Below are 70,946 nucleotides of genomic sequence, written 5' to 3' on the forward strand. Positions count from 1 at the left end.
TACAGGAATCTTGAAGGTGGTAATTTGATAAAACAGGTCCCCAGTAAAACCATTTGCTAAATTTGGCAGGCAACAGTCTCAAACATTTATGACTAATTTAGAACGATCCCTTTTCAAAGAGACCTGATTATGTCCTGAATATTACTTTAAAAAAAAAGCTCATTTAAGAACTGCTGTTGGTTTCCTCAAATGACAAATGCTGAAACAGAGGGAAAGACCAATTAGGAGTCTGATTAAAGGTTGCTCAAGCCTTTCACTGAGTAGTATGTTTGGATTCAGTCCCCTATTACTTGTTGGAGATCTGCCCATGAATTTACAGTGGCAGCAGTAGCATGCTGCGTGCCACAAACACCTCTCTCTCTTAGATTTAGACAACTGTAAACTTCTCTTCATTTCTCTTATTCCAGTGCCTATGCCATTCCCCTAGAGACAAGATGAGGAGAAGGATGTGGTACGTGATTAATGTAGGACAAAGAATTCAGAAAATTCCTCTTCATTTCTCTTTTTTGTGTTTCCCTCTTCACTGAGAAAGGAGGTGCAGAGGGACGTGGCCAAGAGCAATTCCCCCCCATCAATATACAGTGTCATCATCACACTTCTAGCTGCTGGTGCTGAGTGTGAGGGGTAATTAAATCCCTTCCTGCCCCCCAGCCCTCTGTCTCTTAGCTGATCTTTACAGACAGCAAATGAAATTTAATCTTTCACTTCTATCACTCATTTGATCAATATAAAGGGCCAGCCACAACACAGCTATACTGGTCAGGCCAGCCCTACCTTTGTACTCCCTAAGTATGGGCTCTGTCCAAGCTATAAATCACAGCTACTCTAAATTATAGAGGCTGCCAACATATCAGAGGGCTGGAGTGGGAGCTCCCTGTGATCACAGCAGGGAGGGGAGGATAAGGAAGGCCCTGACCAAGCTGTCTTTTCTGTACTCAGGATCTTTATTCAGACAGGAAGGAAGAGAGAGCTTCTGCAAGTCTCTGTGCTCCTCTTGCAGGCATAAGCCTGCCACACTGGCTCAGCTGTGTTCTAGTTTTCCCTGCTGTCCTCCAGAAAAAATGAAATCCTCTTTCTACAGACCTCAAGGCAGTCACTGAGATTAGCAAGAAACTTCCCTTGGTGGTGTATTACTGCAGACTTTATACTTGCAGATACTCTTTTCCAGCACCCCTGTGGGGAGACAGGATTCATTGATTTGTATTTTCTCCTTATCACCAACCAGCACTGTGAGTGCTCTGTCCTCTGTGAGGAGGAGCAACAGCATCGCCATGCTGCCCCCAACCCTGCCACACAGTAGCAACAGCCATGTGCTATCTCATGGCTCGGTGGTGTGAACACAATGGCACTTCTTTCCTTCCTCTGTAGAAGTTCACCTGTCATTTTCTACCAGTATTCCTCCAAATCTTTAAAGATAAATGAATCTTCACGTTTCCAAATCTTTAGCCTTTCTGCAACAGGCATAAGGTATCTACCAGTCTGCAATGAAAAATCACAGACAATCCATCCTTTCAATCTCTTGCTTTCATCCTAAGCTGATAAAGGAGGTCCCGTGCTTGTCAGCTTTGCATTCTTGGTGTGTGCAGTGTAGCTGAGTATTGCAGATAAAAGGTGAGCAGTTGAACAGGGAAAAAAAGCAAGAGTGAAGCAGCTGTTTAATGAGATAGAGGGGCTTTCCTCTTGAAAACTGCTTACCCATATCTTGCCTCTTAGTAATTGCAGAGTATTTTCTTTATGGACAATGCTAGCACTGTTTTACCAATTTAATATATTTTACGCTTTTTAGGATCATCTTTCACCTTGGTAGCATTAAATCATTCTTTACAAAATTGTAAGTGTCCCACGATGTATTTTTTTCAAACTGCTTAGTTCTGCCTTGTGCATCTTTTATTTTACAGTTGCAACAAAGTTTAAGCATGCTCAGGAGTCACAGCTTAATTAGTCTCAGTCTGTACCTAACTTTGAGCCCTTGCAGTTTCACGTTTGAAAAATTCTTTCCAGCCAAGCCTGTCTCAAGGTGTAACAAAACCTCTAAAGCTGCAAATAGGTATTGTCAAACTGACTTACAGTGGCAGGTTGTGATGTGCTAACAGAACCAAACCTTGGAAGGATTAGCTTCTTGGCAGCTATTTCAGCCTACTCGTATCGCTTGCTGTCTTTCTGCTAGACTTATTTTCACTTTTGCAAACTCCTCTGCCTTGCTCTGTTTTTCAGGTAGATGTTTCACCTTCTGGTACCCCTAAAAGTCTCAGGTGGGACAGCTTCACCACTGGACCTCATGCCTCCATCAGCGGTGTCATTTGCTAGCATTCACCTCCTGAAAGGGACCTAAGAATCCATCATTACAAAATCTGCACAAGCTTATGGGGGCCAGAGTAGCTAAGAAAGATTATTGGAAAATGGCTCATGTATGTATGTCGCCAGCATACATACCACTGTCTTGGCTGGTCTCTGGAGAGGTGCATAGATGTCATTGTTTATATATGTATAAATGATAACAGGGCGCTTCTCAAATGTCAGGATCCTGGGTTGGGATAGGAGGGGTTTTCTGTGAGGTGGGGGCTTCTCAAATGGGAGATGCTTGGGGTCATAGTCTGGAGAAGATAGATGCCCTAGCTTGAAGAGTATTGCCACATCTGGGGCAGGAAATTATACTGGGTTTGAAATGTGGGACAGAAGAGAGAGAATCTGCCTCACAAGTGACTGAAGGAATTTATTCTGGGGACTCGAAAGACTGAAGCAACTCATTTCACATGACTGTCCCTCCCCCATCCCAGGCAGGTGACTGAATGCAACAGTCATTCTGGCTGATGGAAATGTTGTAGCTCTATTTGCTGCCCCACCTTCATCTTTTTACTTGTCCATACAGTATCATATACCCTATGGCATCATGTAATTAAAATAGGTGATTATGCAGATGCAAATGGATCCCGAAGGACACCTAGCACATGGACATAACACCACAGGCAAGTTTTAACTGATGATGCAGCTATAAAGAAGTTTCTTCTTTTTAAAATTAAAAATATTTAAACTTCTTTTTTCCTTCTTTTTTAATTCTAACAGCTTAACATTTTCCTCTCTGGCTAAAATCTGGCATGAAAGAGAGGGAGCTCAGGCTTAACATGGAGTAGCTTAAGGAAGTGCAGGCTGTAGCTTTCTGGGTTTAGAAACCTCTGAAGAGCACAAGATCTTTCCTCCCATTTGCAACACCCCTCCCCCTGCATTCAGAGGGCAAAGCCTGTATTTGTTTGGCTTCTAGATCTGTGACTCCACTCTCCTTTTTATAAACTGTGAATTTTCTCCCTTTCAAAGCACAGATTTTACCCCCTCCCATGCACCCTGGAAAGTTTTCCCCTGCAAATGCCCTGGGTTTTTAAATCATATGGAAACTCCTTGGCTTATTCCATTTCTGTACTGCTACCTCCAGTTCATGGTTTCTGTTTCTGTGTGGCCTCTGCTAATGAGTAGTGTTTGTGGCCTGAATGGCTGATTTTCTCTGCATTTCCAGTGAAAAGTGTTTGTGTATACAGAGACTGTAGCCTTCTTGCTAGCACTGTTTCTTGTTAGGTCATAGAGAAAGAGGTACCATTTTTTTCCTTCTCTCCATCATCAGCCTACTTTAATTATTATTACCAGCAAGTGATGCCAATACTGTTTGTGTTTCCTTGTCCCAAGTCTTGATGGATGCATTCAATGACCACATTAACACCTCTTTATTCTCAGTAGCACCTTTATGATAGTATTGCCTTTCCAAGCTGCATTCTTGCAAACCTTCACTCCAGCTAATCCAACCTACTTTGGCATCTTTCCTAAAGGTCTAGAGTTCTAAGGGGAACACTAAGCAATCAGATTTTCCCTTGATATCCATGGATCCAGAATTTCTTCCTTACTTACCTATAGGGCTGCTCATTCCTCTTCATTGCTATTAGCAATGAGGGTCAAATGCTACTTGAAGAATATAATAATTTTTAAGGGAAATAAGAAAGAAAATAAGGAATCTAAACCACAGCTGTCTGCATTTTCTATCTGAAGGTATAAATCAGGTGGAGCTGCCCTGATACTTGTGCTGCTAGTTAAAGAATAGCATGTAAAGTTAAAGAATAGCTATGTAAAGAGCAATACATAATTTTCTTTATGTGAAAGAGTGACTGTGCAGTGAAGCAGGAGGTACCATGTTTGTGGTGGGATCAAGGATAAGATGGTGCCTGAAGCAGAGACTGTATGGACAGCATCTCCAACAGCATTCCCCAGAGCAGCATCAGAAACTCTGACAGGCCATAGCAGAAGTTTTCCACTTCATTATGTGCTGAAAAGCAACTGGTTTCTACTCATTAGACACTAATCAAGGTCACCCCTTCATTGCTGAATGCACTGCATTTACTATGCTGTTGGCAGGAGGTCTTGCTCTGCTCCTGTGTGTTCAGGGGGAAAAAAAACCACAATGAAATAAAAGGAGAAGAAGTCCTTTGGCCAACCATCTGTTGGAGCACAGGCTGTGGACACCGTGCAGATGCAAATGTTTGGATGCATTTTGCAGGTGTGCCCTGTGACCCATTTTTCCATGGAGGAATTCACTGGGAAAATAGATTGCACTAGACTGTTCCTGCAACTGCAGTTAATCATGCGTTTTCTGTACTACTGCTACAGGATTAACACAAACATTGCTCCTATTTTCAGGCTTATCAAAGGCAGCAGCACATCTCTCTAATCTCCTATTTCCCTACTCTCTTTAAAGTGTCTAAATGAATGGAGCACTGATGAGCAGGGATGTGGTTGCCAGCAGGGATGGTGTCATTTCATGCCTTGCTATTTATGCTATTTAATGCCTGTATGCCTTTATGTGTCCTGGGTGACTTGCTAACCATCTGGCACCCTCCACCCTTTCATAGGACATACGGAGATGTAGACAGCACCTTCATTTGTCTCCAGTCCAGAGAGTGACCAGCAGCAATAAAACATTACAGTTCTGATGTGCCTGTTCCTACACAGCCTGCACCTGCTGTCACTGAAGGATGCAGCTTCGAGGCCACAGTTTGGTGACTCTTGACACCAGGAGGTTTCGATCTTAATGAGCTAAGGGCACATACCTGTATTTATACTGAGCTAGTTGGCACATGCAACCTGGATTTTTCTTCCAACTGTAAAAAGCCTAACGATAGATGATCTGCCCTAGCACCTGTTTGTACACAGTTAACTTGTCAAAAGGTTTCAGACAAGCTGGAATCAGCAGAATTATGTATGCTATGCTAGCTCCTTGTCCTGGGAGTCCTGCAGCTGGATTTACTGTATCACTGAGTCACAGTCTGAATGTTTAGCTTTATACTTTCACAAATAACAAATACTTGGGTTGTGTCTTCCAGCCTTCTAGAAAGTGGACTGAGATCCACCCTACTGCTTTCACACCACTGTCAGCTGGCATTAACTTTCAGTCACTTTCTCCTTTGAGGACAGATTGTATTCAGTGACCTAGAAGTAAAATATTCTGTATTCTGTTAGTAAGTGGTCCCTGGAGATGTACAGTCTAAATTGGGATGTTTTCTCAGTGAGCTCTATTGTGTATCTTCCTGTGGCAATTGTACTGTAATTACCAACAATCCTCTTTCTGGTAGCAGAATTTATTAATTGCTGTCCACTTTCTCCTATGTATTTCTGCTCAGATCACAGTGAAATAAGGACTTGTGGAGGGGGCATGATATCCTATGGTAAAGCATTAGTTTTCTATATGACATTCTCAGAGATTATATTATAGATTCGCTTACATTTCTGCAAGGAGGGCAAACTGGAATCTGCGTTTAGCTTGCTGCACTGCATATTAGCAGTAAGGCTGTGGAATCTGACCCTGAAAATGCTCACGCCTGCGAGAGTATTTGCAGCAGTCATGTGTAGAAGCATTTTCACAATCACCCTTCATGATTATGGGATCACTTGTGGATGGTGCCGATAGTCTGCTGGGAGGTGCTGGATGCCCTTTTCAGTGCTATTGCTGCAGGTTCATTTTATTCAGCATTTGAGGAAGTGGGCAGCTCACGTAACTTTAATGCAGGCTGTTAATGCGATTAAGTTATATCTCCACAGTTTTTTATGTTCCTATCCAAGGTCAGATCCAGTTGGTCACTCTGTAGCGGTATCTAATGAATTGCCAGCATCCCAGAAAGTATACAATTTGAGATTAGAAACAGCACCAGCTTATTACCATGATAGTCAATTGCAAATGGAAGCACAGTGGAAGCAAGGGCAAGGTAATGTAACATGTGTGTAGAATAGCACTCAATCTGTGTATTATGCAATTGTCATTCTGTGCCACTGTTCAGCATAAATGAACTAATCTTCAGTTTGAAAATGAGTAGAGCTTGACTGCTAAACAATAGGTCATTTGGCTTCTGGCAGCAGCAGAAGATGCTGTAGTATTACCTGTAAGAACTTATGCATTCTTGGTAAGGAGATAAAAATTATTAAATAGCACTGCTTGCTTCTCTGTGTTCTAAAGTAATTCATATTTGGACTCGGATTCATCTAAGCATTTGCATAATTCCTCAGGCCATTCCTATTCAGCCATGCATTTCATCTTGTGCTTAAATTTAAGCAAGTGCCGAAGTCCTTTTCCATTCCTGGGGCTTCAGCCTTGCTGAACAAGGTCTTGGCCATTAGTTTATAATGTTTCAGTAGCTTCTGAGATTTTTTTTGCTGTAGCAAATGGAAGATTGCTGTATTTTTTATATTATGGGCTGAATTTCTTTAATGACTCAGAAAGGTTAACGGTGAAGATCTTGGGGCCCTGGAGAGGCTCATTTTCAACAGAGTCTTCTGTTGGAAATCCAGGAGCCAGAGAACCAGGGTCATGTCTCCCAGGAGCTTCATGGACTCTGCAAAACTGGCAGTCACACTGACTGCCTCCCTTCCACTGGCTTCTTTCTCAAAAGGAATTAGTATAGCCAAGGGGAAGGTTTTGTTGGGATCTTTGGGACATGGAACTCTTTAGGCCAAATTCTGTTATGAATTATGCTTTATGATTCCAGAGTAACTTACTAACTTTGCTAGGGTTGTGCCAGGTGGTAGACATTGTTGAGGCAAATTGTAGTTTAAAAAAAAAGCAACTCTGAAAAATTGCATTACCATATGTATTTCTATCCAAATTCAGGAGAGGAGATAGTGAAGAACCTTGATATGCTGATTTTTTTGTTTCCTGGGGATAGAAAATTCAAAACCTATTGCCTGGCATTATTAAGCTGTTGTGTGTCAGTTCAGTTTAGTATCAGAACATGTCAGCTAATACAGTTCCACTGCTTCATGAAGACATGTGTGGGAATTGGAAATTTTTCAATTGGTATTGACCCCAATCTAAAATGAAATGTTTGGTTACAGCTTTTTGAAGAAAATACAATAGAACAATTGACTTTTTTTTTCTTTTTGGGAAAAAAAAATCGGTAGGAAACCCTCTACAGAATACATTCATGGTCTGAAGCCTTGTTCACAGTGGGACTGGTGGGAATTTTGCTGTTGACTTTCATGTAGCCAGAATTTTACAGCGGTTTCCCTTGCAGCATGAGGGATTGTGTTGCTCTTTATCTAGAGGTACCAGTGTAACTTCAAAACTTCTTGGCCCACGTCAGAAATAAAAAGTGTTCTTCCAAATCTCATTGATTTGTTGGAGGTCTTGTTCCATTGAAAGAAACATGGATTTTGACCCTATTGGAGAGATACACAAAAGTATTTGTTAACAGAGACCAGTAGCAGAAGAAAGGACGAATGTCCAGATTAGTGCTCTACTTTGCTGGACTGTCTTCAGATCATTGGTTTAAAATGTCTGCTCTGTGAAGGGGAATTATTGCAGGTTCCAGGTGTAGGTATTTATAGCAAGTTAGTACTTTGTTTTATTCTAGTGTTGTGCATCATACCATCTCTTTTTGCGTGGTCCCACCACATGAGATGATTCACCTGCTGCTGAATTTTCCTGTTCGTATAGCAGATTTTATTAAGCTCCAGAAAGGCCTACTTGGAAGCTGGTTTTCCATCCCAAATTGGGGTCCCACTATTAACGATCTTTTATGAGCAAAGGAACAGTTCATTCCATTATAGGTGACTGGAGGCCTTTGTTACCTCTTCTTTACCTGGGACAAAGTGTCAACGAGTGAGAGATAGAAGAGAAAGGACTGGAAGAATCAACAGAAGGGGAAAAATCTTTCTAAAGGAAGAGGAGTATTCAGTGAGCTGTTTTTATGAGATACACACATTTGGAAATTTGCTAAAATATGTTTGCAGTGTTTTTTATAAGCAACATTAAATGGAAGTACAATTAGTTCTGGACTTAACCTACCCACTTGTCCTTGGATTTATGGCTATCTCAGAGCAATTTTCCCATTTTGCAGTTCAAGCCCATCTATGTGCTTTACTGGCAGGTTCCACCACACTGAGGACAGTAGTGATAGACACAAAAAGAGCAGAAGTTGTTCCTAAGGAGGGGCCTGAGAGAGGAGTTTCGAAAGCAGCATGTTCCCAAAGAGGGGCCAAATTTCTCAGAAGGACTGAACAACAAGCAAGCATTCCTGCTGTGACAGATGGCTATTTCAAAAGATCGTCATTAAAACTGGCTGAAGATTGCCTATTCTGTTGTTTTTGACAAGAACTTGGGGTTTCTGTTAAACATAATAACAGTGCAGATTTCCTTTCAGCATTCTATTTTTATGTGAGAGTTTAAATTGGTCAGGGAAACTCACTTCGGTAATGCTTTCATTTACAACTCACTGTGCTGGAGAGCCATGTGATAGATGCTTCCAAAAGTCTGATCACCTGTTCTACTTCCTCAGTGGTATGAAGCTTTTCTGAAGCTCTAGCTGAACACAGGCATGCTATGTCTGATGTGGTAGACACAGCACCTGAGTTTGTTGCTTCCAGTCAGGTTTTCTTGGGTAAGTTTCTGTTTTAAGTTTTCTAGAGTGGGTTTAGCTTTGAGATACTTGATTTGGGATCCTGAGCACACAATCTTCAGTGTATGAATGCCTTCACTTGTGGCTGTTCATACTCAGGATTGGGAGTGAAATTTGGGTGGTGTTTGTATGTAGCTGGGCACTCAGAAAGGGGGATTGTGGAACTTGAGGCTGTTCTCAAAATGTGTGCTTTAACATTTCCATGGTTTAACTTTCCCATCCATAAACCAAAGGTAATTCTTAATCAGCAGAAGACTTACAAAGTTCAGTGTTTATGCATCCAACCTTGGAGAAGAAGAAATAAAATTAAAAATAAAAAATTCTCTTCCATCTGAATGTCTCAAAGCTCTTTTAAACTGTTAATTAATTAAGCAATCATAATGATGCGCCTGTGGGGATGAAGGGGGAGGAATAATTTACAGGTGGGAGAAATGAGGCATGAATGACTTCCTAGCCTTACCTCTGCCATGCTGTTAGTCTGTGTCAGATCCAGACAGCTACCTTCTGTCCTGTCTCCTTCTGCATCTGTAATGGGTGGCTGGGAACGTCAGCTTCCTCCCCACTTCCTCCAGTTCTTCTGTAGAGGACCTATGTCCTTATCACCAGGCTGATGCTTCATGGAATTACAAGGAGTCCATGTGTCCCATCTCTCTGAGGAAGCAGGCTTGGAAGCTGCTTGTTTTAACTCCCAAGTTTTACCCACTGACCAGTACATGGCCAGAGAGCAAGGCAGAAAAGTGAGTCAAGAAATTAAACTTCTGGGGGCTCTTAGGACAACTACATGTTCTACCCTGCCTTCCTCCTCCAGACCTTATGCAAACTGGATTACGGTGTGCTGTACTCTGCACCCCTCCCACATCAATTCATGTTATATCTTTGTTACACTGAGCAGAGTGGCTGAGGAATATTTGTCCTGGCTCTGAAATACCAGCTCACCTCAGCAGAGCAACATGGCTTCTCTTCGTCACCCTCTCTTTCCTGCCTGAACCCCTGTATCTAGGGTCAGAAGACTTCTGTACAGAAAACATTGTCAAACTTCTCGCGTATGTAGAAGAAATGAGCACAAGGTTAGTTCAAATTTTTTAAAATTTGTGGGATGGGCAAAGTAAAAATAACTGCTTAGGAAAAGGTCCAACACACAATGTCATCTACAGGTTGGCTGGGAATCCTGTTTAAGTTTAGTTCTTAAACACAGCTGTGAAACTCATGAAGCCGTCACACTGCTTGCTTACCCAGCAACCTTTATAGTCTCTTGGGAAGGCAATAAAAACACCAATAGTGAGCAGTAATTCTAACAGACTGTTTTGCTTCATTCCTCTGGCTGCTCCTTGTTGAGCTCCTGCAACAAAAGACACAAAGTTTTTCTTCTAGGTAACCTGGTTCTGACTGCTTTACTGTATCAGTTATTCATATCTGAAAAGGAAAGGTAAAATACTGACATAACGTACTGGTCCCTGGAACACCAGGTTTTTTATTTGCCTGATAGAGCTTATGGTTACCTTTAGCCATAGCTTTTTAAGTAGTTTTTAGCTGGATAGCAGTGATGAGCCCGCCAGGAAAAAAGCAATGGTAAAGTTAAGAAGGTTCATGATAACTATTTTGCACTGTCTATAGTCATGTTTTCAACTCTTTTTCAGTTTGTGTATCTTATAGGATTTTTTTCTGGTAAAGCTGCTACCTTCTATGTGGTGAATTTAAGCCTATTGATTTCTAGCTTTCCTAACTGCATTTTACAGATGCCCTATTGCATCTGGGACCAGAGCTTGAAAAGCTGTGTTTAGTGAAATGGATTGTCTTCCATGGGTCATTGACACCCTATATTCTGCTTTATCTAAATTAGGCAGTCTCCAGTATTCTCTGAGCTAATCCCAAAAGTAAAGGGGGATTGTTATGTGCAGATACAATGCTTCCACATAAATTTCCTATTGAGCAGTTATTGGAAAAGGAGATGAAAGCAGGTAGAGCTTGACCTAGCAGTTCAGTGCACATGCTGCCAGGGATGCAGTGCCTGCTAACAGCTGGCTTTTCTGCACCTCAGCAGGTGATGAAGTTCCCACTAGTTCAGGAGTCCATTGCCAATGGTTAGCACATGCTGTTGTGAGAAATCTCATCAGTCAAAAGTGCCTCATAAATAATTTAGAGGAAAGCAATTAGCACACACAGCTGTAGCTGTTTGCAAAGTCACAGTTATACCTGCCAGGGCAATCTGGAAATGGAAATTTCTAAATCCATTTTCTGAAGTTAGCCAGAATGGTCTAGCTTGGAGCTAGGGTTGGTTGGTAGTTGTTGATGAGTAAGGAAGAATTGCACTTTAATGTCGTTATGTGTAATGAAATTCAGGAGAGAATTTTAGTATTTTGCATATTGAGAGAGGGATCAAAGAGATGCATAGTTTGAAAAACTCCAGCAGACAAGGTCTTATCCTTCCAGAGGCTCTGCAACTCGTTCAGGTTCAGTGTGAAGGGGACAAGTTTTGCTGGACAGGCATTTTGAAGGCATCAGCTAGTTAAAGCTTCCCTATATGTACAGACTGTTTAGGGAGAACAGGCAGGAGGAAAAGGAATAAGGTATTGCTTGAAATATCTCATCTGAGTACGCCTGCCTTGGCAGATTGACAGGAGCAAATTGCGAACTTCTGAGTCAATAAAAAGGAGAGGAGTCTGCTTTTTAAGAATCACAAGCAACTAAGGGAAATGTGTGACAAAAAAGATTTGATTGTGCAGGTGAGTCCTGGAAAGGGATTGTCCATATTAAACCTAGAGATGGCACTAGGCTGGGGAGGGTAGATGTAAATATGTTTTAGGGTAGGTTTGACATCACCTATCTTGATACTACTGTGGGACAAGGGGAGAAAGATCCCCTTCAGCTCTTCGAATAGCTCTGTGTTCAGCCATGGTATCTCTGCTAGCTGAGTGCCCAGAACATGCTCATCTTTACAGGATCCCGCTTTGCTGGTAAATTATTCTTCCAGTTTTACCAGCTAGGAACTAAATTGCAATATGTTGCCTAGTGAGGCTGTCCCAGTCCTAAACTCTGAGATTCCTTCCTCTTTCTAAGAGGAAGTCAGACACTGTATTGTGAAAAATCATTCAAATTTGCTTTGTTTGTATTATGAATGCAACCACACTGGATACCCCTCAAATGCAAGCAACTGATGCTTCAAGCTAATAAGGTTGGCTATTCACCTGAGGCTCAGCCCTGCACAGGAATTTCTCATTTGACTGCTTATGTGAGAGTTTACATTTGTTTTAAAGGCACTCATACAGAAGAGGTTAAAGAGGTTTAGCTCTTTTGGTAGTGGGATATGTTTTTTTTTTCTGTAGCTCCTCCAGAGACTGTAAGTACCAAAGGTTGTTTCTGAACATTTTGGAACCCTCTGTGTGGTCAGGGTGGTTATCTGCTTAGCTTACAAAATTTCAAGGACACAGGATGAACTGGTGTCTCTTAAACAGAGATTGACCAAGTACTGGTCTTCTGATGCATCTCTTGAAATACCTAAATCAAACCATTCCAATCTCTATGAGATGGTACTTCCCAAGCTGGAGTGGGCCCCAGTTCAGGTTGAGGCATTCCCCTTTCAACTCAGAAAATGCGCATATCTCTGAATAAAAAACTTTGTCATCACAAACATTTTCTGTAAGTGTCAGGTCTCCAACTATATTGCCTGGATTTTCTTTCCTGGAGTGACTTCTGAGTAGAGGTGAATAAGCTATTTTATTTGCCAGTTCTACTTTGAAAAGCAAGTTCATTATGTCTCAAAAGCCTTAGATATAGCAGATCAGATTCAAATGATATTGTATGAATGTCTTGGTAAGACACTGGGAAAGAGTGACATCCTTTCCTACTTCATTTTGAACTCCTCATTCAATCTTACTTTCTCCTAGTTGATTCTCCCAGGCAAAGGATAACGCATAAACACAATTTCCTTTCAGTGATCTCAAAATATGTAGGAAGGCCCCTTCAGCACTCTCCTTTCTTTCTGAAGACGTCCATCAGCTTCTCCAGCCTCTCATGATAACAAAGATTTTCACTGATGGTAACATCCTTATTTCTGTCCTACAGTGCGCATTCTGCATCCTTCGGCATGTACAATTCTCATGCTGCAATGACTGTAGCTACAGAGGGATATAGAAGGAGTTAGCAATTACAATAGTGGTATCATTTGAGAACACTGATAATCAAATCTCTTTTTCTGTCAAATTTTAAGAACTGCAATGGCAGCTTAGTCCTGCTTCTAATTTATTCCTTATTCCATTTCACTCTTATGTTTCTGATGAAACAGCCCCTCTCAATCTGATATGAGGGAAAGGCAGCAGAGAGTCCCACATTTGGCTGCCAAGAAAAAGACAAAATGTACCAGTAGGATGCTGTGCACCAGCAGTGCTTCCAGGAGGCAGCCTTCTTCCAGATCTTGCCTCTAGTGTGTCACTGTTAGAGAGAACAAACCCAACATGTTTTAATGAAGAATATTGGCAGGAAGAGATTGTATTTATCCTTTCTGTAACACCATTTGGACTAGCATCATTTCTGCATGTTTAAGGGCTGTTGTTCACTACTAGAGCAGTGACTGGGCATACCTATTCTGAGACCATGGTTTCATGTATGTTTTTGCTAGTGGCTAACTGGATTTGTGCAAATCCTTCCAGCCTTGATCACTTTAGCTTGCCCCTGTCTCCACTGATCCCTGTGCAACTCAAGAGAAAAACTTTTGGGTATTGCTTCCCCCCTGCCAATGTGGATAAATTCAAGCATTCCATTTCCACTGAGTTTCACAGACAGTAGTAGTGGCACACCTGGAGGGACAGTGGAAGAGCACAGGAAAAGAAAATAAGTGAAAAAGAGTGACTGGAGGCAAGAAACTTCCCCAGCTGATTTCACTGCCTAAGTAAGCATGCGGAATTGTACTTAGAACTAGCTTTAAAGTATCTAGCTAACAGCCCTAGTGAGCTACAGAGTGTGGTCACCTGCATATTTTCTTGGTTTCGTAAGTGGGCTCCACAGCCTGCACTTTATCAGTGCCATGATGACACTGCCTGTGGTACCTGCAATAGCAGTTTAAATATAACTTCTATGTGGCCTCAGTGAGCTCTGGTCAGTGCAGACATACAGCAAAATAGAATTATGGACTATCCAAGTGCAAAGCTAAACATTGTGTTAGGGGTGTCTTTATTTCACTTCCACAGTCGCTTTTACAGTTATATCTGGGGCCTGCTGACTTCAACCTGCTTACTTAAAAAACACATCTGCAGGGCAGGGAAGCAGCCCTGTGTTCTGTAGAACTGAAATCTGAGAAGCACTCAGACCCATCTATCCTTGCAAGCAGCAAGAATCACTTAGGACTTCACTGCTCCCACTTGTTTAAGGGCAGCCATCAGTGGCACAGCAGAGCTGATGGGCTGTGTGGCTTTTCACCCTTCTGCACAATGCTTAAACCACCAGTGAGCTTCACCCAAGCTATTCTGACTTGCAATTGGACAGGGAACAGAAGTATTTTCTGCCCTTCAGCCTGGGCTAGAGAGGTAACTGCCTCTAACTGGCAAGCACTGCTGGTCACTGTGGGATGAAGCACTATCCTGAAATGTCAGAAACAGAGAGGTTCACTCTAGGAGTTTGTGGTGGAGCAGAATGGTGTCTGTACTGTTGATATTAAAGCACATTATCCTCAATCACTTCAGTATGACCTCTTCCTCAAGAAAATTAGCCTTCCCTCTGAAACACTTGTCAATGTTGTAATTATGAAAGTACAGATATTTTAAATGCAGTTGAGTAAATGTGCAAGAAGCAGTGGTTTTGTACTTCAAAAGCTCTGCCTGTATTTATATAATTGGGTTATAATCACAGAGGAGGAACTGAAAACCTCACCCTGATGTGATGGAAATGTGAGAGGTCCCCCACCTCTGGCAGAACTTGCCCTGGGTGAATTGTGCAGGCCATGGAGCACACTCCAAACAAGCTGCGAGAAGCCTGCTTTTAAAATGTTATGGGAGTTTAGGGGGTTTCGGTTGGTTGTCTTTTTTGTTTTTCCTTTTTTAAATCAGGTCACTTTGCAGATCCAATTTGGAGTTTGCTGCATTGCCAGCCCTTGCTTTGGGCTAACTGATATTTAGTGAGATGAGCAGCTGGAGAATTGGCAACCTTTTAAATGAGGTTTGTGCCCATCTACATGGCTGTACTGATACAAGGCTTAATCTTTATCAAGTCCATTGAATTTGAGGGAAGAAGAAATGCCACTTCTGTAAACTGTGAGATAGAAGTCAATGTTTAAATTTCAGAATATTCACCTCTGAAATATGCTGAAATGATCTTCTTTCCAGGAGCTGCTATGCACTTGTCCTTGCCTGGGAGGACAAAGTGAACAAATAGGGGTGGAATCATGAGCAAAATATAAGGGTGTGGGGGTGTCTACAGGGAGGTTGGCAGCACAGGCAGAGCTGCTCTGACTGATCAAGATTTTGTTCAGTACCTGGGCAGGGACCAAAAGTACAGAGACTAGACTACGTAGTTCGTATATTTCCTCACAGGGGAGTCTGGGGTATCTCTGTTGCATTACTGCTTCCTTACCACCCCTTGTAGTGTTGTGCTACAGAAGGATTGTCCTCATGAACTTTCTTACAGCCTGGAGAAACTTCAAACTTCATGAACTGTAGGCCAAAGAGTAGCCACACTCCATTGTCTGTAGTTGTATTCAGGTTTGAGTTCGCCTGCTGTGAATGTACTTTTTTTTAAAGCTTTTTTACTTTGTTGCAATTAACAACAATCCTTTCAATGTATTTATTGATAAGTATAGATGTACAGATATTTCTGCCAGTCTAGTTTTATATCGCAACCTGAAGCTATATGAAAGGAATGTGCAAGCTTTTGGAGTGGACCTTAATTTTATTCCTATTCAGAAGTGCAAAAATAGGCAGGGACAACAAACCCTGCCAGTTCAAATCATCTTTTGCTGAGTTTCCTGATGTGGCTATTTGCATTCTTTTGTGAATTCAGACTGACAGTTAGCAGCCTCCAAATAAAACATGGTTGTATGGAGGTGTACCTTGGCCCTGTTCTTGCTTGGCGAGATGAGACACAGAGCAGTCAATTGGTTCAGCTCATGCTATGTGTCCTCTTCCAGCAACCACCTCCTGTATAGCTCACTGCTGTCCAAATTAATGGGATTGTTGCTTTAGTTCAAGATGTGGGAGATTTAGTTTTGGTGTTTGTGTCAGCAATCAATGAAGTCAGGAAACTGCCTTTACAGAGCATTCAAAAGCCCTTTTATTCTTAAAAAAATCAAATCCAGGCTTCTGTTAAATACAGCAAAGGCTGCCATCATTAAAACATTGGAGCTGCAAGTCTGGCCACAAAAATGTTACAGTAATGCAGTTGGTATTCAGTCCTTTCTCTCAGCGTTGCCAAGTCTGGCTTTTATTTATTTATTTATTAATATTCCCAAGTCTCATGTCTTTCTTGCATTCCATAAAGCCTCAGCGTTTACAAGCATCTTCTCATCTGAGAACCTCAGCTTCCAGTTTTTAAAGATCTGCTACTAGACCTCATGGACAGAGACAAAGCATGAACATGTGATAAGGCTGATCCTCACAGGCAAAATCAGAAGGCTCATAAAACCCCACATTTAAGAATTCAAATCATGACTTTTTAAAGAGGATCTCATGGACTTGGGCTCCCATTTATGTGTCTCAAATGACTGGTGTAGACTGTACTAATGATTGCCTGGGTCAGGCCATGATTTCAATGCAGAGGTGCCAGAGAGCACTGCTGATGGACTGGGGGAGGAATCTTCTTTCTATTTAGTACATTCCTGTTGTAACTTCATGGCCTAAGCACTTGCCTTCTGCAGCCTGTTTACTGTGTGTTTCATAAAGGCCAGAGGACTCATCTTGTTGCTCTGAAAGTGCTTAGCCCATCTTTGGCTGGATTTACTGTACAGGAAGAACAAATGGTTGCTTAGGAAAGCAGTGGATATAATGAGAGTGCTGGGCTGGACATTTTTCAAACAAACAAATAAAAGCCAGCAACTCTCAGTTTGGTGTGGACTCTGCCCGTTTGTTTGTTGCATCACCCCATTGTCTTCTCAATCCCTTTTTTTCCCATTTGTTACAGCATTTGGCAAACCATGGCCTGTGTAATTCCTGGAGGAAAACAGCCCATCTCCTGCAAAGCTGTTGCAAAATTGATATATTGTGGCTGTTTCCCAATCTTCCCTGCTTCACTGACTTCTTGTAATTTGGAAATTCTTTTAGCTTCTCCTTACAGGGGCTACTTGATGAGAGGAAGTGTAACCTTCCTCCACCCAGCAACTAAAACGCGATGGTGCTGGAGCACTTCCCGTTTTCACAATGTCTCTGTACGGCACAGGACAGCAGTGGAACTGGCCGCTATCTTCTTCCCCATTCTTCAGGTGGAGGAACCACGGAACAGAGATGTTAACAGACCCACAAAGGGCAGCTCACAGAGAAGCGAAGCCTGCAAGCTCCGCTACCTCAGCCCGGCAAAGCCCTGCCTGCGGCTCCACTTGTACCAGCGCTTCTGCCACACGGCTGACACCGGAGTAACAACGAAATTTTTTAACTTGGGTCCACTAGAACCACAGCCATATACCGAGGTATCAGTGGTTCGTTTTACAAACTCAGCTTGTTTATTAAACTCCTCGTTTCTGCAGCTGTTGCTGCTGTGCCGCGGAAGACAGGGCAGCCGCGGGCCTCGGACCCAGAAGCCGGGGGGGGGGGGGCTGCTGCATAGTGACAATGGCACCAGGAAGGCACCAGGAAAGGCCCCTGTTGCCTTCCTGGCTCACACGTCCCAGAGATGCCTTGCCTGGACTTCCCGGAAAAGAAGTGCAGTATCGAGCAGAGCAGACCAGGCCCTGCCCCGCTAGCAGCCGACCCTGCCCCATTCGCGAGCGGACGCAGGCGCCGTGCCCCGCCGGCCGCTGGGCTGACGCGGCGGCGCCGGCGCAGCGCGTTCGGGCCCGGCGTTCGGCGGGGGCGGAGCGCGGCCCTGGCGGCGGCCGGGATGAGCCGGGCGGTGCCGGCGGGCGGAGGTGAGGTGGGGGGCGATGGACCTGTGAGGGCCGTTACGGTGGTTGAGCGGCGGCCTTGGCCCGCCCGGTGCTCGGTCCCACGAGTGCGGGGCAGCGCGGCCGGGTCAGAGGCTGCCGGGCCTCCGCTGCAGGGCGGCTCCGGCTGGTCCCCCTTTGCGGGCCGGGGGAGCGGAAGGCAGTGTCCGCCCGGAGCTACCCCCGGCGGCGCGCAGGCTTTTCTCGCCCGGGTTTGGCCCCACCTCAGTGGCTGGAGAGCTGGGGGGCCGGTAAGTGGGGGCGGCCGGACACTCGCCCGGAGCCGCGGGCAGAGGTCGCTGGGCGCTGCTCGCCGCTTTGCTGCCCCCGGCCCTCTCTGTGGGTCTGCCGCTTCTCGTGGGTGCCGGGGGCAGGTGCTGGCGCCTGGTTCCTGGCGGCGTCACCGGGGTTTGACTGGGCTCGCCAGAACAGGGAGTCTAGGGCAAAACCCGGGGCGGCGCGGAGTCCCTCAGTGCCAGCCTCTCCTGGGAGGCTCGGGTAGACTGTCCGTAACTACAAGACTGTGAGAGTAAGGGCGTTGGGGGAGCTGGGCACCTGTAAAAAGGGATTTTTAGTTAAGAGATTTTTTAATTTTTTTTCCCCCATCACTGAGTTCTCGACCCCACTTCTCTGCCCTTTTGCTCACAGATTCCCATTCTCTTTGCTGTGTACGCAGAGAGAGCTTATTTGCTCCAGTCACTCAGGGCCGGGGAGGCTCAGTGGGGTGACTGTCACAGGACAGGTGGGGTGCTGGACCGTGGGGCAGTAACAGGCAGAGCTGTGTTCCTCAGGTGAGGACGTTTAACTAACGTGCTGTCCCTGCAGCCATCTGCAAATGAAACTTGTTCTAGCCCAAACTTCCACTCAGAAGCGAAGAAGAATGCCTTTGGTAATAGCCTTGCCTTTACTTATCTATGTGTGTGTCACTGCATAAGTAGAGAAGTCATCTTTTTTTTTCAAAGCTGCAGGAATATGTGTTTAATGCTTGTGAAAGTACACTTTGAGGAAAGTCTTTAGAAAACACAAGGGAGACCCTTGAGCCCAGACATGTGCAAGGACCTTGACTGAAATTCCAGTTTCTGTTCCCTTTGCAGGGCAGCAAAGTTCAGTAGACTTTCTTTCAGCTGCTTCCATGCTTCTACCTTGCAGAGGTATTCAGGAAGGAGGGCACAAAGCTTGACTGATATTTCATTATAATCAATCAGAAGCATAAAGATGAAAAATTAGGTATGTCCTTACTACTTGCTTGTACAGAAGTAACTTTGGGTTCTTTAATCTAGAAATTTTTCATCACTCTTGATTTGTGACAGCATTTCTCTTAAATGCTGTTTTATCTGATAGCCATGTCTCCCCTAATCTAATTTAGCCTGAAGGAGGATGTTTCTGTAAGTAAATTATAATCATCTTGCCAGAAATAAATTTAGCAGATGTGTAGCTAAATGGGTGAGACTGTGGGTTACTTCCCGGAACACTAGTAGGGAGAAGGGAAGAAACCAAAGTAACTGTACCAGTTTAAGCCTTGCAGTGTGATAGCTGAGGTCATCAGCTGCGTGTTCAGCTGTGTTCCCATGAGTTGGTAACTTTGGACTTTGGCCTTTTCTGTATGGTCTTGCGTTAATGTGTTATGTTTTGTCAAAGTGCATTTTCTTAGGGCTTGTTTCACCTCTGGACAGAAATGTTTGGTTGATAGTTCACAGAACTGTGCTGGGTAGGTCAGAAAAGAAAGCAGAGGAGATAGTTCCCAGTGCTGTGAATCTGCATTACTTCTGCATGGGCTCATTGAATCATTTCAGACTTCCTGACATTATCAGCTTAGGTCTGGCCACGCTGTGGTTTGAAGAGAGACACCCTTCCCCAGTTTCCTTTCTCTGTCTTTCCAATTTTAGATTCTGGTTGGGGGGAGGGCCAGCATCCTCTTGCACAGCACGGCCCAGCTGTCTAACCTCAGGCCTGATTTCTCTTTCCTGGTTATCTTCTGTCCTTGAAAGCCAGCCCTGATCTACTCTGGGAAAGGCTGGACGTGCAGGGTGTTGCAAGAGCTGCTGCCTCCCTTGGGAGCAGGTGATGCATGAACTACTCATGTCCACACAAGGCCATGCTCCCAAGGCTGTTTGCTGATTACATTACTGATGCTCTTTGAAGCAAGCTTCTTTCATAAACAGTGATAATAAAAACTGGACAGTTGGAGGGGAGGGGTGGGGGAAATAACAACCTAAGAATTAGCAAGTGAGCTGTATTTGAATTGCCAGGGGCATGTGTCTCTTGATCTGCTGGCCACCCTGATGCAGCCCTAGATAGCTTGCAGTGATCTAAGTATGAAGTAGTTGTGATGCTGCAGCGCTGTGGATTTGTTCTGCACCCACATGGACAAAAAGTATCTGTGGTCTGACACTTCAAGTGTCAGCAAGAAACCTTTGGTTAGAGTTCTATCAGCAGCATTGGCTGGGACTGCCTTTCCCATTTCTGTGCTTTTCAGTGAAAACCTGAGCTCTACAAACCTGCCAAAAATAAATAGGGCTGCCAAGGACTAATTAGTAATCAAACTGTAACAGGCTTGAAATTGGTGAAAGATTTAAATGTGTAGTGTCTTTTACAGTACTTGATTTCACTAAAGGTGGCATAAGCTGCAACCATGTAAATTGCAAATGGCATGAGTTGCTAATTGCTTAAAGGAAAATACAGCGTGTATCTATGCTGAATTTGTTACTCAGTAAAGGATCACAGGCCTCACATTCCTCCCTTCTTCATGTGTAGGTGTTAAGTGAATTTTAGGCCAGCTTTATGTCAAGTTGACATGGTCATGCTTGATTGTAACTTACCAGAGCTCTAGGGATAAGTTTCTATTCTAAAAACGGAGTGGCTCCCAAATAGCAGATTCTGGTCATAAATTTGCTTTGTATTCTGTTAGTAGAGAGCTCTGATGGTTTGGGGTTGTCTTTGTCCAGTGCAAAAGAGATGGTGCCATTTAGTATATAACCATTTGCAGGTGATATGTCAAACATAGCCAAAAGGGTGAGGATTAATGACAGTAAATTTCTTTCACTCATGGTCTCTGGGAGGTGTATATCTTGGGTTCTTCTGGGTTTAAGATTTTGCTGGCATAGTCTCAGCAGCATCTCTGCGCAGTAGAGGTATGCCTTATACAAAGCAAATGTCTCCTAATGGTGCATATTCCTCCATTTCAGAGATTTTTTTCATCTGTGTCAATGTATGGGGTGGAGATGTGAATTTCCCTTCAGCTTCTTAAACTTTGGGTGGTGCTTACTTTATTTTTGGTCTTCTGTAGCTCAGTTCAGTTCCTTTTCCAGCAGTGCGCTTTTAAGCTGTCCTTTTGCCTTGCTGATTTATTTCGCTGAGTAAAACCAGTAATAGCCTTGTAGCACTGATGGAAAATAAGTTCTTCAAGCAGCACCTTTAATTAAATATTTGCGTATGGATTATCTTTTGTCGTTCAAAGTAATACTGCTGTTAGAAAAAGTGAACTGTTTCAGCTCCTAGAACTGAGATCAGCTACTCCTTGGAGGCCTTTGCTTTAAAGGGATCCAGACTCAAAACTGATTGTTTGAAAAGGGAGAGGGGAGAGCAAGAAAGGTTTGCTTGGATTAAATGACTTAGACTTTCCTCCCATTTTAAGGATTTTTTTGTGCAGAAAAAACCTTCAATGTGGAGAAATTGGTGTGTGCATCACGGGCAAACATGAGGTATTTTTTAATCCTGTAAATTATAATGTGAAACTTTTTTTATGGTCTCAGTTAAAAATGAAGCAGAAGAACATGTGAGTAGAATAGCTTTCATAAGATCTTTTGTTGCAGTGTAAGAAGCTGGATTTCATGACACTAACAAGCAAATGAGCTATTTTGATTGCTGCTGTTGCAATTGATTGCATTGAAACTGTGGCACCACTCTTGTCTCTCAATTCCAGTTTGCCTCAGGTTCTTTTTGTTGGCAGGACTTATCTTTGCTAGGATCTAGTTCAGTGTTTTTCCCACTGTGATTATTAGTTCAGTCTACTGTGGGTGAAACAATGGCGGCTGTAGGTGTTTCAGCTCCTGCGTAACCTGTGGCTATTCACAAAACTGGTGGTTGCTCAGCCTTCTTCCATGACTTGACTTTCATGACAGTGCCTGTGGAGGGGATGCTTCTTGTTGGACTTTGCAATGAGAGAGGAAGGAGAAAAGTGATGACTCCCAGGTCATTCAGGAGTGTTCTTAAAACCTGGCATGTATATTGCACGGTTCCTGGGCACGTATTGTTGAGGCTGAGCAGCAGTGAAACCATTACCTTCATGTGCTGTGCTCTTCTTAGAGTACTCACGGCTTTCTGCACTGGCAGAAGCCCCTGGTATACATGGCTCTGCTCAGAATGATGTGGGTTTGCTGGCTTGGTTTGTTTTACCTGGATAGAAATGTGGCTGCAGTGAGCTGTCATAGCAAGACACTGATTTGGCTGATGTTTTCTGGGGCCACTCGAGGAATCTTTTGTAGATACTGTACACAATAGGCAGAAATGTAGAGTTTGTAGCATTAAAAAAAAAAAAAATAAAAATCCAGTAGTAAACTGGATCTATTGTGGAGAAATATGTAAGTGCTAACAGAGCAAGTATGAGAAACTTGGCATGATTAGATGTTATGTCTTGATTTTTATGATAACTAAGTTGCATGGTGACTAGTAGAGGGTTACAAAAGAGCTGGACTCTACTGCAGTGCTTACATTGTTGAGCTATACTGCCTTGCACATCTGTCGGGAGGTAGCCAGGTTCCTTTCTGAGGACTGTTTTCTCTGTCGTAGGGATACTTTACCCAAGTACTAAATGATATTCTTCATCCTCTGTGCATTTTTACTCCCCTCTCACTCCTCCACAACAACAAATAGAGAAAGGAAAAAAAAAAGCCACATGATGTTTATATCCGAGTGAAAAATGCAGCAGAGCTTCTTAAGTCAGACTTTAAATACTTTAAATACCTGGGTTTGCAGGTATCTAGCATTCATATTTGCCTTTAAAGTCCAATTGTTAATGTTTTATTTCCACTTATAGGGTCCTTTATTTTCAGCGAGGTGATGCTTCTGTGTAATGCCTGGGACAGGTGTGGCTAAAGGAAAATTTATTATAATAGTCTGTAAGTCAGAATCAGTTGGACAGAGGGGAGCAAAGTCCATTTCTGAATTTAAGAAAAAAAAAAGCTGTTGTAAAATACAGATGTGAGATGTGATGTACCTGGTGAGGCTGGGACAAAGTCGCATGAAACATCCTATGTTGTGTGTGCAGCCGATGCCTTCCCCTTGTGTTCCTGGATTCTTCTACCTTTGAATTAATATTTTTAATTATGTAGTGAAGGTGAATAGATATTACTCCGCAGGCTTTACACTCCTGTGTAGTCTCTTATTGCACACTTGTGAGATGCAGGTTTTTAGTGGGGAAAGGAATTTTAAGCTGATTAACTGGTGTCCTGAATTGATATTGGTTTGTCAATGCAAAGATAAACACTAATTACAGAAGGTGATGATGGTGTTGCCTCGTGGAGTGACCTGTTACTGCAAATAAGGAGAAACCATTTCACAGAGTAAGCTGTGTCATTCCTTACCTAGCCAGAGAATCAGAATTTTTGTGGCAGCATGTCTATTACTGTTCCTTTAAGGGAAGAGTTTGTGTGAGCGTAGGAAGTGTTTTCAGGGTACCTGCTAGCATCTATTTCACAAGAATATGTATTCCCTTTATACAGTGCTGATGGAATCGGGTACCTGCACAAACTTGTTGACTAACTTGGACTTCAAAGTTTTGTTTTTCAAAAGCTTTTTGAGGCAAGATAGTCAACTGTGCTGGCTCTACAACATGGGTATTGAGAGAGGTTTAACCTCAGGCCTGAAAGTCAGAAATTGCATACAGGGAGTGTGGGCTGCGTGGGGATTACCTGTTTATTGCTTTACCTCAAGGGAAGGTAAATGAGAAGAGCCTGTTTATGCACCAAGCCACTGCAGCTATTGCTTCTTTTCCCTCTTGTTGCAAGTGAGACTGTCCTAGGGACCGTGGTATTGTGTTTGGAGGACAGGTGGAATTTTAGATAGGCATGTTGCCTGAAGAATGTGCCTTAGTGTTTTGCTATTATGTTACAGTCAAGATAACTCTGAATTCATTTCCTTTACTCTTTCAGCTGTTTTCAAGATCAAAATGCAGCAGAAAAATGAAAAACTGCAGGCAACATTTGCTCTGGAAGAGAAGTCAGTTGCTGGCCCAGTCTAGAAGATGGACCACTGGATTTGGGGAGCTTGGGAAATACTGCTTCCAAAAGCAATTTTTCCTAGCTAAGAAGAAAAGACACAGTGCTCAGCTCATTGTGAGCTTAAATCACAACAAACTGTACAGAAGACTGCAGTGCAGAAGGAAGGCACTTGAGCTCCAGAGCAGGTGGGCTCTTGAGGCGCCTCTAAATGCAGAAGCCTATCAAAAGCCTGCCACTGAGCCATACAGATTTCCTCTTACTGAGAGCAAAAAGATCCTGTCCCTATCCCAAAGCCAAAAGCCCATCTGGAAAAGTAGTAAGAAAACTCAACAATGAATTCTTTCAGAGTGAAGATCACTTGAATGAAGAATTTGAAACTGTTGCAATCCTTAATAGCATCGCTGGCAGCAGCCGTTATGTCTCATGTGGTACACTGGATGGTGCTGCCTTACCTGTAAAGAAAGGTAGTTTTGTATATAGCAGGGAGAAGAGCAATAATGGTAAGGGCAACAGAGTCCTAGTAGTTTTAAACAACTATAAAAGGAAATGGTGTTGAAAAGGGAGTGGAATGGAACTTGTGGACCCTTGACAACTATAAAGAGATCCAAATTTAACCATCATACTGTAAAAAAGAGATCTTTATTTATGATGCATAAGAAACTTTCTATGGTTAGATTTCGCTATAGAATTATAAAATCCCCGCAACTTCGAGCAAGAGGCAAAACCTGCAAATTGAGAAAAATCAAGTCAAGGTGGGTGAAGAAAGTTAGGGGGGACCATCAAGAGACACTTCAGCGGGATTTTGAAAGTGGATTGTGTAATTGGCTTTCCTACTGGAAATCTAAAAGTAACCGTGTTTGGAACCGGTACAGTTTATCAGATATGAACCATAATACACCCAAATCTTTAGGTGAGGAGAATGAACCATGCACACCTGAGGTCTGCTTTACACAGGATGCATTACAGTGTGCTGAGTGGTGTTCTGAGGAGCCAGAATCCAGAAGGCCTGATGGCAGTGCAGGTGCTGTCCCACCAGAACTTCATGCTAGAGCATCTCCAGAGGCAGAGACCTTGCAGCAGGTGGAGACCAACAGGGCTCTGGCAGAGGAGCATTGCTCTGACATTTTCGTCTCAGTGACAGGAAAAGAAATTTCTGTTTCAGGTCAAGATGACGCTGACTCTAATGAGATTATGGGTGTAGATGGAATGATGCTGTCGCAATCCTCGCAGGATTCCGATGTCAATCATAATTTTTCAAATGGACCTTTATCCATGGAGCTGGCACAAAAGGAGGACAGCCCTAGCCAAATGGAAATAGAGGGCTCCTTAAACCTGGACATCTTTAGCGCAGAGTTACTAGATCACCCTTACTGTAAAAGTCCTCTTGAGGAGCCTTCACCAGGAAGCACACGACTAAAATCCGGAACTCATAAAGGAGGCAAAAGGAACAGTCAGAAAACTTCTCGGGTGGCTGATGAGCAGTTGGCGACGTGGCTTTGTGGTACACATTTTTACATACCTTAGGGCTTCCAGGAGTTTCTGAAAACTGCTAGATTTGTTGTGGAGTTTACATGTTGCATTAATTCCTTTATTAAAATGGTTTCTTTTTGTGAACTGTAAAGAGTGCTTATCATAACACTTAATGAAATGAGGCTGCAAAGAGGAGAGCTGCATGAAGGAAGGACAAATCTATGCATATCTGACAAGCTGTTTTGAGGGATAGTTGAATAGTGCCTCTGCTTTTGTTTTAGAGAATACAATGTAATTTAATTGGAATATTTGTGAAAAATTGTTAATAAGCATTTTTAATGTCTTTTATCATGTGGTTCAGAAGATGATACAGGGTTAAAACTACCAGTGGTATAAATGGTTGACAGTTATTACTCAGCTTGGTTTTTGAAAAATCCCTGGTGTTCCAACACTTCCAGCCTTATCCTTTCTTCTCTTGCTCTTAGACTGCAACTAAGCCACTTAATGAATCTCAGGTTTCAATAGCCAATAACATATTATTCATTGTCACTTAGTTTTCTCTACAATTGTTCATAAAGTAGGCTTGATGAATCTTATTAAATAACTTTTTTCAAAAAGACATGAACAGTCTTAGCAAAGGTTCAGCAAAAAGACTTTGGAATTTTTGTACTCAATGCTGAGCATGTGGTTTAGGTAGTCTCTTTAAAGAGGAACATGGTAAAAATAGTAATCAGTGTCTTATTTATGTCTAGCATCATACCATACACATAGTAAGGAACAGCAAATTAACACATTGTGCCACCTAGTACCATTAATATAATGTTCAAGTTCAGTGGTTTTCTGGTAACCAAAGTCTTCCTTTGGAGAAATTTGCTTCATAGATTCCCATAAACCTGAAGCTGGTGTTAGTGTTAAAGGGATTGTTTGAAGTTTGACATGCTCTGATTTTTCTGCAAACCTTTTTATCCTTGAGTTTTGCAATTGATCCTCTAAAGCAAGCCATCAAGAAGGAGATATTGAACCTCAAAAGATGATACAGCTTTCCACATCCATATCCACAAGTTAGTATGGGATGTGTTTCTTTACGACTGGCTTTACACAATCCAGCAAGGAGCAGGCACTGTGTGAGAAATGGGGAGAAACTGTGGTACCACTTCTGCAGTGGAGTTTTTAAGTTTGTCCAACAGAAAAAGTCATGTGGTCCTTCCATAACAGTCAAGAACCAAGACTCTGTCAGATTGGCAAAGGTTACTGTTTTCCAGGCTGATAGGCAGTCATATTCCTGTTCAGAGGAGGCCCGAGTAACTTAAAAAAATAAAATTAAAAGACAGGCAGCAAGGGCACCAAGCTTTTCCACACAGTAGTGTTTTTCTTACCTGGCTTCTGCATGAAAGTAGGTGAGACCAGTTTCCATTTTCTTCAGAGTTGAGGGTTCCTCCCTGAGGATTTAAGCCAAGTCTACATTACATATTCATACCGATTGTATGGCTCTTCTGAGTTTTCTCAGCTGAAAAGCTATAAAAAAGAATTTTAATTTTGGTATAACTATGTACAGGAGTTCTTGTATTTTTAGGCATGTTAATAATTAACTGTACCCTAAAGATACTGTTAATGTAGCAAGAGTTGCTAGGGTTGATGCATGAGGTAAATGTAAGTGTTGGGGATGCTCGCAGGTTTTTAATTTCTCTGCAGCAGCTGAACTCAGATGTTAATGGGCTGCAATATTTAGTGCATTCTGATGTGATATTTGTTATCAAACAGAGCTCCATGGTGGATCCTATTTATGATGGGTGTCTGATTGTGCACTAGGTCCAAACTTTGTATTTTCCTCCTTGAGTTATTCAGTTACACAAGTTAAAGTGAAGTCATAGCCTAGCTAGAGGTCTCATGGAGCTCTGCTGCTCTTAGTTGTAGCTACAAGGAACAGTCCTTCCTCTGGGTGTATGAATAAAAAGCCTTTAGAAATTAGATATGCTGAAAGAGAATAAGATAGGCATATACACCCTATGCATCGTCTGTCTAGACTTCTAGCCAGATGAGAAATATCCTTCCTGTCGCAGTCTACTGAGATGTAAGGGGTAAAAGTTGTTAGGCAACTGTGTGGCGGTGTTGTAAGGAAGGTTATCTTCCCATGAAGAGTACTTCCTTGTTGTCTGATCTCTCTCTTCGGTCCTTCCTTCTTCTGTCACACATCCAGATGTACTTCTTGCTATACTTCAGTTTTTCTCAGCTTTTGGAGTTTTGTTCTTGGTCTCCTTTCTTTTCTAGTTCTTTTCTTACTGTTGTTCTTCTGGCACTTTTTTATGTCACGTGTTTCTCTTGTCTTGCTTCTTCCCATCATGATATTCAAAAGTTTCCAGGAAATGTTGTTAAAGTCTTAGTAACCAGATTGCTGACCATACACTGTCCAGTGATGCTCTTTGCCATCACACCCTGGCTGGAGAAGAGTGCTGTAGTTTGGGTTGGTGTGATATCCCTGGACTCTGATCTTAGATCCAGCGTTTCAGTTTTCTGCAGCACTCGAAAACTAATTTTCAGAAAGCTGGACAACTTGTGCTTTTTTCCCCTATTCACTGGCAAGTGTTGAAATTCTGTTTTCCATTCTGTTTCATTCTTGAACTAGTTTGGGATGCTTGGATGGAATTTATGTCTCCAGTGTTCCAGTCTTGTGCTTGAGGAAAAAATAATCTATTTCATAGCTTTTTAGATTCCTCCAGCATTTATCTCTTCATTATTTCCTAGTTTGTTTCTTTTGTTTCTAGTGCTACAGCTGCCCAGTGCTTTCCCAGGCAATGGCAGGCTGACACAGATGTCTGTGCCACCTTAAATGCCATCCCTAGGATGCAGGGTTAAGTGAGTTAAGCTTGCTGAGAATCTGTCTGGTGCCTTTTCTGTTTGCTACGGTGGCAGCGGAGGAACTGAACAGACGGCAAATGCTCTGCCAACCAAGGCTGCTTACATCTGAGGAGAGTAATTCGCATACCATGAGGACAAGATACTGGTTTTTCAGTGAAAACTGTTGCAGAAACTGGTGGCTTTTCCTGTTGCAGTAAAATTATTTAAGTTGCTAATTGAAAAAGGCAGGGGTATGGATTCTCCTAGTGGCACTGTATAATTAGTTTGATGAATATATGTGTGTATATGGCAAGAATGGGGTCTAATCTTTTCCTGTGAAGATGAGTGATCAGATTGCTGCTTTTTTTTATTTTTGTCCGCCTTCCCCTACACCCACTTTTATTTAATGTTGCCAATTTGAGCACAGTTTTCTTAAACTTACTTGCCACGTGTGGTGCTGTTTGTTGGTTGGGTGCAGAATGATTGCTTCTCATACTTGGAAGAAATGACTGCTTTATTGGAGTAGTGAACTTGGAAGGTTCTTTTACATGATTGCACTTTCATTTTTCTAATATATTTGAAGGATTCCTAGATGAAGTTATGAAGAAGTATGGCAGTTTAGTACCACTGTGTGAAAAAGATGTCATGGGAAGATTAAATGAAGTCTTTAATGAAGATTTCTCCCATAGGTGTGTAGCACTATCTAATTCTAGACTTTGTAAAGGACGGATTGCTTGCATTGCTGCTGCATGCTCCATGTCTAACACCTATCAGAAGTCCATTTGACGTAACCTTGACTTATGGTTTTTTTTCTACCTTTTCAATCCTGTTTTAGAAAACCTTTTATCATGAGGGAAATCGTGAAGTATCGGGAAAAACATCCAAAAACCTCCATGTGCAATTTCCGGGTCTTCTATAATAAGCACATGCTAGACATGGATGATTTAGCTACACTGGAAGGCCAAAACTGGCTGAATGACCAGGTCAGAGATGCTTGATGTTTATGTGCTTCCTTAACCTGTTTTAGCCCATTAATACTAGGATATTAGTTGTTTACCTTCTGCTACATTATAGGTGGACTGTCCTTACTGTACACTAAAAGAAGTGGTGAGCAGCTTTTACAATGGCATCATAATAATAGTGGTTATGAGTCTGGAAGATGGGAGGTATCACAACTGAACTGTTGTCTTTTGAAGAAACCATGTTGCACTATTTTGAGAAAATTGTGGCTACCCATAGAGATGTTAGCACCTTCCCCCATCCCCAAGCTTGAGCATATAACAAACAAAAGCAGGGTGAAGCAGCAGCCTGTGGCACACAGTCAAAATCCCATGAAGGCTGCAGTGCCCATGGCATGCACCAGTAGACTTAAATTGAATTAAACTGCATTTCAGATTAAGGTAGACTTAGAGCAGCTAGTTACAGTCTCTCTCTGTGCCAACCACTATTAGTTCCAGAGTGCTTGTCCTTCAGGCTGCAGCAAAATGTCACTGTAATTGCTCACCTCCTTATTGCTGTTTTGATTGTGAAGAGTCCTACATTTTATGGGAACTTATGAACTTACTTGCAGTTTACAAAATTACTCTGTATGTATTCAACTATTTACTAATTCCTACAGATAATTAACATGTATGGTGAACTCGTAATGGATGCAGTCCCTGAAAAGGTGAGGTTTTTTGTTATTATGCAAATGTACCTAATGAGAGATTTCGAGGGAAGGGTGAAACATTGAATATTTCAGCTACAGAATTGAGATTTAGCTCAATGATGATCTGAGTGGTTCTGTTATAATTTGTTGCTATCTGCTACTCAAATTTTCTTCTCTTCCTGTGCTAAAATACAGTTTTCAGCGCTGTTGCCCTTGTTTCAGGAATTTATTAGATTAGCTCTGCAGGTGATCTCTGTGGTAGGCTGATGTTACTAATGTACCTATAGAAGACAGGTGACCTGTTTTTGCTTATCCCATGCTCCTTTCTCCCCTAGAGCTTTCTGTCTCCAGCTTTTCTGCTTCTAAAGTGCTTTTTCCATGCCCTTGCTCACTAGTCTAGTGTTTCATGTGAAATTTCTGATGAAGATGAATTTCTGCTGAGATGACAAACCATGAATCGTAGCATCTGAACCATGCACATGGGCTGCTTGCACTTGCCCACCTGCCCACCTTGTAGTTGTGGGGCTGTAACGACTCAAGCTGTGTCAGCTGCCTGCCTAGTGAATCTGAACTGATGCAGAGCTGCTTGGTTCCTTGGCAGCAGTGGCTCTACAGGACTCGCTTTGGTTTGTGCATCCTGAACAGAATGCTTACTGCTTCCCAACTTTGGGGTGTAACTGTTGGTGGCAGTTGGAAAAAAAATTAATCAACCCCTGCCTTCTCTGTGACTAAATTTGCAGCAGTGGCAATTATAAAGACCCATCTGTTTACTAGGAGAGCTGAACAATTTTCAGGTGAGACCACAAAGGAAGAATCAAACAAAGCCATTTTTAGATGAGCTCTGCAGAACGTAACTCTTAAAATCTTCAAGCTCAGAAGAAGCAGTGTTGTTGCTTTGATTGGTGGTGATGGTGATTCTTCATTAGTATTCTCTATACTTCGTGAGTGTGTGCTAGGGTTGGGGTGTTGGAGATGGTATCTGTTTGCTTGTGTCTGCTTTTTCTTCATAGTGCGTAATTGAAATCCTCATGGGAGATTTTGTGCTGCTACCTCAGAATGTGGTTTTGAAGTCTGTTGGCATAGCTAATGGGTGTTAGACTGTGTTTTCAGATACTGAATTTTCTAACTTTTTCCCGAGCCTTCTACTGCCTCCACAGTAGCAGAATTGTTAAAAACAGATGTTGCAGTTTTCCATTTGTACTAATCTGTTCCTGTAATTGCAAGAACCTAATCACAGGGAATAACAGTGTTAACCTGGAGCTAAATATTTTTTTTAACATAAGCGTACTTTTTTTTGCCATAAATTTAGGGCTTTACAACAGTTAGTTTGTATACAAAGAGTACTACATGTCTTTAGTTACAAAAGGAATGCAGAATATTGGTTTTGTCCAGAGCTGGTCATAGTGGTTGAATACAAATGATCATAGGATCATAGAATAGTTAGGGTTGGAAAGGACCTTAAGATCATCTAGTTCCAACCCCCCTGGCCATTGAATTTTATAACCATTTTGATCAATTTAATTTACTTTTTTTTAGTCTCAGCGCTTCACACAACTAAAATCACAAAGAACTCACTTTTCCACCACCCCCACTTTGCCAGTCAGTGTTCTCTTCCTTAATTCCTGTAAAGAACAACAATACCTGTAACTCCTTATCCTGGTGTTTATCTTGCAAGTCGATCTGCAATAAAAAATTAAACATGATATGCCTGGAGATACAGAAGTGTAAATAGAAATACTGCAGTGGCTCACATCATAAATTAGATGGAAATAAGGCTTGCTTTATTTGCTTGCTGAAGAACAGCGATAGTTTAGGCTTGGCAGAGCCTCTGTTTGTCCCTACCAGGGTTCTGTTTCTAAACCTGCATTAAATATTGCCTCGTTACATACTGTTTTGTATAAATTACCCTGGGGGAGGGGGAATGATTGTGCATGGATTTCTGTGCTCATTCCTTCTCTTTCTCTTTTTAGGTTCATTTCTTTAACAGTTTTTTTCATAGACAGCTCGTAACCAAAGGATATAATGGGGTGAAACGATGGACTAAAAAGGTATCCTTTAGCTCCATGTCATTGATGCTGTGGTTCTTTGGGGCTGGGTTGAATCACTAACTTGAAGTTACAAAGTGTTATCGGCAAAGGATGAGTTTGCAAAGGAGCTATACAAAGTGCGCAGAGGTTAATAAAAATAGTCGGGTGGCATTATTCAGTTAGTATGGTTGTGTTGTGAAAATGTACTTTGAATGGCTTAATCTTCAGTGGTGGTAGGTTATCTCTTTGTGTATGTTCATGCAGGCTGTTAATTTAGCTGCAGGAAATGTCTCTTGATGCTCCTGACAGTGCCACGTACACTACTCTATGGGAGAGCAGACTTAATTCTGATTCTTCCTTTTATTTCATACTATGATTGTTTTATAAAAGTGTTACTCCTGAGTAACGCGTACAGGTACTGAAAAGCAGAAATCAGAGATCCACAGTTAATAAGCTGAACCGCTGTTTGCATGAGAAGAACAGAATTCCCCTTGCTTTCCAGGACCCATACCAGGTCACGGGTTGTGATGTTTTCTGAGGCAGCTGATACAAAGAGCAGTACTCTCTTTTATTTCTTTATAATTTTTTTTTCTTCTGTCAACATTTATCCTTTCTAATATGGGAGATGAGGCACAACTAATCAAGGACCATGTTTGAATGTATGATCTTTCTGCAGAAGCACTTAAATAGCACACATCTGTGAAATGCTAGAGATGAACTCATTATCCAAATATAAAGTCTATTCACATAATTTATTAAAATCTCTTTAAAGCGAGACTGAATATTGGTGCTTAATATTCCCAGATATTTTTTAATGTTCTTTTTCTCCAGCAACCCAAGTTTTGCAAAAAACCCCAAAGTGAAGGTAGATTCTGAAAGCACAACCTGTATTCCTGTTGCTGCTGAGGAGAGATGAGAGTAAGGCAGTAGTTCAGACATTTACACTTAAATTCCTCAAGAATCTTGAAAGCAAGAATGAGAACTAAGCAGTTTATACTGGAAGGTTTCAGTAGACTGCTTTGTCCTGCAATATGCAATTAAGGGGAACTTGTTTCTGCTTTTTAAACAAACCGAAGTATTGTACCAGATTTTATGAACGTTCTCTCCTGGTATATGGGAGGCCAGAGCCCAGAGGGACATGCTCTTCTGCATTTAGCTGCAGTGGTTTCAAGGCTTCTGTTTGTGTCTCACTTTTCTGGCCACTGATCAGATTGGCACTCCTGCTGTGGTCCACCCTCATGCCAGCTAGCTGACTGCACTGTCTTGGTGAAGCAAATCTAGGTTGCCACCATTCTTTCTGAACATCAGGTCTTAACTAAAGACCCTTACAGCTTCTGGCTTTTTTGACTTTTCTGCTACAGGTTTGCATGCCTGCAGCAATCCTACAACTGGGGTCACATGAGGACCCTTGTGTTTAGCACCACTCTGCTGTTGCTGGACATCACAGAAGGTGTAGTTCATTTGTCTTATTCCAGTTTTCCTTTATTTTTCCTTTATTCCTTTCCACGTGCTGCTGGGTGACATCTCTTTGCTTCCCTCCAAGAATGATGGATCGTTGTGTAGCAACTATGCTGTAGTCTGGTCATGAAGCAGGTTCTGCAGGTGGGAGCAGGGATTGTCAATGTTTGTGACATTCGAAGTACTGTTCTGAGCAAGGCTTGACTGATAGCTGCTATGAATGCTCGGACATCTTTGTGTCTTCAGCTTCCCACTGTTACTCAAAAAATACACTTTTCTCTCCTACAAACGACCTGTCTTTACTAGTGCTGCAGCAATTATGCACTGTTCAAATTGCAGAGTGCTTAAAAAACAAAACAAAACAAAAAACAAAAACAGGGAAGTCTTCCCACAGGATGAGTTTGTTTAGTTCAGTATTCTATTTTAGCTTATTTTCTGCACTATACGATCAAAACCCCAGTAATTAGATGCTCGTTTCAAGAGGAGCTGGGAAAAGGAAGATCATGAAAGGCCCTGGCTTGGCTGGCTTCCAAAAGCAGAAGGACTCATCTGCCATACAGACACTGGGGGTGTTGCATCTGATCTGCTTGTTCTGTACTTTAAGACCTTCTCCCTTGTTTGCTTGCCTGTGACCACAGTACATCTGCTACAAAGTTAAGTTCAGGAAAGAATGAATCTGCTCTGCCTTCATTCTCTCCTTTCCTGTGCTCACCAAAGCATCATGCACCCCTCCTCTGCCTTCATCTGACAAGGCACAGAACCTGCGTTATAGCAGAGGAAGACAACCTGCATCAGCTTGCTGGTTTTGTAGCATGTTTGTAATCACCACTGCTTCATAGAATCATAGAATGGTTTGGGTTGGAAGGGCACTTAAAAATCATCTAGTTCATCACCCCTCCCTTTGGCAGGGACACCTCCCACTAGACCAGGTTGCTTAAAGCCCCATCCAACCTGGCCTTGAGCACTGCCAGGGATGGGGCCGCCACAGCTTCTCTGGGCAGCCTCTTCCAGTGTCTCACCACCCTAATAGTGAAGAAATTATTCCTAATATCTAATCTAAATCTCCCCTCTTTCAGTTTAAAGTAATTTCCTGTTGTCTTACAGGTACATGCCCTTGTAAAAGGTCCCTCTCTGGTCAGCCCGTTTAGGAACTAGAAGGCTGCTCTGAGGTGTCCTTGGAGCCTTCTCTTCAGACTAAACAAGTCCAGCTCTTTTAGCCTGTCTTCATAGGAGAGGTGCTTCAATCCTCAGATTATCTTTGTGATCTCCTCTGGACTCACTCTAATGGGTCCACATCATTCTTAGGTTGGGGGCCCCAGAGCTGGACACAGTGCTTCAGGTGGGGTCTTGCAGAAGCAGTGTAGGGAGGGAAGAATCACCTCCCTTGACCTGCTGGCCGCACTTCTTATGCTGTAGCCAAGGATTCTGTTGGCTTTCTGGGCTGCGAGTGCACACTGCTGGCTCACGATGAGATTGACAGCCAACACCCCCGAGACTGTCAGCTATCCATGGTGCAGCTCTCACAAAAAACAGTGGTGCTCACATGGCAAGAGTGTCATTATTCAACCCAAACGGAGGTTCAATAATATTATCATCATGACTCAAGAAATCCTACTTGTTAATGTACAAGATGAGCAGGATTTTGTCACAAATACAGTAGTGACTATGATACTGTGCAGGGCTCCTTAGCCACTTTGTGTGCTGTAACTATTTTTGTGAATGCTAGTAAGTTTTGTATAAGATAAACATGAGGAATGTGGTGAAAGATGGAGCGGGCAAAAGAAGACTCCTATTGAAGGGTGGTGGAGAAGCAACTTAGGTATGATTAGTCTGTGCTGTGTTGTACCTGTGGAATTGTGTCTAATATGTTGTTCTTCTTTACAGGTGGACTTGTTTAAAAAGACTCTCTTGTTAATTCCTATTCACCTGGAAGTCCACTGGTCCCTCATTACTGTGAACATCCCCAGTCGAATTATTTCATTTTATGATTCCCAAGGCATTCATTTTAAGTTTTGTGTAGAGGTAAGAGTGACAGCTGTGACTGCAGAGTTTGAACCGTTTTCTTGAACAAACCAACCCCTCCTTTCCTTTATCTGTTCAGCCTTAAATTTTAAATGCAGCGAGCCTGTTGTTGTCCTGTCATATATTAAATGAGAATCAGCTTGTCCTGCTAAGGAGTCTGAAGAACAGACCTTGAGGGTCACACCAGAGTGGGGAGCTGAGACCCGATTGCCTGTTAACTAATTAGCCTGACTGAAATCAGCACATACCTTTCGTGTCTCTGTCTTGTCACTTCCACAAAAAGCAGGGACTCTAAGCTTAGTGCCACAGGGAAGCAGACAAGCCAGAAGGAAAGTAAAGGCAGTTCTTTCAACTGTTAAGAGATGCATGTTTAGGAAATGATAAACTGTGGTAATGATAAATCCTTTTTAGGGGAGGCTGCCTGGGTGAGAGAATAGGACTGAAGATGCTCTGGTGTTGCCCAGTGGGATTTATGTGTTGCTGTGCTGTTAACACCCTGTTTCCTTTCTCCTCTGTCTGCATTGGTATGGGGTGTGTACCTCCAATTATAAGCCAGCAACCTCTCAAAGCTGCAACCTGAACACTGGAGTTAAATTATCAGTTTTTCTGGTAAACAGTAGCCAGGAAATTTTTGCTGGGCCTAGCAAATTGTAATGACCCTCTTACAAAAGCTAATTTTGTCAACTTAATTGCTTGCTTGATGCAGCAGCCCTCTACTTTTAACTGTCTGTAGTTGTTGGCTTACGAAAGAGTAGTAATTGTTGTACCCAGGAGAGTTCTCAGCTAGAACTTCTGAATGAAGATACTAGTTTTGAGCTGGCATTTGCTGAGGATGAAGCTAATGTTTATTCTGGGAGCAAGAGACCTCGTGCTCTCCAGCTTCTGAACTCGTAGCATAAACCAGGGGTCCCTCTCAGCAGCCCTGGAGTCTCTTGCAATGTGGCCTTTCCCATTCTGCTCTTGGCAAAACATTTGCACTTAAATGTCTCACAAATATGAGACACCTTTATTCCTGCTCTTTCTAGTGGAAGGGGGGCCAATACCCAAAACTCCACAGTGATCCACCCACTGAAATGATTGTTAGTGTGCTAGAGTGCGTTTAAATTGTGCTATAAAGTACCAGCCTGTTTACAGAGAAGTAGGATTTGCTTAACCCGAGACCATAGGCTCATTTATCTTGCTTCCTTTTCTTTGCTTGTGTCAGACTATTTTTTCTTATATGTCACTAAAACTCTCCCTAGAGCTTTGTTGATTAGCTGCAGAACTCAAAAGTATTTTGTATTGAGATTCAAGGAGGAAAATGCTATCATATCACATGTAAGGGTCTTGGTGCCAGCCAAGTAATCCAGGAGAGAACACATGCCAGACTGTGCTGTGTGTCTCTGCATCTGAGAGCACTCTGACTCTCTGCCCCAGTGCCACAGATAGCCTAGTATTAGGTATACCAGTGTACAGCAATGCTGGGGGGTGTTGAAGCTCCCTTGACAGACCAGAATGAGCCTTGATGGTAAAAGGCATAGTACCCACCAGAGTTCTTTACCTCCCAAGTTGGAGCTCATATCCTGATGCTTAATGCTTGCATGAAATTTGTCCTCATTGTCAAAAAGGATACCAGCAAAGACGTCGATGTCTCTTATTCTGTAGCTGGTGAATAATATTTTTGCTTTTTTCCTTTCCTTTTTGAAGAATATTCGAAAATATTTGCTGACTGAAGCAAAAGAGAAGAATCATCCTGAGTTTCTTCAGGGTTGGCAAACGGCTGTTACAAAGGTAAATGGTAGCATTCAATCCCTGGAATCTGACTTCCCTTAAGATATTAGGAGGCTGCTTCTAAACCCGCATATTTATGCAAGTAGTAAATTGGTTTATGCTGATCATGTGGAGGGTGCTAGAAGTAACACAGTTGGTTACACATGGGAGTTAGAGCTCTGTTGCTCATTCAGCTCCCACCAGGTCTGTAATACTTTCTGCAAGTGACCTGATGATCTCAGCCTAATCTCTGGACAATTAAATGTCTGTGCAGCAAAATCTGTAGCTGGTGCCCAGGCTGGCACAAGATCAGGCACTGAATGAGCTGAAGACTCAGCTTCCTCACTTGTCCCAAACAGCTGTTCTGAATTATGCCACATGGATGGGACTTGGTGAGGGAGGGAACAGGCTAATATATTTGCTGCCGCCTATATTTTATATTTGCTATGGATAGAGGGCTTTGGTCTCCAGGGCTGTTTGTGACACACTGTGTTTGATAGCAAGTAAACAACGTCTGACAACTATAGAAGGGAGTAACTTACTTGTGTGTAGTGTAAATGAGGGAATATGTGATTTGCCTAGCCACATCATAATGGCTCCAAGAATATCAAACAGGTCATTGCACACTAGACATAATCCCAACAGCTCCCTCCTCACACAGGTTTATTTTTAGATGCTGATACAATCATTAAATGATTCCTCTCTGCATTCATGCACACCCTGTACAGAGTTTGTCCTGCATTCTATAAGGTAGAAGATCTGGGAGTTGAGGAAAAATAATTGCTTTTACTCTTCAAGTGTCAGAGATATAGCAGCACTAACGAGTGGGACTTTTTAGCTCCATATATCAAAATTGAGCATGTTTGGAGAAATAATGAAGGTTGAAAGTTATCTCTTGAGACTGCCTTGCTCAGTCCTGTTGCCTGACAATGTATCACTCTTAATGTTCTTCAAGACCCTTTGGTGTGGCTGGAGGAAGAAAGCCACTGCTGGTAGCGTGGGTGCTGAGATTAATCTTCCTCTAGGCCTGTATGACTTTGCTGATATAGTTTGATCCTGTGTAAAGCAGATAATGCTGTACAAACATTTATTTAAACTAATTAAGATGCTGTTCTGTGTAGGTTGCTAAAAGACAAACTTGAAAGAAAGATTTGTAATTTGTTTTCTGTCCTGTATTATATATTTTTCTGAATGTTAGATGTTACTCTAACAAGGTGTTCAGTGTCACCTTGCAAAAGTTGGGATCAGAAGAAGTAATTACAACTCCAGTTTCTTGTGCTGCAGAACAGCTAGCTCTGAGAATGAGCTAACTTCATTATGAAGAATCTACTTTTGGACTTTAAGCAGTAGTCAGAGAATAAAAGAATAAGTAAAAATCTAACGTGTCTCTTCTTATTTCTTTTCCTTTTAGTGCATTCCACAACAGAAAAATGACAGTGACTGTGGGGTTTTTGTGCTCCAGGTAAGAGTACTGCGTTTTAAACATTAGTGGCCTATATTGTTAATATAGTAAATGTCCTGTTTTTCAATCAAAACTTTTCCTTTTCCTCAGTACTGCAAGTGCCTCGCCTTAGACCAGCCTTTTCAGTTCTCCCAGGAAGATATGCCCCGAGTGAGAAAAAGGATTTACAAGGAGCTGTGTGAATGCCAGCTAATAGACTAATAGAATGCAGCCAACCTAATTTCTCTGGCATTTCTGACAAGTTGCAGCTGGTGTTTGTGTACTTGAATTTCTGAAAACTTCCGTGAATTTTGAACGATTCTCAGCTGAGTGGTATGGCCACTTGTTACCTCAATTTTTTGACACGTTCTTTAACTGGCAGAAGATAACAGAGCTGCCATAAAATATCCCTAATGTCAGTTTGATTCCCTTATGTTCTTTCCTGTATTTAATATTTATTATCTCAGCATGCATATAGGCAAAGCATGCAACTAAAACTATAAAGCTGTAGATTTGGTGCACCTTTGAGATGTAGCTAGAAATGACAAATACAGGTGAATTTGTCTGGAAGCATAAAGATGCATGATATGTTTTCTGATGCAATAATGCTTTGAATGTATCAAAAACAAAAAAAAAACCAGTCCCATAAAAAGAACAGATAGAACCTGTTCGGTAGTTCCATTGTCCCTGTTGTGGCTGTATAATACTGAATCACTTTTTAGGGTGGCTAAACTCATCTACAGGTTCAATTTGTGGAGACCCCTTTTTTAAATAGGTCAAGTTGCTAATAAAGTTTGCTCTGTTAACATTTATCCAGTGTCATTATCAGCCTGTCCCTGTAGATAAAAAGCAGACTTTGCACAAAAAAGCTTCAGCACCTGTCTGTATAATAAAAAGTACAAAGGTGTTCAGTCAGTCAGATTGATGGTATGTTCCTATATGCTGCAGAAGTCTCCATGATGTGTGTATTAAGGAGAGTTATAAAGCTGGCCCTGAAGACTCACAGCTTAGATACTGAGATAAACTCTTTGCTGTAACTGTTTAAGTCTCAGATGACTTTCAGTCATTTTTCAGTTCCACGGTACGCAGTGCAATGTACCATTTCAGCATCTGTCCCTTCAGCTCTGTCTTCAAATGAATTTCTGTCAGGCTTGTTGTCTTTAACTTCCTATTCGCTTTTGCCTTTGTTTAAATATAAATCAATTCATTTCTGCTGCATCTGTTGTTTGATTGTCTCAGACACCCCTACTTTTGTTTGCGATCAGTAGCACAGATGAGTCTGGTTGTGTATAATAGAACTTGTGGTGAGTGCTGTACAAACACAAGGTTATGTCATTCTGCTCTGGAGGGGCAGGAGGTGGCAAATCTGGCAGCGATGTTGCACTGGGTAGGGATGGGTGAGAGCAGAGGATCTTGAGACTTTTGGGTTTTCACCTTGGTCTGTAAACTATGCTGTGCTCCTTGCTGAAGAGAGCTGCTTTTGTTCGAAGGGATGGTTGCATGGGACTGCTACACCAGCAAATGTCTTTGCTGTGTTTTTTCTGCCAGATAAAGAAGTGAAAGGAAAGCTATTTTCAATGCTAAACATCATTTGCTGCACAGTTTCACGTTGTGTCCGTCCATAGCCCTGACTTCTGATGGAGGAAAACCACTTTGACTTCCATGTCTTGCAAATTAATTCAGGCTTAAACTAAGCCAGGTGCAAATCCCTTCTAGATTACAGGAGGGAGCAGGGAGAAGTGAGGGAGCACCAAGTGCAGTCAGGCTGGGAGGTGTTGTGCTGGAGAAGGAGGTCCTGTGGTATCCTTGTGTGTTCCCGCTTCCCCTTGTTGGCAGCTGGCAAGGACTGGCTTAATTTCGCAAGATAAGAAAGGCCTAAAGCACTTATATAATTTAAACAAGGAACTTACTGAACCAGAAACAACTTGAAGACCTAGATGGACTAAATGTGTGTTTGCCTATTGTATGGTGCAGAACACCCCGCAGCATATGGTTTGTTTGTGTTTCCCTCAAGTGTTACTGATACAAACAGCAGCACCTTCTTGGGGCGAGTGACTGTGAGCAGTGCAGAGTGACTTCCATGGAAACTGAAACTTGGGTGTACTTTCTTATGTGCTAGGGTAGAACATGCAAGCCAGTGCTTTCATTCTTATCTTCTCTCTGCACTGCTATCACATGAATGATCCAAGTGCTAACACGGCCATGTGATGGGACCAGCTGAACTGATCCAGGCTAAAACTAACGCAGCCAAAAGGCAGCTGTTAACCCAGAGTAACTTCAGTGTAACTTGTTGCTGAATGTGCATACCAGTGTGAATGAAGAGGGAGACTTGAGTGGCCAGGAAGAGACACAAAAGTGATGCCAACTTTGGATGCATGTAGTAGAATCTATATCCTCAAGCAAGACTCTTTGCAGAAAGGGAGTGAAATACAGAAAGGGAACTGCATAAGCAAGTTGCATTTATTTCCAGAACTTAAGCTGTTTGGTAAGGAAGCTTGAAAGGTGTGCTGTGACAGTGTGCCAGCCCAGGAGACTCGGTGTTTCCAAGGAAGACGTTTATCTTTTGTGGAAGTTGCCTCACTGATGGATATTTTTCATTGCATGGGAATACACTGGAGCACTTGACCACAGGTAGTCCTTTCCGGAAGCTTGGTGCCTGCTACTGGTTGGTAGGAATCCATCTTCCTCTGTATAAGAAGTTGGAAGGAGTCTTTAATCATGATCCCTGTATCAGTGGCATCAGTAAAAGCACAGTGAACTTTTGGGTTGTTTTTTTTTTGTTTCTGTGAACTTTGTGTTTAATGGCAATGTGGATGCTTTGAAGCAAGTGCATATGTGTACCAGATCGTTTGAGGGGAGGGGAGCTTGCATGTGAATCTGCTGCCTTGTGAATTGGAGAACAGGGTGGGGAAACATGCATGTTGGAAAGTACTTCTTACGTGCTTCCTTGTCATCTAGAGGTTTGCTGACAAGTGCTACAGTTGGTTATGGGGCAGCACAGAGGAGCTACACTTGAGTCTCCAGCTGTGAACACCCCAGTGAAAGACCTCTGGAAAAAAAGGAAGGGAAATTGAAAACAGAGCCAATGCAAGCAAAGTATGTTGGTGCAGGGTTGAAATTAATCACAGGCAGTGAGAATCTCAGATTCTGTAATGGTGTATCCTGTGAAACTGGACTAATTAACTCCTCCTTGAGAATGTCTTTGATGCTTTAAAGGAGATGGACTCCATAATCTGTAGTCATTTTACTGGTTCTTGAAACATTCAGAGCTATGTAGAATGTTTTTATTATGAGAGGCACATTTATGTGGATGTAGTTACGGCTGTTAGCAATTCCATTTAATGCGATCTTCAGAATTTCATAAATCACTCTGAACTGGTTTGGCTGATGCTGAAATTTCACGACTTGTTCTGAAAAGATTGTCTCACTGTACTGCTTTATACAAATAGTCCAGAACTCGTAAAGCCTCCATCTTGTGAGCAACAAATTTAAGCTACCTGGGCTGTAATAAACTTCAAACGCAATTGGAAATAAGTTGTTACTTTCTGTTTTGTTTGCTTTAATCTGTAGTCTAAAATGACTGTACAGCTGATACAAATAAAAAAATGCAAAATGTGGCCTTGGTTCTTTAAGGTGAGTAGAGAGATGCCTATTGCTGAGCTGTTACATACTTGCACAGTGGAGACTGGACCTTTGTACTATCTAATATGCTGTTGCTTCATTCCACATGGCCCTCTTGAGTGTGAAGTCTGAATGTTTCACTTGCACTGATTACTGAGCCAGACAGGCTTACAAAGAGGAGTTGGCATGGGTTGTATCTCTAGCGTAAAGCTTAACCTGCTTTTGCTTTCTCAGCGTTTTGATTGGCATTTTCTACTGTAGCATTTATTCAAGTCAATGTGAAAATTTAGACCTTGGGAAGTGATGCAGACTTAACTCCACCGAGCAACAACTGTGTTTTTTGGGTGTGTTCTTGCATCTAATGAAGTCCATGTTCCTGTGAAGTAATAAAATAGAGTTTTACCATAAACCCTATTTTCTATCAGCAGTTCGGTTTCATTTTAATTTTGAAAACAACTGATGTGATGGTTGAGGGAATGTTTGTAGCAGCTTGTTTTGGCATCTATATTATTAGGAGAAGCCTCTCCAGTTGATTAGCTCTATAACTCTGAACTGTACGCTAATGATGCTCTCTGTTCTGTAGCATCACAGTGATACAACTTACTGTGGTTTGAGAAGTGACAACATACAAGATTGGAGATGTTGCATATTGCATAAATAAAGGTGGAAATCTTTCATTAGACACTTTCTACTAAGGTGGCATTTAAAAAACACAAATCTGTCAACAGAACAGGTAGGACTTAAATTGCTTTTCTAGATCAAACTAAATTACTGTCCTTCTTGTATTGCTTATTGATTTAGCTTTGTAACTATAGAGTTAAGTCTTGTCTGTGCTAAATTTTACGAAGCTATGCAGCTTGTGAATTTGTGATAATGGGGGAATGAGGGCTCAGTGAATGTCTCTTTAAGCTATTAATCATGAAATTGGCAACATCATTGTCTTTATTACATTCATAATTTTAAATCCTATCATGGAGGAGGAAGCATGGATGCTTGTTAAATATATTCTTTAGTGGAAAGTACTAAGAAATCAGATCATTAAAGTGCAGAATCATAAGAGACACCAGAGCCTTGCCAGGAACAATAATTACTATTTATATGTAATAGGCACTGAGAGGGAAAGAGATGAGTCTGGTTTGCTTGTGCCTCAACTTAATGGATTTTATGAGTAACCAGCTAGAAGGATTTGGGGATTGAATTTCGTTTTCAGAGCATGTAATATTGCAAACTGTACAGCTAAAACCTTGCAAACTGAGTGAAATACCTTGAGAAATCAACTGGCTTCTTGTCTCTCAATACAATTAAGCAGAACATGTGCAAAGCAGCTCCAGCTCCTGCCTGAAATTCTGACAAGTTCTTAATTCTTGTGTTTGATTTCAGTATTGTCAGTAACTCATCTCCCCTAATGTGGCACTTTCTTGAGTTTGTAGACATTACCTAATGCTTAGGTTACCTGAGGCTCTTTATGGGCAACTTTGGGAAGTCGCTGTGAGAAGAAGGGATCAAAAATCCATCAGGGAATCTGCTTGTATTGCTTTGTGATAAATGTGCCATGGGAGGAAGGGCAGGGGAGAAACTGAGCTTTAAGTAAGATGAATTTAACTCGATAATGTGGGTCAGGTCATGTTTATGGTACATGAGCTTGATACAGACAAGGAGCCATCTTGTTTATGGGAAACCTTTGGGATAAGTGGGAGAGAAATGTGGGGAAGAGATGCCTTCTGCAGGGATGGATGGTCCTCTGTGCACGTAGGGACAGGCTAAGTCTCACTTTAAGCCTGTGAATTCTTGATCAATTTAATGCAGGCAGAAACTGCAGCAGGGGAAGAAACTGCCTCCACAGTGTTCAGCTGAACATCACGTTTGTTTAGGACAGTCAGGGCTTGACAATTTATCCGCAGCATCTCTGACAGCTCCAACCTATTGAAAAGCAGACAAGCGTGCTTCTGCTTCACTGCATGCACTCGGCTGCCCAAAAGCTGTTAAAAATTAAGTCGATTCCTGCTCACCTTTCAGTTCCCAGCTTCTTTGGGGTTTCAGGTTTGGGGTGTGGATTTTTTTGTTTTTAAAGAAGTCTTAGGTACAGAGAAGTTTCAAGATACACTTTCAATGAGTATATCACGTCCTCATTCAGGAAACTTGTCTTTGGAGATCTGCTATCAGTTTTATGTTCTGAAATGCTTCTGTTTCTAAAGCAATTAGTACAAGAAGGCAATCTTTAGATGCTACTATTAATGGCCAGTAAAGAGACTTCAGGGTAGAATTTTTTGCAGAGTTTTGGGGTTTGTCTTCTGGTGGATCACACTTCAGATGAATGTTTTTCCCTTCAGAACATAAACATAGCTGAAAGATGCTTAAGAACCTCAGGGTAATGAAACACTATGCCTTAAATTTATGGCCACTTAGGCTTCTTGTAGGCACTTGACTGTTCCCAGACAGGATGCCTTAGCCATTAGAAGGGACTGGGGTGTATTTTGAGGGGATCTGTGCTATTTACCATACAAGTTCAGTTCCCACAAATTCACCATTTGATCATTCTATCAGAGCATACATTACAAACTGAGCGTTCAGGTTCTGGTGGAGTAAGTGGCAGGGCTGTAGCTGATGGCATTTCCTGTGGCTCTGGGGCTACCCTGGGTGCAGTGTGTCAGATGCTTCTTCTCGGGGTAGTCTTTGACCACCAGATGTCATGCAAGGACCATCAGAACAGCTCTTGCTGCGGCGCCTGCAGCTTCCTGCTCATGGATTGACCAACGACGTCTTCTGGTTGCTTGTTGCCTGCCACGTTGATGGTTGTCTTCTCACGCGTTTCACAGCAGAGTCTGCACCACACTTGCAAAAAGAATGTGTGTGTTAAACCAAACCTCTCTTCCTACCCCCCTTCACCTGCCAGCAAATCCACTGAAAATCCCTCTGTATCAAACATGTTAGTGTTTGGCTTTGGCACGATTACTCCAGAGTCCCATCAGTTTTACAAATTGGCCGAAACATTTTTTGGTAGAGAAGTCTTGCATACCAGAAGTCTTTAGCCTGATCAAACTGCTGCCCCACCATAGATCACAACTGTTATTTTTGTAACTCTCTATTACCATGGCAGATGCTTGGGGCGAGGGGGATGAGGGGGGCAAAACCACATCAGTAGCAACTTCTGTCTGATTTGTGGTCATATGCTTATAACTTGACATGGTTTTGCAAATAACTAAACAAAACCAGGAACTGGGGGGGGGGGAGGAGAGAGGAAGAGAGAATCAAAAAAACCGCTGCATCAGATATCTTGTGTGGAGAGTCTGACTTGCTCACAATTTGGATCTTCTAATGGAAAATGGTTCAGAGCAGGAATGGGAACCAGTTGCCCTCTGTTAGGCAGTTGAAGCTGTGATGTGGCTGTCAGCCACGGCTGAACACTGACGGCTGGTGGGCAGTCAATTTTTGTTGAATTTTTTTTAATTGCTGGTGTCTGCTCAGGCTTTATCCTAAATTTAGTAACATTCAGCACTGCTTTTTCTCTGCAATACCTTTATAAATTCCTGTATAATCTGATCTCTAATTTTAAAGCCATCTGTCACTTTTAAGCTATATATTTTCTAGCTTTAAAAGGTTGTGTGTTGAAGGAAATATTAAATTCGAGGCCTCCTGAAAATGCATTTTTCTTTAAATTATTCATTGGTAAAAATGTCTTTGAACTTGCACTTGTGTAGCTGGTGAGACTAGGGGGGCAGATGGTGGGATACCTGGTTAGTCCCTACACAGATGCCGTGTACATGCACTGCTTGACTTGGATGCTGAGCCCCACAGCAGCAGTGGGAGCTTGCTGCTTCTGCACTGTGCCCCAGGACCAACCTTCGGGGTGTCCCCTCTCTGTCACATGCCATCCTGTTCACTAGGTGGCATTGCTTCCTAGCCTAAAGCTTCTAAATACTTAATTAATTACGCTAGTCCACGAGGTGGATGGAAGAGAAAACTGTGCTGAAATAGCTTTGCCCTTGTATCCTTTTGATTCCATCTACTTTGCTGATGGATTTCTTGGGCTGACAGACCTGCAGCATCCTCATCCCAGTTCTTGAAGTTTGGGTCTAGGGAAGGCTTTGGCTTGGAAAACTTCAAACAGCCCATTAAGAAAATACTGAACATACTGACCTTGCTGTTGGTAGCCAGCGCCATGGTCCCAAATCCATCAAAGTCATTGCCTTCCTCAAGTTACTGATCTGGTTTATCATCTTTACTAAAAAATGTTGAAGTATTTGTGTATCTGTGTATTTGCTGCACAGGATAGCTGGAGTGGGGTTGGTGAAGTCTTGTATGTCCTAGAGCAGGAGCTAAGTGTCTTTACATGGGGTCCTTTCCAACACCTGTCCAACCACAGAAGCAGTAGGACAGCAAGGTATTCCAGACAGTAGTGAGCTACTACTCATTACTTAGGTGTTTTGTTAGCAGTTCATTAGTTTGTTTCCCAGGTAGCTCTGTTTTCATTCTTCTGCCTTTCCCTCTTCCTCCCTCCTTACTCTTCCTCTTAACATTACTGATAGATCAGCCAGTTAAGGGCTGAACCCCGGTGGATTTAAGATGCCAATCCATTGCCAATGGAAATTAGTTAGTGCTTTTGGTAGGCTTCAAAACAAGGAGAGGAATTTTGGCTTTACAGGCTCATTTTAGTACCAGGAGGACCCAGTTTGTCATGGTACACATCAAGAGGGAAGATGGCAAGGTGTCTGTCAGGTGTAGCTCTCACCTTGTAGGTGCCAGGCCCTGGGTGTATAAGTCTCAGGAACCTGCCAGACTGAGAGCTGCCAAACCCACTGGAGGCAACAGATGTGGAGCATGTTGAGAGCAGGGTACTGCCCTCCAAGGAAGGCAGTGGTGCCTTCCCACCCATTATGTAAGTACCTTCCAGCCCTACATTTCAAGAGCGCTTTTTGGCTTGTAATACTTATGCTCTCTTCTCTTTGCAAACCATGGAGGTGTGACGTCTGAGTTAAGACCTCCTGAAGCAGCTCAGTTCTGAGCTGGCCAGGACAGTTATGTCTCACCTGGTGCTGGAGCCACACTGGGCTCAAGCAAACCCTCGCTTTGCTTTGATGAAAAGACAAGACAAAGTAGGTTTTGAACATGACTTTCCATGGACAAGCAAGATAAAAATAAATGTAAATTGAAGATCCTGTTTCTCATGTGTATTTTATTAAAAACTACAGAGTTGTTCATTCTTGCTGTGTAGTATAATTGCTAAAACATGATTTGTAACCAAGTATAGCTGCTTGCATTAAATATGGCACTACTTCTTCCTAGGGAGGATGATATGGTAAAGGAATGCTCATTTAAACAATTACATAGTTCAATTTCTTTATTCAAAACCCTAGCTTTTTCATTTTAGAAAAAGTGAACGTAACCTTTATGTGTTTTAACTTTAATTTTGCTGAACTGCGCTTGAAGAATGTATGCAATTAAAATAAACAATATACTTTAAAACTGGTTAAATAGAGAAATGAAGCTTGTCAAACCATGTTTTGCATTTCAAAGTGATTGAGTAAAAGGTAATGGATGTGACAGATTCTGGTCACAACAGGATGATGATGTCTTTCATCAAGTATCCAGGGCCTCTGTAGCCATGGAGAGGATTTCCAAAAGTCACTTATGAGACACCAAGGGCTTACATTTACTGGGTTAGTACCTGCAGCTTTTTGAAATGGCTTGTGTGGCTTTTTTTTTAACTCTGAAATTCTAGATGCCCTCTGTAGCTCTTAACCCTTCCATAGCAGACTCTCATTTGCTGAGTGAGCAAGGATGGGAAGACTCCCCAGTTTCCCAGTTCCTTCCAAGCTGGGCTAGCTGAAGATCACCTTGCCCTACACTTGGTAGCTGGACTGGAAACTGGTATCGTTAAATGACCTTTCTGTATGAGAGAATGAGCAGGTACTTATACTGAAGTATATAAATTCATCATTTGTTCCAGTCTAAAGGCAGACACAGTGTTTTAGTGTGGGACACAATGCATTTAAGTAACCAAAGTGTTAGACATATTCTAAAGTTAAGGATGCTGCTTTCTGGTTTTGTAACTATCCCACCTCCCTGAAACTGTGGTGACTGAGGAGCAAAGGCAGTGTATCTCTATTTAGGTAATAGATTAAACTTAAGTTTCTGCCTTGGTGCATGTTGTTGCATTCAGCTTTAGAAACTGGTTATTTTTAAAAATGGCATGTGGATATTTGCCTTGAATCACTGAAGTTGGGCTTTTTTTTTTTAATCTAATCGTTAATGACCCAAGAGAAGATGGTGAAGGCTGCAAGTTGGTTGCTGTTGTGCTGTACACGGCCTGGTTCCCGAGACCACCTTGTTTCTCTGTTGGCCCCAGCTGAAGATTTAAACATTTTCTGGCTGAAACTCGGTGTTGGCCGAAGAGCCAGTGTGTTGAGGCAGTTCTCGTGTGCAGGAGAATGTCTTTTCAAACCTCCTCTCAGGTGTTTCCCAAGACTTGAAGAGCCAGTGGTATATCCACATTTTTCATTCCTAAGGATCCCTCTTGTGAGAGCCAGATATAAGCTGTTTCAGAGAAGTGTCTAAAAATCAATAGTCCTGGAGAAGGTTTAAACAAGTTTCCTCTGATTTGAGATTAATGTCTCCAAAAGCCTGCGAATACCTCTGGGGAGGATCATAAAATCATCCTCGGTCCCAGCCCAGTGCCGGAGTTTTCAGCTGGGGGAAAACAATGACTGCATCTAATTTGAAATGCTTGGAGGAAATGATCACTCTTATTAGAATTAGAATTAAAATCAGGTATTTGTTTTTTCAGAGTTGATGGAAAGTCTCATGTAGTTTCAGCCTTATCTAAACAAAAACATTTTGTTTGGTTGCAGTTCCTTTTATTAGAGTCTGGTTAGGTGTCTCCAAAGCCACACTTCTGAAAGCTCATTCAACGGAATGCTTAAAGATTTTATTTCTGTCCCAAAGGTGAAAGAAAACAGCTTCAATATGTCAGAAATGTTGTTACCTGACGAGCCCTATTTTTCGTGAGGTCAAGAAGAAACGATGGATACAGTAACAAGTGTTTGTGCTGTTACCTTTTAAAATATATATGTGATACTCAAGTTCATAAATGTAGCGCGTGCCTTTCAGAAGCAAAAAAATAGCAGTGGAAAGCAGGAGTCCTTGGTCTTTTCCTCCTTGTTTCTTCTGAAATCCATTTTTGTTTTAAGTTCTTCTGGTGTAAATTTTAATGAAAAGGAGAAAATTGCTAGGGTAGAGTTTATCATCTGGAATATATGGGCTTAGATGGTTTCTTGAAATACAGGAAACAGATGAGCAGAGCTCTGCCCTGGAGAAGCAGTGCCCAGCCCTTTAAAACGAACACAAGTTGGCATCCTGCAAGAAGGCTGACCCAGTGCAGCTCTGCATGAGAGGGTTTGGCTGTGGTGGTTCAGACATCACACAGCCAGGTTGTATGTGGTGTTCAATAGCTGGTGCAGCTGAACTGCAGGAAGATGCTGGCATGAGGCTGAGCCGTGCCCTCTGTCTACAAGAGATGCTCCAGGGCCAGGCCCCTTCCCTGCAGCCCTCTAAGTGAGGGCCCAAGGTGGGTGAGGAGGCCTCACACTCCCCAATTCATTTTCTCAGAACTGTGATCCCAAGAGATGGAGAAGCACATGTTTGTGAAAGGGGAATAAAGGGCATGCTCAAGGTCATGATCCATCCCATGGGGATGTCCAAATAGTAAAGACTCAGCTTAGCAGAATGTTTGTATTTGGCTGTAAATTAAGCTGATTCCTGGTTTGGATCAGGTCACCTCTTCCAAGCAATTTGTTCTATAAAGCATCTTTCTAAAAGTGCTGTGTGAAACAGTGCTTTTGCTGATTTTTGGGGTGATACATCCAAAATCCTGCCCTAGTTCACAAGGACCAAGTTAGATGTCAGAGATGGTGTCTCTGGGAGAAAGGGTTCTTGGGAAGGTGAGGATAGTGAGCCTGCAATGTTAGTTGTTACCTCCCCTTCTGAGCAGGGGGAGGGGATGATCCTGTCCCAGCCTCAGGAGTGGGTGAAATTAGAGAAAGCTTTTCTTCTCTGACTTAACAGCACCTGGTGGTACCATCTGCTGACAAGACTGGAGCTGTTGTGAGTCTGGACAGAGGTGTGAACATCCAGCACTGGTCCAACTCCTCCCTTGGTGCATGTTCTTTGAGGACCAAGCTGCTCCTGTCCCTTTTTGCCTTCTCTCTTGTGCTCATGCTTGCTCTGTGCTCCTGTTTTCTGCCTTCTTTGCAGCATTGGTAAACATATGCAGGTTTGAAAGAAAACCAGAGAGAAGAGGAAACACTGGCATTTGGTAGGGACCACCTGGGTCCCAGCCAGTCTCCTTTCAAAAGAAGGTTGCAGGCAGGAATGTATGTGTCTGCAGAGCTTTGTGCAGTCAAAAAGCTCTTTGTGCTTTTGGTCTTTATTGATGGGGCATCCTCTGAAGTGCTTGTTCAAAGTTTAGTTTCTGTGTCTCTTGCCCTTCTCCCCCCCACCTTCATCACGGTCCTGTAGAGCATCGTCACCCTCCTGTGCCTCTGTGTCCAGCCTGTCAGGAGCTAGTACAGATACAGCTCCTAGCCCTGGTCATTCCCCCAGTCATTTGAATTACCTTGGTCTGATCCTTTCCCTGGTCTCTCCAGTGTGGTTTCGGCACAATAGTGCCCCGGACTACTGTAATGAGCCTGTTCTCGGTCATGTTTCTGCTTGCGCCTCTGCCATCAGCATGGCACTGACCATCCCCAAGGCCTTGCAACAGTGAGCAAGAATCCCTCTGCTGACTCTAGGGACATTAGAGGGGGTCCGTAATGCTTTGCAGACCAATTTTCTCTCTGTTGTTGTTCTAAAATCCCCGTTAGCCATTCCTGCTTCCCAGGTTTCTGCGTGTTTCAAATTATTTTCCCCAGAGGCATCGACAGCATTTTTCCAAATTGAATCTCATTTATTTTCTACCCAGGTTTCCAATCTCTCTGGGGCCCTTTGTATTATTTCTCAGTCCTCATTGCCGTGTACAATATATCCTAATTTAGTATCGTCTGTGAATTATATTACTATGCCCTTTAGTTCCTCTTCTATTTAATGAAGATATTTCCAAGAAAAAAAAAAAATCTAAACTATGTTTTATTAAAATAGGAAGGTAGAGTCTTAAAAACCCCTTTGTGGGTTTCCAATATGAATTCTAAATCTTTTTCAAAGAAATCCTCAGCATTTTAAAAAGAAATTAAAACCTTCAAAATATCAAAGTTGGTTGGTGTAAAAACTAATCCTTTTTTCAATTAGCTTAGACCTCTGTTGCCCATACAGTGAGCTTTGTGTCGTGCAGCCTCTCTGACGGAGACACCATCTATGTATTTGTGACAGATTTTTTCTAAGCCAGTACCAAACATATGTTTCAATTTCTCAATAAATTTGTTCGCTTTCCCTTCCTGACCTTTTCAGGTTTGCTCTCTGTGCCTGTTCTAGCAAACATGTAAACTGTCAGGAATGATGCTGAAGCAGCATATTTTAATGCAAACTGTGCAGGCTTATTCATAGGAAGTGATTTTCAAATTCATAATCATGAATATTTGCACGGTAAGGTTGATTCTGTTGTGTGCTTTTTATTTATAAGCTGAGAAGCGCTGCCTGTTGGTGCCAGGCTAGGAGAGCATCATGCCTGCGTGACGGGGAACGAGCCATGCTATGGAAGCTCTGTGTCCTATCAAAACAGCTGAGATTTCTGACTACAAATAGGGGAATAGCACTGGCAGCCGGCAGTTTGCTGGAGATATGTATCCTGAAATATTCAATGCATAATTTCTAGCAATGAGCAATTTCATGGAGACTATGATCTGCTTGTGAAGAGAAATAAGGTGTAAATTGAATGAATAAATTGCTCTCTGCAAATGGCTTGCTAGCTCTGGAGGACTTTTCTCTTTGAGAAGCATTGCAGCTTGCTGGTGTTGTCAGCCCTCTGTGTTGTCGGTTTGACCCCATCTGCAAACTAATGCTGGGGAGAAGCATCTTAAATGCCCTGTACTTTGGCACATACTGACTGTACCAACCCACCAACAGTCTGTCTCTGGCAGTGTGCTTGCTGGAGAGGCTTGGACCCCTTGGGTGGAGGTAGCCACACTGAGCAGGGCAGCAGGCCTTGCCAGCAACAATCAGGGGTCACTGTCTGCTGGGAAAATTCCTGTTCTGTTTTACCCTCAGAAACACATGGCTATCGGGATACATGTGTGTCCGGTTGGGTAGTGCTGTGCGACTTCCCTTCCCCTGGGGAGCAAGGAGGGCTGGTGTTGGAGCTTGCAAGCTGTCCCCCAGTGTCTTGGCTAACAAGCTTCACCACCTAAGTTTTTCTGTGCCCTTTAGGTTGGTATTGCTTTGTTTGGGTGTTAAACAACAAGCCTTGTTCTCTGCAGATGCAGGGGCTTTCCCAGGGACAAGGAATCCCCAGCTCCTGGGACTGCGCCAGGATGTCCCTGCCACCTCCCAGAGGGATGCTCTGGGTGGGGCCACAGCTCACTGCTGGTGTGCAGCAGCTGTAGGAAATTAGAGGAGCCTCGGGGCTATTCTGGGAAACACCAAGGGAGATTCCCAAGGTTTCTGGAGCAGAAAACTGGCTCAGAGCTGCCTGCCCGCACACCAGGCAGGGCTCATGTGGAGCTGGGCACGGAGCCCCACAAAGGGAAGGATCCCGCAGACCAGAACAATGCAATCCTGCAAAAGCGATGCAGAGTTCTGGACTGCCGAGGCAAGTGATGGTGGGTCTGTCCCTGGTGCTCATGGACTGCAAGGTAGGCTCCAGATGGGATGGCTGGGATGTCCCTTGTGAGCACACTGCTGGGTATGCGGGGCCTGACAGCTGGTTTGGGACAGGGGACGTAGGATGTCAAACAGGATAGACTGTCCCCTATGTAGATAAAACTGTTGCATTGCCTCAGGGGGTTTCAAAGATGGTAAAGATAAAACCTTGTCCTGTTCACCATTACTCTGTGGAAACTTTAGGCCTTGGGACTTTCCTGTCTCTGTTTCTGACTCTTACCTGCAGGGGGATGCCTGGCTTTAAAAAGTACTGCTCACCTTGTGAACAGGGACATAGCACTCTTATTTCACCTGAGCAGATGGGGACTAATTGCTTGGGGGGATTAATTGCTTGTCCCCCACGGAGTAGAAATCTTCCTGAAAGTGGGTCGGAAAGCCACGTCATGTTAGTGTTTGCACTGGGTCTCCTACATAAGCACAAATGGGTGTGAAAAACGCTGCATCCGGTTGCCTCCTTGGTAGCTTCAGGTCTGATGAAGCTGTGTTTCACTTTTACCTTGTGATGGCAAGGTCCACCTTTTGTCTCCAGAACGGCTTTTCCTGTAAATCCTGGTCATGATGGGAGGCTCCAGCTTGGTGGGAGGTGTTGTGTTACTTAAGCAAGTGTTTAGAGAGTGGCGCATCCTCGGAGACAGCGGTGACTTTATCCCAGGGGGCAGACCCGGAGCTGTCCTCCCCCACCTGCAGCATGAGCTAAATACTGAGTTCTCTAACTGAGCATCCTTCCTCCCCTTTATCGATAATTTTAATCGTTTTAATAACGTCCCCTTGCACGGATAGGATTACGATTAGAAAATGTCAGAGCCTTGTTATCATCTAATTAGAGTCACATTTCAGGGGAATGGAAAGGAAAATCTTCAAGCGCTGCCTTGCGCAGTGAAATGGGAAGAAAGTGATGATTTAAACCAGCTGCTGGCCGAGCCCCGGCTGCGGTCCCGCCTGAGACACGGGGCACGGTGCAGGACAAGGCGATGGTCCCTGGTCAGAGCCCTCTGAAGCAATCAGTGCAAACTGCTCCCAGATCACTTTTGCAAAGCGAAAAACTCCAGCGTGGTCCAGTAAAAACAATCAGGCTGTCAAGTTTGCCAGCTAACAGCTGAGGAGGTCAGAGAAGCAACACAACACAAACCAAAATAAACACCACCTCGCTCTGCCAAAAAGCCTTTATCACTCTTCAGGGAGAAAGGGAGGCACTTTCAGATGGCTTTAACTTTTCCTTTTTTTTTTCCCCTTATTTGTTTTTGTATGCTTAAATGTGAGTGGAGAGCTAGGATCTCTTTCCGCCCTTCCCCTAATGCCATTATGGCAGGCGAGGTACATGTGGGGTATTGTTCGCTCTGGAGAACCTCTTTGTTTGCCTTTTTCGAGGAGGAGGAGGAGGAGGAGGTTGGAAAGGCAGTGGGAGAGCGGCTGTGCACAGCCCTTAACCCCTTGGAAGCTGCCTAGGGATTTTCTTTGGCTTAGCTTGTCCTCCAGCTTTTGCAGCACAGCACAGAGAGCATCCCATCTGAGGAGAAGGACACATGGCTATAGTCGGGGACAGGGCTGCCACCCTGCTGTGATGCTGGAGTATCCATGTTTGCGTGGGATCCATGGTGGCATGGTGCCTGGTGGAGGGGAGTCTTGGCTCCTTCAGGTTTAATGGCCACAAGCGCTGCAGTAACGCACGAGTGATACTGAAAAATGTTATTCTGTGTACAAAGAAGGTTTCACAAGCACCACGCTCACTTCACACCCCAGCCAGCTGCAGGGAGGATGATGCACATGCTGGCCCCCAGTCCCTCCATGCAGAGCCCCCTTTGGCAGCCACCGTGCTGGGATGCTGCCCACCCGCCTGCCCGAGGAGGTAATGTCTGGCAGCAAAGTAGGGCAGCCAGTGGGGAGCCATAAAACCTGAACCCTCTGCAGCTGTGAGCCTGAGCCCCAGCATGGGCACCAGGAGCTGGGGGCTGTGGTCCTGCTGTCATCCCTGTGGGATGGACAGAGTTGCCTGCACTTGCCCAGCTCACAGGGTAGGGGGAGAATAATGGAGCATTTCCCTCAGAAGTGCCGTATCATGCCTCTCCCCCTCTGTAGGGATGCACCCCTTGAGGCAGGAGCTTAAAAGCAGCAGTGTTTCAGGGCTTTGCTGTGGGGTAGCAGCTCCTTAGTTTCCCCATGGGTTTACCAACCTGAAAGTCTCTTAGGGTCTGGGCTTAACAACCCACCTAAGGGCCACAAAATGTCTCCCCTTGTGATTCTTGCCTTCAGGGGCTCATGGAATAAGCAGGAGGATGGCAGCCACCTGCTTTTGCAGTGCTTGCCTGAGGCTTGCCAGCATTACACCAGCATTTCGTGCCGGGAACCCCTGCCGTGCAGAGCAGGGACACACTCCAGCACTGACCAGCTCCACGTAATAAATAACAACAGTAAAACCAGTTATCGCTTAAATAGCACTTTACATCCTTGGGATGCTGTGAAACCCCAACTACTTAATCACAGCCGCTCTCATGATGCTTACAGTGAGCTGAAATTTTTGGCCTCAGAGGAAAATGTATTTTCTGGTGCCAAAAGCTGGAGACAGGGCTGTGTTTGCAGCTCTGCTGGGGAGCAGGATGAGGCCACATTGGCAGCAATTAAGGCTCAGATGTCCACCGGTACATCAGAGGGATTCTGAGGCAGCACCAGGCCCTGCCTTCCCCACACCACTGCTTCGTGGCTGCCTTCGAAACTCCTGACAAGGGGGCCTTGCAATGTTAAGCGGGTGGGTAGTTTAGCTGCGGCCAGGAGCCTGCCTCTGACAGTGATAGCGATCGAGAGTGGCACCGGGCAGCCCCCGCAGTGCTGGGAGCCAGCAGTGGCATTTCTGCCAGGCAGAGCTCCCCCCTTCCCAATTAGGGGCGCTGCTAATTTTAAACGAGCTGCCTCCGCCAAGCGGGAGCTCTTTAAAATACCATCCTGCCAAAGTGTCTTTGGTGGGAGCTGAGGGCCGAGCACAAAGTGCAGGCTTCGGTCCCTGACATTTCGGGGCAGGGAGAGCTGAACCTCTCTGCGAGCTGCGATGGGCAGATTTGGAAGAGGTGGATTTTCTTTCCATCAGTGTTATCCATACCTGGGGGAGGGAGAGGGAGGTTTCTTTAGTCAAAATGAAAACCATCTCTGATTTCATTTTAAAGCATGTTAAAAGGTTTCATTTGACCTGATGCAAAGCGTTGCATCTCATTTTGTGTTTTAATTAATTTTCTGATCCTTTAATTAGGCTAATTTCAAGGAAAAAAATGTTTCTCTCAAAACTGGAAGTCAAAACATTTTGAAGATCATTTCTGCCTCTGAAATGCTGCTTAAAAGCATTAGACTCTCTAGAAACCCAGGTTAATTCCTGTCTTTACAGGGTTACTGAATGCCTTGGGAGTTAAACCTGAGAGTGCTTTAAAAAGGGCCCTTGTTTCTCAGAAAGGGAGTGTTGCTGCCTGTTATCCTGGGATGAAAGGAGAGAGGGTCTCGTCTCAGACTTTTCCTCCTTAAAAAACCAGGGTGCTGGTAGGTGTAGAGTTTGCCTGTCACTGTACAAGGACCATGACTATTTGGATGGGGAAACTCCAGCAATGGCACAATCTCAGTGCCAAGTCAGTCACTACTCAGTACGAGGGCACAGCACAGAACGCGGGATAGAACCTCTTAGGATGTTTTCTGCTGAAGAGGCTTTTGTCCCCTGTATTTCTTAGGGGCTGCAGTGGGCCCTGAGTTTGCAGATGAGTCTACACAGGGAGCCTTCAGCTCGGTAGCTGGAGGGCTGAGCCTCTGGCAACTCCAGCTTCAAGCCCCATTAGCACTGCAGTTATCCAAGGTCACCTGACAGTTCCTCATATCTTAGTTTTGCTTTAATTTATTGCCTTTGTCAGTCAATTAACAAAACAGAATAACAGACTTTAAAATACATACACATTTACATAGTATTATGGCCAGTAAACCCCATTGTGAGGTCCCATGGGTGTCTCGGAGCCATCTGGGCACACCTGAGCTTCATGTATTCCTAAATGTAGAGGCAAAAAATGTATTCTTTAGAGAGAAGTGTTAAAAATCTCACTGGGCTGCTATAGCCGCAGCACAGGCTCAGGGAACAGATGCTCAGCTGCTGCGCTCATGCTGTCCCTTGGCACACAAGAATCACCAGTACCTCTGCGAAGGAGACCTTCGGACCACACGGAGCCTTAAATGAGGAACTGCTCATTTGCTGACCACTCGAAGAGCTCGTGCACAGTAGGAGAAGTTTTGCCTGCCCTGTAAAGGTAAGTCTGTGTTTGTCATCCTGGAATGCTGCTCCCTGCTCAGTGCTCTGCCAAGGCAGCTCCAGCCCCCTCGAGGCACTCCTGAAGCTTATGGTGGGTCTCTTCTTCTCAGGCTTCAGGGACCAGTGACATCCACCTGCCTGATGCCCAAATAGAGAGAAGGGGCTAACTTTATGACACGGGCAGCATGGCAGGGCCATGTGAACAAACACTGTCCCTCTGCATGCACAAAGCAGTGTTTTACTGAACATGCACCCCTGGATTGACTCAGCTGATGGGAGTGCGTTTCCCTGCCCCACTGACCTGCTCTGAGCCAGCTCCCTGAGGCTTTCCTCCACGTTGGTATTCCTGAGAGTCTTTCCTGTGCTCAGATGATTAGAAGTCAGCACTCACAGAACAAAACACTTTCCTTGAGGTGGCATTTGCATTTGAAAGCCAGGACGGTTGTGCTAGGGCCTTTGCTGTTTCACGAACTTCTGTAGTCTCCTGGCTCTGTGCTCTGATCCCAGCAACCTGCATTGGCTTGAAGCCATCCTTAATTGTCCTGTCTTGGGGTGGTTCGGGGAGCTTTCTAGCTCTGGCACAAATTACAGTGCTCAGAGGATGGATGTAATTTCTGTCCTGCTGCCCCCAGTTCCTGGGAACTCTCCTGGCAATCAGCAAATGATATGACTCACACTCAGAGAAGCCAGATCCACTCCAGCCTAGCATGATATTTTGATTAGTAAGAGGCTGGCATGAGAAATGAGAGGTTCCTGCATGCATGCCAGGCTGCCCATGTTATTCCCCCACTGCACCAGGCTCTTCCTCACTGCTATTAGCTTTGGGGGGAGTAGGTAATCGTACTGTGCTGGGGTGCACACTTGCAACTCTTTCTGCAGGACTGGGCTTGGTCCCCATGGGCAGGTTTGGTCATGCAAGCAGGGCTTCAGTGGCACAGCATTCTAACCTAGCCTGGCCCCTTGCTTCACTGCACATGAATTTTACAGCTGGAAGCGGGGCTTTGTTTACCTAGAAACTTGGGCAGCTTTGCAGGAGTGTGACTTAGGTCCCCAGATGTGTGGGTGAGATGGGAAATTGCATATGCTCACACCTATATATGGGTGTGCGTGCTGGGATGTGCTTAGAAATGCATGCTTTTATCGGCTGCGCCTACTTCTGGAGATGCCTGGTTAATTTATCAACTGAGAAGCTCCATCTCGCTAAAAGTCTCATTTCCATATTCTTTCCAGATGGTCAAGATGCCACAGAGACAGTTTCTAAGTAAATAACTTGCTTCTTCACACAACCTACCATCAGCATCCCAACCAGATGCCCCAGATGGCTGGAGCGTCCAAGATGGTACCTGGGTCGTGAAGGAAAGTGCCAAGTTGCATGAATAATAGAAATGGTGCGGCTGCATCATGGTAGAGCAAATACTTTCCTTCTGCAGCTCCGGATCCAGGCTGAAGAACTGCTGGAAACCACAATGCAGCTTCCCCATATGCGGGTCCATCAGAGCGGGCTGGTGTTCGGTGGCACTAAGGCTGGGGCGGAGGGGTCTGTGCTGGGGGGCTGCTGCCTCTGCAGTGATGCAAAGCTCCTGCTCCTGTACAGCACCGTTTTCGTTTCACTGCCACCTGATTGCAAGTTAAAACCAAAAGGTTAAAAACATTTAATTATGCTGCTGCTTTCCCAGCAGATTAAACAAGAGGATAAATAGACTACAGCATGTTATTTTGGATTTGATTTTGTTTTTTAAACAAGGGGAGGGAGGCGGGAGGCTGCGTCTCCTTGGCAGCTGTCACACACTTTGCTTTTGATGGTGTCAGTTGTGTCTGTTAAGAGGTGTTTCTCTTGCCACTGTCAGCATTTTCCGAGGGAGGCTGAATTCATTGATACAGTCTGTTTGCTGTCCACATATTCACAGTTCATGTGTTACATTTTACATAAAGTAAACTTAGCAAGGGGAAAACTAATTCTGCAATTCTTCAAAGCTAATGCACAGTAAATATATTCTGACACTGACAGGTATTTCTTATTAAATAGCTCTGAACTGCAGTACTAGGTTTTGCTTAAGTGGCATTATTCTCCCCGAGCAAAGACAGTTCATTTATTAGTCATTCTGAAAACCAAATAACAAATATTATTCTCTAAGCAAACTAAACAAACCATTTAAAAGGGGCCTGTCTGAAATGATTAAAGTACAGTGTCTGAAAAGCAGCTGACATTTTAGTGCCAAAATACCATATGGAGACTCAAGTGCTTTATTAACATCCTTTGACCTAAGCTGCAAAATCTCCCGACACCTTTGAGCACGGTGGAGCAGCCTTCTTGTGTGCGAGGGAGAGTGCGGAGGCAGATCTTTCTGCCAGTTCTTAAGATGTCATTTTGGCACACGGAAGAGCGAGGTGCAATAATTGAGGGGCTGGATGCGAGCAGATTTCTTGCTTTCTGCCAGAGATACGCCATAAAATAATTCAGCGGAGCTGAAAGCGCGGGCTTGCCATTTGTGCCATAAAAAATAAATACATTGTGTTTGTCTTGCCTTCTTACAGCTCTCCCTCTTTCTCTTAGCTAAATATTTCCTTTCTTCTGAGCATCAGACATTATTCCTAGCTTTCAGGCATGCAAAATAAAAGAGTGTGTGCACTTACATGTATTTATTTATGGTCCATGTGGGGTTGTGTTTGTGTATCCCTAGCTCTGCTCTGAAGATTTCCTTCACAAGCAGGAAAACAATTTTGTCCTGCAGGTCAGACAGAATAACTGATACCGCTGTTTACAGATCTCTGCTCACTGGAGAAGCTTATTAAGCCACAGCTGGGTAAGAAAAAGGCTGCTCACCCATAGCAAGGCGATAGAGATACGGGTAAGTGCTCGCGTGGATGCAGCACCAGGCACTGATGGGAAGGGCCCCGTGAGCACCAGGGAGTCAGTGGATGCCAGGAGGAGACGCTCGCCAAAGAAGCCGCTTGAATGACTTGTTATAAATTGTTCAGCCAATTGTTCTCAGACTGTTCTGCACTCAAAATGCTTGGGATCAGGCGTAGGTTGGGGTTTTTTAATATTTTTAAACAAATGTTTTTATTATTCATAAGAATTCATCAGATAGTGAGATTGAGTAAGATTTAGCCTGAGGTTTGTTCACAAAGCATCTCTTGCGAGCGCGTCCTTGCTGGCTCTGAAGCAGGGCAGCTTGAATTGGCAAGGATGAAAATAATATAGAAGTTTTGTGGGGATTTTAATAAAAAAACAGCAGATACTGAGCTGATGTATGTTATTAACTTGCTTCTCTGGGATTAGGTAGGTCTGGGTAAATGAGGAGGTATTGGTCCAGGTTTACTTTCCTTCAGTGTTGTCCTAGTGACAGGAGATTATGTGCCATTGGGGATTAGCCTGATGACATTACATTACCAGGGTAACGATTTACATGCTGATGTCATTCAAGACATTTGGTCAGGTCCAGAGTTTCTGGCATGAGCTGACATTTCTTCCCTGTTAGCATCCCAGGGCTGCCAAGCTGAGCAGTGCATTCCCAGGCATGCTCTCCTCTCCTTGGCAGGGAGTGGGTGATCCCTGCAGCCATTCCCTCCTCTCAGATGAGAGCACAGAGATAAGCTTTTTCATAGCTGGCACCAGCAAGCTATGGAAGCTAAGATACCAGGAGCATTCGAAGTTCCTCTATAGACAGATGAAATGGTTCAGTATGATGCTTTAAATAGCTCCTTTTTGGAGAGAAAGAGAGAAAGAGGGTCAGAAAGGCACATTGGCTGTAGCATTGATGTTGCGTAGTCATCACCAGCAATGGTACGAACAGCGGATGCGTTTTATACTTTCAAAGACATTACTGCCAATAACGTGCGTTAGGGAAAATGAAAGCTGATATGTTCTTGCAGCTTGGTAAGGGGGTGAAGGTGCCTATGTGATATGGGTGGATATAATTGGGGTCTGGGGGGAAATGCAGCAGAGCGGGCTCTGGAAAGCAGCCTGCGTCCCTGGTCCCCCTGCCACCTTTCCATGATGGGGCTGAGTCCTCGCAGCTGGGTTCCCTTCATGCAGTTGGGAGGGAGGTTGCAGGTGAAGTGATGGCCTGTGCTGGTGAAAGGAGCTGGAACAGCCGCAGCACCCACGAGCACTGTGAAGGAACAACTTCGTCAATCTGACATGGAGAGCAAATGTTGCTAATGAGGAGCCCAGGCTTTGGTAACCATGGCAATTTATGTTCCTGAAAATGTGAAACAAAGTCAGAGAAGGGGCAAATCCTGCTACCTTCTCTGCTCCTACGCAGTTTGCAATGCCGAGGAGTACCATATCCAGCAGCAGTGAGGGGTGCTGGAAGCTGGTGAACAGGAGAAGCTCAGAGCGGGAGGTCATCCCCTTTCCCACTGCTCGGAGCCCATCCTGCTCCTGAAATGCTGTCCTCCCACCGGCAGGCTGAGCCCCCTTCAGTCTAGTGTGGGGCAGAGTCTTTGGCCAGTGCCACTATTGGTTTGGCCACGAAGCCTCGGCATTCCCCTGCCGGGAAGAGGCAGCCTGCCGTCATGCAGGCTGAGGCACCGCTGGCTCGTGCTGCGTGATGGCGTCTGCCAAGTGACAACTCGCTGTTTGCTCCTCAGACTGTGTCTCCAGGGCCAGCTGGGCTCCCTGTAAGGTTTTACTGAAAACACAAACCGGCATGTGGAAGCCTACGGCACCGGGCTCACTCCTCCTCCAACAGGGAAAGAGCCCTGCCCTCCCTCAATGTTTCACAAACGTTGTCAAGATCAATGGAGAGAAAAATCCAGTATTTGGGTATCCTGGCCGCTGTTCCAGCTGCAGAACCATTGCGAGCTCTACAGATTTTCAGGGAACAAACACAAATGCCAGCCCACGCAATTTTCAGCCCTCCGTACAGATACAAGAGCTAAATTTCAATGCACTGAGCCTAAAGCAAAGCCAGGGCTTGGGCCAGAAGCATCTTTTCTCAGGACAAGACCAGCCTCAGTTCAGTGAGCACACACTCCTGGGTGCCTCCCTCGGTGTCAGGGCATCCCACATAGGTACCCTCAGAGGAACTTTATCTATTCTCCCTGGGCAGCCAAGCTGCACTGCTGCTAGACAAGGAGCAGGTATCGAGAAGTGTTTCAGTTGATGAGGCCTTAGGGAAATGCACTGGTGAGTTAAAGTCTCTACAGCGAGGAGAGGTTTTGCCTTAATTAAACTGCAGCGGGTCCACTGGTGCGGAAACCTGATGAGGTGTGGGGGGGATTATTTCCTGTGGGGAATGTGTCAGGATGCTGTGAAGCTGTCGGGTCAGTTGGAGATGTCTGTCTGAGGTGGCACTGAGCACTGGGGATGGCGGTGAGGAGCACAGGCAGAGCCACGTGCTGTCGAGGAGCTGCAGGCAGAGACTAGGGGTATGCCTCAGCAAGGGAACAAGGCTGTTAGACAAGGCAGGGAAATTAAAACAGCCAAATAGTAAAAAATAGTAAAGCGACGCAAGTGACAACCTACGCATGTTTGTAACTGGAGTGAAGCTTGGAGAGTGGATGCATTAGGATCCAAGAAAACAACCAAACCCCAAGGCTTTGACGCAGCCGAGGTTTCCAACGCGTGGCAGGATGCGTATCAGGCGCCTGCGCTGCTGCTGCTGCTGTGCCTGTGTGTTACCTGGATTCTTCAAAGGGACCAGGAGCAGGGAGAGGTTTGCACAATGCAGGGGTGTGCGCCGCTGCCTTCAGGGCCGAGGTATTCCCTCTCAAAGGACCCAAATGACAGCCCTCCCCAGGGCAGGCCTGGCTTGCAGGGAATTAGCTTTTTCCCTGTCTGCTCTAACCCCTTCCAGCATCACTGCTGGGTTTCTCTGCCCACCACCTTTTGGAGGATCAGGTCCGTATTTCCCCATCTCTCCTGCCCCTGTCTAGCCTCACTCATGTTTATAAGCTTCAGGAGACCTACTGTGGTGAAACAGCTTAGTTTTTAAAATTTTCCCCTTTTTGATGAAGTCAGGGTCTGGGAAGTCCCCCGGGACCGTCTCAAAGGAAGTGTTAGGTTTATGTGCAGAACAAGGCAAAAAAATAATAATCTCACTTTACTCTTTTTGGAGCAAGAATTGTTCTCTCTCCACTCGGCTCCCCTCCTTCCCCATGGCTGGGAGGAGAGGAAAAACACCCTGTTGCTGCTACCATGTGTTTCCAGAGCCTCCAGGTGTTGCTGTCTGTGGGCACGGCACATCCTCAGACCTGCAGATGCCCTAAGATCTTTCAGGAACTGGTTCTGTTAAGTCTCTGCAGGAGCTCCTGGGGCCCAGGAGAGGGTCTCACCCCATGTTTGGGGCTGCCATGCCCACTGGCTTGGCCTCTCCCATCAGCAGTTTGTGCCTAAGCTCCCCAGCACCACCTTCCCTGGTAACCAGGGCATGGCTGCTGCGGCCAGCAGGATGGCTTTGCCAGGAGGTCCCTCCTGTGATGCACTGTCTTTGCTGCCGTGTGATAGTATTATTGTTCCTGTATGTTTGGGTTTGGGGTTTTGGGGGCTTTTTTTAGAGGGGAGGGAAGATTATTTATGACTTGTTACGAATTCCCACCCTTTGGGTGTTGGGGGTGTCCTATATCAGCCACCAGCACCATCTGAAAAGGCAGGAATCTGGCAGTTTGTTCTGGGAGCTAAAGAGGGGATGGAGGAAGAGGAGAGGGGTCCAAGGTGAAGCACTGAAGAAGAGGAGAGATCAGGAAAAGACCTCAGTGGAGAGGAGGGAAGGTGGCAGGAAGGGAGGGAAAGGAGACCTGGCCTTTTCAATAGGGCTTTTAGAGACGAAAGCACCCAGGCTGGTTATGTGCTGTCCTGCTGCTTGGCCAGATTAGCAGCAATGCTTCCAAAAAAGCATAAGCAGAGCTGGGGTCTATGGGTGCCCAGCCAGAGACCAGGCACCGTGGGCAGCTGCACACCCTGTTTACACCTCAATATCTCCTCAAACATCTCAGTGATGCTGTAAAGGGGCATTTGCTGACATGTACCCCATGTGCCTGCTAGGACTGGGTGGCCATAGCAGTTCCTGGTGCTGCCTGGGTGCTCCTGGCCATGGAGGCTGGGGTCCCCACACACTGTGTGTGCAAGCCAGCTGCCTGCACCCCAGCCCAGTGCAGGGGTCCCAGCCCTGCCAAAAGCATTCGTTGCACTCTTGCTACCTGAGCACACATTTTGGCAAGCTGTGACTCAAGGAGCTGACAGCTCTCAAGTGCATTCCAAGGATGAATAAAAAGCGACAGAGCAGGTAGCGATTTCTGCAGTCAGCCGGAGTCTATGAGAAGACAGTCTCAAAACTGTCTCACTGTCTTAGTGGCCAGAGGACGCCTGTCACGGCCGCTTGACCTGCAGGCAGATGGTTACTGTCTGTCTAACACTGTCTTCTGGGGCTTGATAGGAACTTTTAAAATGCAGATAGACGGTGAGCCCTCTCTGTGGGAAGGAGGCAGCATTGGGCAGCTGGATGCCAGCATTAGGATGCGCAGGATGAGTTGTTGGGGAGCACAGTGTGTGTCTTTTATAGGGGGCAACATTTTACCCCCATCTGTGTTGTGCAAGCCTGAGATTGTCAGGGCAAGGGTTTGCGGAGCTGGATGGAAGAGCAGAAGCATGTCACAGGGCTGATGTCATCCGCCTGTGATGTCACTGTCGTCTTCTTCGGCAGAGCACTTCCAGAGATAGCAGAGCTCCTGCAGTCTGTCGGCTAGCTGGCACTCGCTCTGTACAGCATAATTAAGCAAATATATTAATAGAATGGGAGCTGGGGCCTGGGTAATGTTCTTGTGTGACAGACAAATGTGGAGACAAAACAGACGCTTACTTCAGAAGTACTGCAGGATGCTATTAGCGGGCACAAACTTGCATCCCATTAGTGCCATTGCTGTTAGGCAACTCTGAGTCATTTGCATTTTAAACGAAGCTCCCAGACCAGCTCCAGTCCAGGATCAGCTCTAGGAAAACTGAAAGGCTGTATCTGCACTAGGAGAGCCTTGGGAGCACTCAGGAACACTCTGCTAGTGAAAATGAACATCACACAGGCTCAGCTTTTGTGCTGATTGCAAAGTGTCACTGCAGTAGTGACACGGAATGGGAACAAGAGTACAAAAGATGCTGGCAGGTTTCACCTCTGCCAGGGTCTCCCCCAGAATGGTGACGTTGGTCCAAGCTGATGCTCCCTCACGGCCTACAGCCGTGCCTGTGCTCACATAGCTTGTCAGTGACTTAAATCTGGCCCACAGTCTGACCCAACAGGGAAGGATCCTGCCAGCCCTATTTGCAGAGACAACTCCTGCACATCTGCATTGCTTACAAGGAGAACATGCTGCCCGTCTCCTCTGAAACAGCTCTGCAAGCCCTGAAACTGCCAGTTTCCTGGCCTTACATGATGGTCTTAACAAATTATGGCATAAATATGCCAGGCGAGGGAAGGCAGCTTTCACAGAGGATTGGGAATGTCATAAAGCAGGGGATGTTTTTCTTCAGTGAAAGGGAGATCTATTCATTTGAGCGGACAGTGCTGAAGAAACTAGCTGTTTGGAGGTGTCAGGAGGGGAGGAGAGGGGCAAGGCAGACAAAAACCAAAGAGCTAATTGTGTAAAGCTGATGAGGAGGTGCCTTGGTCTGAGCCACAAGTGTGCTAACGGGGAGGTTGCTTAGCTACAGTGGCAACGGTACCTCAGCCTCCTCAGGTAGGGAAGGGAAAGCCAAGTATAAAACAGTGAAGAGGAAGAAGGGTCATTAAAGTGTTCCCTAAAGACACTTAACTAGCAGTGGTGGGAGGAAATAAATAAGGAGGAAAAGTTGGTCTGAGTGCCAGGGAGAAAGCCAAGCTGTTAGGAGGACGGATTGTTTGCTACTTGAAGCTGCCTCTTGTCACTTATTTTGACTGGAGACTTTTGCCTAGCATGGTTTCCCCAGCTCTCAAGCATCTTTGGCTTTGTCTTCCTTCTGACACTTTCTCATTTAACTCCTTCCCCTTGAAGGCAAAGGCTGGGGAGCTCTAATGTGTGGCTCTGAAAGCATGGATGAGCACAGCCCCAGCACAACCAGGGATGCTGTTTGGTTGCCCAGGGATGGGAGCATGCACGTGCCACCTGTTCATGTGCTCCTCAAGCTTCGCAGAAAGAGCAGCCAGCTGGCTTTGTGACCTTTCCTGTATCAATAAACATTGCCCAAACTGACCTGATCCTAAAGCTGCTTCATGTTAACATGAAATCATTAATGAATTCTTGCCTGTGTCCTGCTCCTGTCCAGTACTTGCCAGTGGGCAGGGAGAAAATCACGGTGAGCAGCACTGACAGCACCAGCCCTAAATAACAGGAGGAGAATTATTTTAATGAATACATTTCCTTTCAATTGTATGCGAATAGCGAGATCCCATTAGAATGGGAAGGCAATTAGAGCTAATAAAGATGAACGCGCAGCGCTGGGTGCATGTGGAATAACAAACAGCGAACAAAGGATTCAGAAGAGAGCTGACTCTAATCCAAATAAATGAGTGGTGATGAAAGGGAAAGCAGCTTGGGTCTCCTGCCGTGAGACACGCTTCCTCCCCACTGGCTCCCTGCCTGGCTTCGCTTCGTCATGGCAGGGAATGTCACACTCGGTGCTGGACACGAAGGCAGCTGGTCAATGGGGATGGTCCTTGCTGTGCCATGCTGCTGGCCCAGCCCAGGAAGAACTGAGGAGTAGCCATGGTCCCTGGGGAGCATCCTGCTGGATTTTGCATGGAAGTGGCAAGTGGCCCCAGCTGGGGCAAGAAGGCTCAGAGGCATTTGGCAAGGCTGGAGCAGGAGCAAGGGGCTGGGCTGGCAGGGCAGAAGGAGCACATCAGCTTGTGACATCTCCTGTCTTGTGTTTGATTATTGGTGCCGATCACCCACCAAAATTAACAACCCTGATCAAAATGGGTATGCGACTAGCCTGAAACCATCAGTGCTATGGCAAGGTGGAGCATGGAAGAAATAATAGCCTCTTCACAATGGTGTATTTACACAGTAGGCTCACAGGAAAATTGGGTAAACCAGTAATTACCCAAGGATATTATTGGCTTTGGCAGAGTTAATAATAATTAGTACTCTTCCTTTTCCTGGCTCCTTCCAGGACAGACCTTTTATAATCCACAGAATACAAAGGACCCAAACCACCAACAACTGTTTCCACCTGTGCCTTGGGAAAAATATCCCACTGAGTCTTTCTGCTGGCAGACTCCACGGGTTAAAATCACCCACAGACACTGGGTGATTTTCAGCCTTGACTGGAAAATAATAACAGTGGTAGTAATAGCAATAACAATAATAATGATAAACAATTTTCTGTGTTTGAAAAAACCCTTGTGTTGAGGCTGCATTTTCTCCAGTGTATCTAGTGCAGTTGAGCCAGAGATAAATCTAGCTCTGACACTTGACAGACTTCCAGGTTGTCGTGGGATGCTGGAAACTGCCCTGCCATTCCTCTCCCAGCACTGGCAGCTCCTGGTTTGCTTTCTAGCTGCTGCTCTCAGTGGCAGCGCAGCACTGTCTCTTCCCAGAAAGCAGATGTTATCGGTCGTCTCTCATTGCATTCCCCATCCTCGCAGTGTCCTCGCACCCCTGCGAGCTACCCAGTGACTGTGAGCCAGCAGCTTTGCAGCACGAAGCACCCTGGGGCTACAGTGCCATGGCCAAAGCTGCAGCTGCTGCTCTCCGCCTGCACCTGAGCTTGGGGCTGAGCACCCAACCTGTTCACCAGCACCATGCAGGACGCAGCTCTCCCTCCCATCTGCCAGCCCGCTCTGCCTGTTGTCCCACCCCCAGGAACAGCTTTTTCTGGGTCGATGCCACTTGACAGTTCAGGTTAAATGGGGTGAATTTGTTCTGAGGCGTGCTGGAAGAGGAGTGTGGCTCCCAGCCCACAGCCGTCTGGCTCACTGCTGCCCGAGGGAGAATTGGTCTGTGGGGTGAGAGGAATCAGCCAGGTGATATGTACTTAAAATTGATCTGTGTGATCAGCTGCTTGAGCCCATCGCCAGTACTGCATGCCAGAAGGGATGGCGAAGGAGGGCAACAAATTTCTGCACAGATATCCAGCCTCCATCCAGCTCAGTGACCACCTCCCACAGGTCCCCCACCTCTAAGCTGAGTCCAGATCTCAGCAGCTCTTTAGACATCCCTAAGATGCAGCTTCACCTTTCTCTCTCACAGCTCCACCTCTCATCCCCATTACTGAAATATCCTCCTCTCTGCTCCTGCCTCATCACATTAAGACCTGCCCTGCTCCTGTGCAGCCACAGTACCACTGAAGAGACCCTCAGTGACACTCCTGGTGCTGCCTGCACTGCCTGCACAGCTTGTCCTCCTGCCTGCAGCAGCCGCTTTGCCAGCACGTACGATGTTGGCTGCCTCTCCTGCTATGGGCAACCTTCAAACGCTCAGAAATCACCAGTGAAATCCCCCCCTGCTCCAAGCTGGCCCATAAATCACGGCATTATAAAAATAAAACAGTTTTGTGCGTGCATGCACATTTCAGGTTGCCTTTTAAACCTGAACTTGTTTCTCACACGTTGGCAGAAGAACAGAGGGGAGTTGGAGTCAAAAGGCAAGCTTGAAAAATAAACGCATACTTCTCTCTTGCTGTTCGTGAAGGGCTCCCAGAGGAAAACAGAGAAAAACAGGGCAGGAAGAGGCCCCTGAGGGGTCAATGTGCCCATTTCCAAACAAAGAGCAAGCTCTTCCCTGGAGGCATTGGGTTTGCTTGTACCCAAAGACTGGGGTGATGGGGGTATCTGCTTGGTATACACAGACCCTTACTTCCTTAGCTTTCCTGATTTTCCCCTTTCTCCCTTTTTTCTCCCCTTTTCCCCTGATTCCTTGAGGCCCTATGTTCATCCCCCTGTGCCTCTTCTGTGTCTCTGCAAGAGCTGCATCACTGCTGTGGTATTGTGGGAATGTCCCCACTCATGCCAAGCCCTGCCCCAGCTGTGCCACGTGTGCTCTGCTCCTGTGTGAACCATCCAAGGAAGAGACTGAAAGTTGTGCTGTCTTAAGCCACAGTTTAACATAATTAGACATCCTGGCTTGAGGGCAGTAATTACTTTCATAATCCTTAAACATATTTTAAAAAAATAATAATTGCCTCCCAATTCAATACCTTTCAAAAATCCTTTTAAATGGCACTGCCTTCTTCAAACACAAGTCAGCCAACAGTAATTACAATAAATTATTCTAAGGTCTAAAAAAACCCATATAGAAATTAATCTAAGTGTTCAAACTGCTAACCACTCCTTGTTTATCCTTCCCTCCTGCCAGCCAGGTGCTTCCCAGCTCCTTGGTGCCAGCCCTGGCCCTCACTCACTGCCCATTCTGCCCAGTGTGGGCTCCCGTCCTGCAAAGCAGCTGCCTGCCCTTGCCCATCCCCGGGAGATGTAGATAATGCTCATCACATCGGGGTTAGGCTGGGGGCAACAGCAACCAGCTGTAGCTGGGGCTTTGCAGTCTTGGCTGCGTTTCAGAGCATGGCCACGGGCAGGCATCACCAGATTTACCAGCTTTTTAGGCTCTGACCTGTGAGGCAAAGGTGGTACGAGGCCCGGCCGATGCATTTGATCCTCAGCTGGGATAAATAAGGCATAATTCTGCTCAAGTCAAAGGCTAGAGCATGATTCACAGCCGTTGAGAATCCAGCCAACAGTGTCAGCAGCATGACAATAGCGTAATGTTTTCATTATGCATTGTTTTTTTCCAAATACTTAAAAAATTATCTAGGAATTACTCACACATCCCGTAATAGTTACCAGTCTTGGGTGTTTAGGCAAAGCTTTCTTGAAACAGTGGAGGGGTTGCAAAGCTTTAGCCATCTCCTCTCCTGCTCCATGCGCTTCTCCTATCACTTCTGCTCTCCTCCTCCTCTGTGTACACAGTCCAGTAACCTCTTCCTGACAATCTCCAGATCCACAAAATTGCTCACTTGGAATTTTGCAGTAAATAGAAAATTGCTTTGCTCCTTTCTCTCAGGACAGCACAGAAAATGAATCCAAATGAAAAAGCAAGTAGTGTGTATCTGGTAGACATAAACAGCACAAGAAAGGCAATTCTGCTTTTAAGCCCTGCTGCAGAGCAAATGACCTTGGAAATAATAAAAAGCCTGGGGCCTGAGCACATTGCAGAGCAGCACGAGCCTTTATTTGGGGAAAGGCTGAAAAGCAAAACCTGGAGGGATGGATATGTTGATGTGCAAAGTCCCTACCAGCTGAAATATCTGCACTTGGGTCTGTGGCTTGCAGCATGAAGGGTAAAGAGCTAGTTAGCCCTTTCAGCCTTTACCCAGTGCTCTTGGGGCTCTTTGCCCAATCTATCTGCCACTACTGCTCACGGCATGCCATCTCCTGGGTTTGAAATGCTTTCCTTCAGTCAGAGCAGCTGGATGATGCCATGTGGC

The 70,946-nt window shown here is 44.4% G+C and overlaps 1 protein-coding gene and 1 long non-coding RNA gene across 4 annotated transcripts; both read left to right on the plus strand.

Annotated features, from left to right (window-relative positions):
* Nucleotides 1–17,849: 17,849 nt before the first annotated feature.
* On the plus strand, nt 17,850–40,068 carry SENP5 (SUMO specific peptidase 5). Of its 3 annotated transcripts, none has more exons than XM_061355432.1 (10): nt 17,850–17,967; nt 24,132–25,701; nt 29,089–29,194; nt 29,341–29,488; nt 30,124–30,171; nt 32,124–32,201; nt 35,523–35,660; nt 37,347–37,430; nt 38,821–38,871; nt 38,962–40,068. In XM_061355432.1, the coding sequence occupies exons 2-10, from the start codon at nt 24,747–24,749 to the stop codon at nt 39,070–39,072; spliced, it is 1,719 nt and encodes a 572-aa protein (XP_061211416.1). In that variant the 5' UTR covers nt 17,850–17,967; nt 24,132–24,746; the 3' UTR covers nt 39,073–40,068. The 3 variants fall into 3 exon arrangements, with proteins under 3 accessions (XP_061211416.1, XP_061211417.1, XP_061211415.1); XM_061355431.1 differs by lacking the exon at nt 17,850–17,967 and adding an exon at nt 18,038–18,321; XM_061355433.1 differs by lacking the exons at nt 17,850–17,967; nt 30,124–30,171 and adding an exon at nt 18,037–18,321.
* A 17,461-nt stretch (nt 40,069–57,529) lies between these two features.
* LOC133213286 (uncharacterized) lies at nt 57,530–60,180 on the plus strand. The gene is made up of 2 exons (XR_009725759.1): nt 57,530–57,883; nt 58,778–60,180. It is a non-coding gene; the product is annotated as an uncharacterized LOC133213286 (long non-coding RNA).
* The last annotated feature ends 10,766 nt before the right edge of the window (nt 60,181–70,946 follow it).

This window comes from Neopsephotus bourkii, unplaced genomic scaffold (assembly GCF_033783945.1).
Source record: "Neopsephotus bourkii isolate Nb327-2 ecotype Australia unplaced genomic scaffold, CSIRO-AGI_Nbou_v1 NB_801, whole genome shotgun sequence".
NCBI lineage: Eukaryota > Metazoa > Chordata > Aves > Psittaciformes > Psittacidae > Neopsephotus > Neopsephotus bourkii.

Coding starts and splice junctions, on each gene's coding strand:
- SENP5 (XM_061355432.1), top strand. CDS start 24,747: ATGGTGTTGAAAAGGGAGTGGAATGGAACTTGTGGACCCTTGACAACT. Junction 25,702..29,088: donor GTTGGCGACGTGGCTTTGTG/GTACACATTTTT, acceptor ATATATTTGAAG/GATTCCTAGATGAAGTTATG. Junction 30,172..32,123: donor TGGATGCAGTCCCTGAAAAG/GTGAGGTTTTTT, acceptor TTCTCTTTTTAG/GTTCATTTCTTTAACAGTTT.